The 72089-nt window shown below is 33.3% G+C and overlaps 6 protein-coding genes and 1 pseudogene across 8 annotated transcripts; 2 read left to right on the top strand and 5 right to left on the bottom strand.

Annotated features, from left to right (window-relative positions):
- Positions 1–7160: 7160 nt before the first annotated feature.
- LOC114716979 (zinc finger protein GIS3-like) lies at positions 7161–8302 on the bottom strand. Its single transcript, XM_028902059.1, has one exon. It carries the CDS (start codon positions 8139–8141, stop codon positions 7350–7352), a length of 792 nt encoding a protein of 263 aa, XP_028757892.1. The 5' UTR covers positions 8142–8302; the 3' UTR covers positions 7161–7349.
- A 12282-nt stretch (positions 8303–20584) lies between these two features.
- Positions 20585–27960, bottom strand: LOC114716976 (chaperone protein dnaJ 15). 2 transcript variants are annotated; one of them, XM_028902055.1, is made up of 11 exons: positions 27453–27959; positions 26471–26594; positions 25739–25821; positions 25551–25662; positions 25362–25466; positions 25202–25252; positions 22785–22874; positions 22583–22691; positions 22338–22486; positions 22204–22257; positions 20585–21180 (listed from the first exon to the last, which is right to left on the bottom strand). In XM_028902055.1, the coding sequence occupies exons 1-11, from the start codon at positions 27581–27583 to the stop codon at positions 20947–20949; spliced, it is 1242 nt and encodes a 413-aa protein (XP_028757888.1). In that variant the 5' UTR covers positions 27584–27959; the 3' UTR covers positions 20585–20946. The 2 variants fall into 2 exon arrangements, with proteins under 2 accessions (XP_028757888.1, XP_028757889.1); XM_028902056.1 differs by lacking the exon at positions 25202–25252 and having other exon boundaries at positions 27453–27960.
- A 7886-nt stretch (positions 27961–35846) lies between these two features.
- On the top strand, positions 35847–43158 carry LOC114716975 (uncharacterized). The gene is made up of 12 exons (XM_028902054.1): positions 35847–36206; positions 36291–36438; positions 37395–37549; positions 38140–38322; positions 38716–38791; positions 38915–38992; positions 39505–39590; positions 39876–39949; positions 40727–40772; positions 41615–41724; positions 41878–42052; positions 42806–43158. The coding sequence occupies exons 1-12, from the start codon at positions 35946–35948 to the stop codon at positions 42989–42991; spliced, it is 1578 nt and encodes a 525-aa protein (XP_028757887.1). The 5' UTR covers positions 35847–35945; the 3' UTR covers positions 42992–43158.
- On the top strand, positions 42197–51103 carry LOC114716977 (glycosyltransferase BC10-like). Its single transcript, XM_028902057.1, has 3 exons — positions 42197–42278; positions 49215–49745; positions 50436–51103. Exons 1-3 carry the CDS (start codon positions 42252–42254, stop codon positions 51072–51074), a joined length of 1197 nt encoding a protein of 398 aa, XP_028757890.1. The 5' UTR covers positions 42197–42251; the 3' UTR covers positions 51075–51103.
- A 2057-nt stretch (positions 51104–53160) lies between these two features.
- LOC114716984 (probable leucine-rich repeat receptor-like protein kinase At1g68400) lies at positions 53161–56342 on the bottom strand. The gene is made up of 2 exons (XM_028902064.1): positions 54953–56342; positions 53161–53835 (listed from the first exon to the last, which is right to left on the bottom strand). The coding sequence occupies exons 1-2, from the start codon at positions 56307–56309 to the stop codon at positions 53204–53206; spliced, it is 1989 nt and encodes a 662-aa protein (XP_028757897.1). The 5' UTR covers positions 56310–56342; the 3' UTR covers positions 53161–53203.
- Positions 56343–57552: 1210 nt separating this feature from the next.
- LOC114716961 (LEAF RUST 10 DISEASE-RESISTANCE LOCUS RECEPTOR-LIKE PROTEIN KINASE-like 2.4) lies at positions 57553–58859 on the bottom strand (annotated as a pseudogene).
- A 4087-nt stretch (positions 58860–62946) lies between these two features.
- LOC114716983 (probable protein phosphatase 2C 15) lies at positions 62947–67406 on the bottom strand. 2 transcript variants are annotated; one of them, XM_028902061.1, is made up of 9 exons: positions 66726–67406; positions 66180–66610; positions 65825–65996; positions 65549–65702; positions 65400–65463; positions 65162–65269; positions 64920–65045; positions 64533–64765; positions 62947–63480 (listed from the first exon to the last, which is right to left on the bottom strand). In XM_028902061.1, exons 2-9 carry the CDS (start codon positions 66387–66389, stop codon positions 63261–63263), a joined length of 1287 nt encoding a protein of 428 aa, XP_028757894.1. In that variant the 5' UTR covers positions 66390–66610; positions 66726–67406; the 3' UTR covers positions 62947–63260. The 2 variants fall into 2 exon arrangements, with proteins under 2 accessions (XP_028757894.1, XP_028757895.1); XM_028902062.1 differs by having other exon boundaries at positions 66917–67406.
- Between the last annotated feature and the right edge of the window lie 4683 nt (positions 67407–72089).

The raw sequence follows: 72089 nt of genomic DNA, 5'->3' as shown, positions 1-72089 counted from the left end.
TTGTTCAAAACATTGATGTGTACTAAATGTGGACATTTATTCTTAATTGAGATTATCAAATACAATTAAAAATGGTTTTCCCATTGTGATTTTTTCCCAAAGGTTCAAACTCTTGAGCAATTTTATTTAAAGAATATCAAGTCCCTTGTACAGATCAACTCACCTATAATTAATAGACGTTAAGCTCAATGTCACTGCAAAAATTTGTTTGACAGATGCGTTTCATTGTTATGATAGTCAACATAACTAGATTATTAACTAATAAATAAGCAAGCCATAGTCGTGTGTGTGTGTGTGTGTGTGTGTGTGTGTGTGTGAAGCGTGGGGGAGTGATGGGAGCTGGTATATAGGGACCGTGACCTCCAATTTTTCAAGATTATTTTCTTTATACTATCTTCAATCCTTAATATAAGAACTAGTTAACTAATTTGAGTATATTAAAAAAGTTCGTTAAGTCAGTTATTTGTAATAAATACTTGTTATCTTTCCTAAAATATCATTGTTAAGCATGTGTATTAGCTAAAACTACGTACCATTTGATAAAACATTTAATAGGTATAACTATTATGAGGATTACCTTGAAAAAAATAAATAAATATGAGAGACAAAGTGAATTAGGATCTTATATTTAGGACTAAATTAAATGTCAAATTAGTTTTTATATTAAGAACTTGAGGTAGTATTGTATATGTATTATACATTTTCAGCTCCCAATTAAGATATTTTGAAGATTTTATATATACATTATATGCCTTTTGATCTCGGCGTCCTCTCTCCCTCCAATTTTTCAAGATTATTTTCTTTATACTATCTTCGATCCTTAATATAAGAACTAGTTAACTAATTTGAGTATATTAAAAAAGTTCGTTAAGTCAGTTATTTGTAATAAATACTTGTTATCTTTCTTAAAATATCCTTGTTAAACATGTGTATTAGCTAAAACTACGTACCATTTGATAAAACATTTAATAGGTATAACTATTATGAGGATTACCTTGAAAAAAATAAATAAATATGAGAGACAAAGTGAATTGGGATCTTATATTTAAGACTAAATTAAATGTCAAATTAGTTTTTATATTAAGAACTTGAGGTAGTATTGTATATGTATTATACATTTTCAGCTCCCAATTAAGATATTTTGAAGATTTTATATATACATTATATGCCTTTTGATCTCGGCGTCCCCTCATAATAAAATTCTGACTCCACCCTTAAGCTCGTGTGTGAACATATGCTAATATGTTACGGCGAAAGCACTATACGAATTGCATGCATGGCTGTGTGAACTTGTATATGATTCCATTATTGTTATTATTACTACTTTTTATTTATGAACTTGACCTTTTAAAGAACAAAGGCGAAAGAGTATTGGAAAATGGCACCGCTTGGTCAATTAGCTTCCCCACATTCTGTGGTAATTATTTTTTCTTGTGAAGCAGATAACTAAATTTAAGGCAACAATAAAAAGTCGTAAAGAACAACCCTGGGAGTAAGTGATCGATTCATTATGTAGACAACTAAAGCTTTGTCTTATATATAACCACATCAAATCATTATGGACCAAAATATTCAAACTATACTGAGTGTATCAAGCAATATTTTTCCACAACTTGAGATGCTTTTTTTCTCCCGTTTTACCTCAGCTAAGTACATTTTCAAAGACTTTCAACCATTGATCTTTCCATACCGTAATTAACACTACGTAATATCCAACCATATATCGGTTTTCTTTCAAACATTATTATTGACAACCTCTATCCCTCTCTCTATATATACAATCAATCAGATTGAGTTATTAATTTCCCCCTAATCTGGAATGTTTTGTCATGATTCAATTAAATAACATCAAATTAGTGGATGCTTGCACTACACACATGTAGTTGTTTGCCTACTAAAAGGTACATGATATACATATATAAATATATATGATGCAAGTTTTCCAATTGAAAAAAACAAATTAATGAGCTACTAGCTTGGTTGATTAATAAGATGGAAATGCCAACATAACTTGTTTGATTAAAAAGTTAAGAAAAACATTTAGATATATAGGGTTCTTTGTCTTACATATTTGTTGTTAAGTGATGAAGAAATATATGAACTTTGTTGTGAAGAGAGAAAAGAAAAGAAAGGAAAGGAAAATAAAGTCATAGGTCTCCAAATTAAAACTAAACATTATTGATTGGTAACCAGCTGGCCACCCTTTGATCACGTTACCATAACACGAGACCGCCAATCAAGCTCCATTAATTATAGGTACGTACATGTGTGTGGGTAAGAAAAGGAAATTAAATTAAAGAATCCTAATCTAACTCCCACTTCTTTTTTCCCACTTTTCTTCAAGTGTCCTTATCACTATATATATACTTCTTTCTGACGCCTTAAATATGTCAAAAGTTCAAAAGAAATTGTTCTTTGGGTTTCTTTCGATCGTTCACGAGTGCTTGAACGTGATGGGTAAGCTAACAAAAGAGTTTTGCGTATATGGTCGTCCCAAGAAACCTGGAGCTAGCTTGCTCACTGATCTTTTGAACAATATTATTTAAGTTATGTCACAAAAGAAAGAAAAAAGATTTGTTCAAAATGTTTCCCATTTATTTGCAATAATATGGGTTTATTAAACTTAAACTAACAAGAAATTAAAGACGGTTCATTAATTAGAGGGGTAAAGGTTTCTTATCATTTTGTGCAGAAGAGGAAAACCAATCCACGTCGAATCTTATGCTCAGCGAAGTAAGGATTTGTGTTCGAATTTCTCATTCATTAGTTTCTTTCCTCGCCAGCCACAAGGCATCAGATCAGAGTACAGTTTTCTTTTTCTTTTTTTTTTTTCAAAAGAAAAAAAATAACCTAAAGAAGGAAAGGAAAGGAAAGGAAAGCAAAAACTTTTCCAATTGCATGCACACAGTTTCAAACCTAAAACCAGAGCCATCCTTTTCTTGCTTCTAAGAATCAAACCAAAGACATTTTACAAGTTTCAAGCAAGAAAAATATTACAAAAGAAGAAGGAAAACCGAAAGCATCTTCCAACTTATACGTACTTAAAGTCTTATCTATATAAATATTTTCCCTTAAGTTGCCTTGTGGAGATCAACTACTAGACCAGATTCCATTAACCAAATCTCATGGTTAATAAGCCATGGGAGATGATGTCATCCATCTGAAACTTTATATATCTCATTTTTGGTTAAACAATTTAAGTGGCCAAATCTTGCTTTTGGGTTGGACGCATATGAATCAGAGATCTCAATAATGGGTGGCAAAAGCACCGACCTTGCGTTATCTTAATTCACTTAAAATATTGTTCCATTTCTGAACTTCACTTTTAAGTTAGCAAAGGACAATCAACAAGAGTTTTCGGAATATACTACAATCCTGTCAAGAAAACCCTAATATGTGTGTGTGTGTGTGTTCATTTTTATTTTATGTTTATGTTTTTTTGGCGTGTCTTCAACCTATTGATTCATGAGCAGCTAACGTGCTTTTCTTGCTGTGAAATTGGATTTTATTCTTAGTGTGCAACCACGTAACATAAGCTTTGTCGATCGAACTTCCATAAAATTCTCTGTAATTTAATAAGAGCGTTTCAGAGCATAGTTTCAATTAATTTCAAAAGAAGATTTCCATTGATGGAAACTGTACTGTAGCTTAACATAGATCTTCATTACAAGATTAGTCCTTCTTGTCTCTCTTGTTTTCTTAATGACCTCTCTCTCTCTCTCCATCTCTCTCTCTCTCTCTCTCACACACACACAAACTGCTTCTTTTGATGCCTTCAGGAAGAAAATGAAAGATTTTGGAGATTATATTGAATGTTAATAAAGTTTATAAAAATTTTAAAAAAAAAAAGAGGAAGAGAATAAAAGAAAAGGTCCTTTTGCATCTTTACAATGTATAAACGTTGGCAAGTTTTGGTCCCACATGTCGTTCCTAACAAATGACAGTTTTCATCTCAGGAGATTGTCTTCCCCACTAATTTTGATTTCTTTCTTGGTATATATTTATATAATTTGTAATTAATTAATGGTTTAAATGAAGCAGAGATCAACCACTTCCATGGTCATTATGGGGCAAAATAAACAATTACTTTTTCAATTAATGTTGAGAACGTTTACTTATAAAATTAAACTTGCAACGTTCCTGCCGGCATACTAATTTACTCTTTCTTATTAGTAATATAGGAGATAAATAACTAATTTATAAATATTAAAAAAATTAGTTAAGTTAATTATTTATAATAAATATTTTTTCTGGTTTTATTATAAGTTTCAAATAACTAATTCATAGATAATGAACAATTAGTTAAAATTAGTTACAAGCAATAAATAGGTTAAAAATATTTTTTTGTTTCCAAATATGCTCTTATAATAAATCGGATGAAAGAAAATGTGTGAGAAAATGTGATAAAAAAAAGTATAACAAATGAGAAAGAATAAATAATCAATGACAAAATTGAAAAAATACATTAAATATTAAGACAAAACCAAATTATTAAAGCTTATAAAATGGACTACACCCCTCTTAAAATTTTTTAAAAATTATAAGTTTGGGAAAAAATGAATTAAAGTTTTATATTTAATTAAAGCAAACCCTCCAACTAATTTCTATATTTAAGATAGGAGGAAGTAATATACTAGCGTTTTCACTGGACCAAGTCACAAAATACTCCATCTTCTTACTCCAAGTCACAAACTGGCAACTTTTCTTCTACGGCAAGGAATTTCATGCTGATATGGTATTCCGTCATTGGCCAATATACTACATATTCAAATAAACACGTACTAAGATCGTCTTTAGTGTGATATAATCTGAATTCAAGAAAAGAGAAGGAACGGACCAAATTAAATTATCTTGTTTGCTGAACATATAAAAGACACTTTCCATAAAACCCAAAATTCCATCTAATTTTTTTTGAAAAGAAAAAGTTGTTGCTTAGGGGTTTTAATTTGAAGGAATTTTTGTTACATTTTTCCCCCACATTCATGGCAACTGTACTTTTTAGACCAAAATACCCTCAATAATTTCATGCGAATTTCCGATGCAATCAATCATTTTTCCTCACCATCGTCCTCAACCTCCCTTGGTGCTGAGCAGCTCCATATCCACCGTCACTCTCCTCCCTCCGTTTGGTCTTTAGCTCTTCGCAACCGCTTGAACCTTTTTTCTTTTTAAAAAAAAGTTGATTTATCATTTTACAATAAGGGGTATTTTGGTCTTTAGGGTTCTTAAAACTGCTATTTCATCATTAGAATATTTATGTCAAACAAATATTATCTCAAATTCCATTATTTTTTTTTGACACACCAAAAATACTTTTAAAATACTACATTTTTTTTCACTCTCATTCTCATTCCATTCTGTTTTGTATTCATTTCATTAAGCCTCATGCGAGTGGAGGGACCATTTTTGGGATTTAAACTCATGATTTTCATTTTTTTTTTATATTATCACTCGGTGTCCTGTGTTTTTTTTTAGATTCTATTGCTAGGTATCTGAGCAACTGACTATCCAATTCAGGATTCATGATTTTTTCTTCCTGCAAAAGTGTCTCTTTTTGGACTCAAACTCAAGACTCAGAGAGATCTAGTGGAACCTTACACTATTAGACTAACTCTTTGTTGGTAACTCATGAGTTGCATGTTATACAACATCAACTTTACCATTGTTCTCGGACATATAACCCCTTATTTTCATTCCATAAAATAAATTTGGGGTATCAAACAAAACCTAAACGCATGAAGCTGACATGGAGCAGTATATCTTAAAATGATTAAAAAAAAAAAAACAGGCAAGATAGGGGAAAGTCTCCCATATTGACAATTTTATTGATGAGAAGGATCTAAGAAGTTTTAATACACACAAAGTATTGGTACTTTGCAAATTTTGTGCACACAAAATACCAGTATGCTAATTTAACTAGTTCTCAACCCAAAAAAAAAAATCTAATGGAAGGACTTTTCCGCATTTTCCCCAAAAATCATGAGCCGTATTAAAAGGAGCAAGAAGCATAATATCATATTGTGAATGCATGACCGTTTTATTGCGGATACTATTCTTGGGTTTCACCTCTCAGAAGTACATATTGACGCAGACTTTTGTGACCTTTAATAATCATCATGTGAATACAAATTTTGTACCATCCGGCCGCGCCAGCTTACAACAAGAAACACAAATTCAGAGACCCTCTTTCATAATTGTCATAAATTTCCTCCAACATTAATTGTACCTTTTATATAAGCCCTACCTATCTCTATTGGTTCACTCATTATTGTTCCTACTCATAATTAAAAAGGAAAGGATGACCAGTGGAATAAGAAAAAGAATGCCACTTTAATAATATGTTCCTCTTTTTTCAGAGAAGAAGAACAAGAAAAAGCCGATGGCTTTGTAGTCTAATATAATGGCATGAGAGGTCTCTTGTAAGTGGAGAAGTCACATGCATGTTCAATCCCGCTTGTAACCCTATGCTATTACTTATGAAGTAGCCAATAAATTAAATCAAATCATATCAAATGCCCTGGAAAGTTAAGTGATTGATTTGGTGCAATATAACAACAATGACTCAGTTTATAACCAAGTAGCTACTTTATGTATTTTTTTTAAACAAATTATACTAGCTAGTAATTGCTAGCATTCTTGTTGTTAATTGCTATATGTGCTCATTATAGCAGGAATTAATTTAATTATTTATTTATTATATGAGTCTCGTGGTACATAAGCCAAGCTTCTAGTAGCTAGGTTTTTGACACTGATATATAAAACTGGTTGTCAAAAGCTTCAAAAACATGTATTACAGGTCAGATATGAGTCACTCTCCATACTGTGATCGATATGCTCAAGTCATTGTCCAAATTATAATATAACACCAAAATAATGGTGCATGCATGTTTGTACACTACAAGCAGTTATAATTAATTAATATAAAAAAATTTATGAAAAGCTAATTATATATTCTCATCGCAAATAGTGACCATTTTGATTGATTGCTTCGTTTTTTTTTTTAAAAAAAGTATTTTTCTCTATCATATATTTTGTGGTTCTTGAAGATTTGAGAATAATTGATGATGTTAGAAGTCAATGAGAACCCATCAACGGAGATAGAGATCACCCATGTGTACAATACTGAATGGGTAATGAGTAGTGCAATGTGTACCAATGGCTAAGTGAAAAATCAGTAGCTTTTAAAGTGCAAAAAAATAAACAAATAAATATGAAAATGTACAAGATTTGAAGAGAGCCGAAGCTCATGAAGCTGAAGCTGAGTAGCAGCCAGCCATAAGCGGAGTCTCAAACCTGAACCTATAGAGATGGATACAATTTTTCATTCGAAACTGAGCCGAGCCGAGACATCACGGCGCAGCCGGTGCCAGGCTAAGGTGCAAGTCTAAACCCAACGAATCATCGAAGCTCGGCCCAGCTTCCACCTTGGAGAACCGACTCAAGGAAGGCCCGTCAACCCGCCCGTTGACCCGAGACAGTCCTTGCGGCGACCCCAGGGACGACAATGTGGATGACGAATCCCCTGCACCGCCACCGTAGGAAACCATCCCTGTACCCGCAGATCTACCACCGGTGATACCACTATAATTCACAGCGTTATTCGGCGGCGACGACGGGAATACACAGCCGTGCGACACCGACACGTGGAAAGGAGACGGCGCGGAACGTGGTGGCATGTAAACCCAGGAGGCCGGAGCCGCCGGCATCACAACGGAGCCGTTCGGTGCCAGGAGATGCGGCGGAGGGGCGAAGGCGGAGATTATGGGGTTCCGAACAAACGAAACGGCGGCGTTGCGCGTGGCTTGCAACTGCGCTCGCTTTAACTGCTGACGCTCCTTCTTGTGCGCGTTTTGGTGCCCACCAAGCGCTTGTGAATTCGCAAACTCTCGGCAACAATACTGACACTCGTATTTCCTGTCACCGGAGGAAGGAAGGAACGCCGCACCGCCACCTCCTCCGCCGCCGCCGGAATCCTGTGACCCAGACGGGGTGGCAGGCTTGCCGTTGGAATCTGATACATCTTCAAGCACCACTTCATCTTCCATATCTTCTTGAACATTGAAGCCGAAGAGCTTTAATCTCGTGGTGGAATTAGTGGGGTTAGCTCTTTTCGTTTGGTACTGATCAATCGGATCCTCCATAACTGAGATTTGAATCAAAGTTAGAAACTTTGAATATGAAACCGAAAGGGTAAGTGAAAGTGTGAGACAGATCAAAGAGGAGATGTGAGATTTAGAGAGAGAGGGAGAGAGAGATTATAAGTGTGAAAATATATACTACAAGGAGTTTCTGCATGCGTTGTGGGTCTATTTATACTTGGGATTCAGGAGTGAGTTTTGACAAGAGCCATACACAAATAAGTACACAGTGAAGAGAGAGAGAGAAAGTGAGAGAGAGGATTAGTTTGCGGACGTCCCGAGGAGAAGAGAAAGTGTGTGAAATATGGGAACACGACCCAAGAATGCTCAGGGGACCCAAGGGATTGCGTTTGTCTCTTCCCAGTTCCCATGTTGAAGTTACCAAACTGACCTTACTTCTCAATTATTTGACCAAAATGGAGCATTTTCTGTAAAATCAGCCACATATAATAGTAATAATAATACAATATCATCAACTGGGTATTCATTTTGTAATCAAAATATTGGGGCAAGCTAAGACTGGATTATTAAGTATGTGGTGCATGTGAGATTGGAGTTTGATACGGGTTTAACCATAAAAAATGATTGCCCCGTTGGATCACCAACATATACTTATACACAAACGACTTCGATTTTTTTTTTTTTTAAATTTTGCTGCTTCACATACACATACCCTATACGAAGCATAATATATAGGGTTTCTATATGCACGTTGAAGGGCAACGGTTTAACTGATGATGAACTTAATGGTTTATTAATTAATTAGAGGCATCAAAGTCATTTCAATAAGCAAACATGCAAAATATATATATATATATAGTACAAATAATAATGGACCCGTCACCAAGTTTTATATATTACTACCCAAACCTATTGAAGACATGATGCAAATTGATTTTCCAACCAACCGGGGAGGGGGAGAGAGAGAGGGGGGATGTGTGTGTTTGTGTGTTAAAAGCAAAGCAATTAGGTTGGAAAATTTGGAGGGATATGTTGTGTGGGATGTTGTGTGGCACTTTGCTTCCACTCTTTTTTGATGCGTTTTGAAACTTTGCGTGAGAAGGTCCAATCAAGAAGCAGCTTATCAGATGAGTGTTTGAAGCAACTACTCGGCATTTGCTATGAAAAGATGATGATGAAGAGGAAGAAGAATCTTCTGTTCATGTCGTCACAGTGATTGACCCACTCCATTTATGACACGTACGTTTTGCCACCATTTTCCTCCAACAATGGTTGAGAGGCGGGGAAAAAACCCAAGCTGGCTACAGCAACAAATAATTAATTTCCCATCATTATAATTGAAGCCTGAAATGAAAGCTTTTTTCCTCTCCCACCACCTCCTCTTGCAGGGGTAGTTTCGTAATCTCACATACTGTTTACAGAACTTATCTCAGAAACTTTGGTAGAGGAACGAAACCCAATAAGCCACCGTGAGGCGTGCAGCCCGCGTCTCAGTTGTTTCCTCCTCAGCCTGCTGCTGCTTCCTCCGACCCACCACTCCTGCACAGCTCACAATTAGCAAATTTTTAGGTATCTTATTCCAAATTTTAGCTTTATTCGGATACCCTTTCGTTGTTTAAGATCCGCTGTTTAAAAGTTATATTACCTCCTATCTTAATCATAGTACCTTATTTATAGATTTTATAATTAGGACCGAAACTAATATTAGGCCCCACTTAATTCACACAGTCGGGTAGATTTATAGCGGTACAAAGACAACCAGACACTTCCAATATATATCTCCAAATTCAAACTTAAAACCGTTGTTTCTTTTATTAAAAGGTCAAATCCATCAGTTTTTATATATAAAGAAGCATTCGTATCAGTAAATTATAAGATTATATGTTAGCCAAGGACACCTGTGACAAATATTGGTAGATGGTGGTACAGTGTTTCCTATTGCATCAATTATGGATCTGTAAGAGAAGCCGACACTGCTCTCACCCACCACCAACACAAGACTGTTCACTTTCTCTCTTTAGAAAAAGTCAAAGCAGCCCTGGCTACATGCAGAGAGAGATGAAGCCAGTTAGGAGCTTAGTTACATAGTATGATATATGGCGTCCAGTATCCTAAACTGAGATATTGACGATGATGACGACGACGATGATGCTCAGATCTAACACCGTCAGTCCCATTGCCAATCACTGCTTTGTGGCCCACGTGTCAACATCGTATTCATCTTCCCATATCTCATGCTAGATATGTCTGTTCCACATTATTCCAACCTCTTCTCTCTCTTCTTGTCCCCATATATATTGTCTCAGATATATCATCATGATCATGGCTTTTTTCGTCCATAAAAGTCAACACAAGAAGCTCGGCTTCTGCTTCAATCCTATAGTTACTTTGAGATGTCCCTAACTAAAGTTTTAAAAAAAAAAAAAAAAGTTTCTTTTTTTTTTTTGTTTCTTTTTGCCCTTGGAAAACCTTACCATATGAAAACAAAATGAGATATCTAGTCGCCAAAAACATCACAGTTTCCTTGTTTGAAAGGGCATTTCCTTATAGATCATGACCTGGAGAGAGAGAGAGAGAGAGAGATTGAATATATAACGTTCAGGTGAGTTTACAGAACTTAGGGTTTGGGTCCCTACCATTACGTGTTTGATGATGAATAATTGTTTAGGATGTTTGCGTGATTGACGTTGAAATCTACAAATATATAAATTTGTAAAGATGTTTTCTTTCTTTGGGAGAGATCTGTGCGAATCTTACTAACTACGAGAGTGTGAGAGCTTTTTTAGGGTTTGTAGTATCCCACTTAAAAAGCATAATAATTAATAATAATCATAATGGTTAGAAATATTTAATGTATCATACTCTCTAAGTCTTCATCGCAACTCCTGTTGGGACCCACCTTGTCCCCATTGTTGCCGTTTGGGCAATTAGTCAAATAATTTTTTCCCATGTATGAGAAATTAAACCCAAATATCTTTGTGAATTCCCATGATTGGATCAACTTTGGAGTGAAAGCTCACAATTCTTTTGTGACCGTTAGATTCGATCATCAATCATCATTATAGCACATATACAATCCACAATAGTTGCCAATAATCTATTAAACTAATTAGTTATTAGTACTATTATATATATAACATGGGTAATGAGAGGTCAAGCTAGTTAATCATAATGAAAGCCAACAGTTTAATGAGCTTGTGTTGAGTTTTTGTGGGCTTTGGTGATCCTAAAAGATAATCTTCCATTGACATCAGAGATTTGATGAAAGAATTGTTTCCATGATACAAATTCAAATATGAGATCATGTCATATTTGAAGTAGTAGTTTTTTTTTTTTTTGCCATAGTTGAAAAGTAATTTTGAATGAAGTGATTGATATATATATCCAACAATAATAATGGTATTCAAAGGGGTTTTATAGATAAGATTGAAGATTTTCAAACTTTATTTGTTGATAAATTAAATCTTGCTATTATTCTCGATTAGGCTAACACTCCTTAATTTGATAAGGTTATTAAATATCAAATAACTGTATCAAAAAACAAAAAGGAACTAGTTGAAGGATTGCATCTTAATTTAGGTTAAATGTATCTATTTCAAATGGTTCCAAAGAATAATCATTGCTTGAATAAAATCCGAGAATGCCCATAATAATAATAGTAGTAGTAATAGTAATTAATAATAAAACAACTTATTGTGATCAATGATGTGCATCATCACATTAGAATATTCATTCATATATATGCGCCCCTGTGGGGGCACTAAATTATTGTATTAGTGTGATGTTTATATATATATATATATATATCTATTAAATAGGATTTCAAACCATTGGCGGAAAAAGCATTTCTAATCCTTATATTTTCTTCCCCAAGATTTTTCTATTTATCGTCATCCTGTGCCCAAACATATGTATATATGTTGGGAGGTAAAGGTCTTTCCATCATCCTTTAGGTGGGTGGGGCCAAGAGATTAATTAATCCATTAATAGTTAATATAACTTATGTATAGGGTTACCGGAGGCACCAAATAATAATACATGTGTCACATTAGTGTCATATTCCTCCTTTCTTTAGGTTAATTAATTAATCTAGAATAAACATTGTTTAATATACAGTGAAACCTAACATAACCTTTATATGCTTTATCATGTGGATCCTATGATCTTCTTTTAGGGTCCTTCGAAAACTATGGTTGTGCCATTCCTCCATAGGTAGAAAATTAAATTTAAAAACGGAAAGATGTATAAAATCAGTACACCTCTTAATAAGTTAATTTTCTATTTAGTCATCTTTATAAACTGGAACTATCAAACATACAGTCTGTTTAAAGGGTTGATATATATATATATATATATATATATATATATATATATATATGAGAAGACATAAAGTTGTTGGAATCAGTGGCGATCAACGCAAGACCTGTGCCTTCTTTTGGCTTCATGTTCTGAGAATTCTTTGTCTTACATTAAAGATTTAATTTTTCAGAAGCTCCAATTACATTCTTACTCGTTTGCACTCATGTGATTTGGTTATTATTTGACAAATAATGGAGAATTAATTGTCAAAGTCACACACACATACATGGTGGCCATATGGTGTTGCAGCATTGGCAGTCTAGATGACTATGAAATTGTTCATGCATCCACCGAAAGAATTAATTAATCTCAAATTAAATTGCCAATCTATATACTTATATTATCAATTAATTCCCACGTTTCAAAGCTGTTAAAGCAATGAAATATGCATATTATTTGGGACATATATGAAAATATATTCTTCATGATTTTTGAATTATATAAATTAATTTGAGTTGTGGGGCCTGCCTTAATTTTTTGAGTCTTCAAAACTCAACTCATCACCTAAATTTTTTTTTTAGAACTAATTATTATACGATATAAATTTTAATGTTGTTATTTTACTTCCTATGATCCTACATAACTAATTTGTATAGAAATTAAAACAAATAAAATTAATCAGTTACTTATTTGTCAAAACTAAAGTGCATAACTTTTGTAAAATTCAAACAAACCCTTTTACTAGCTGATACATGCATTTTAAGATTGGAGAAATAAAAAGAAGAGAGAGATGATGATGATGATATGAAGAAATAAGAAGTTGATTTTTGGTGTGAGTATGGTTTGAAAATGGTTAGACAAATGATGAAATCTTGGGTTTGTCCTCCATTGATGCAGGGTATCCCACATGGCACTCAATATCTCATTGGTTCCTCCGCTGCTTGAACCAACATTTGTGGTCCCACCCATATGGGGTCCACATGTGCTTCTTTAATCTTTTGTGGCACCCCACATGAACAAAATTTTGAATTTTCAACCTTAGTGGCGATGTGAGTTTCACATTACTTAAATTCATAAATGTGGGTCCCTTCTATTATACGTATGAAATCTAAGCAAAATGACACAATGTTAGCATTTTGAAAATATCTCTTATGTGTTATTTTCTTCTATCCTAAATGTAAAAGCTCGAAGAATACACTTTAATTTTAAATATGAGACTCCAATTTATTTTATCTCTTAAATTTATAAATCTTTTTAAAAACTACTCCTATTGATTGCACTTATTAATAAATTTTTTTATTAAGAAAGTAGTTCTTAATGTAAATAATTAAAAGGAGTGCTTTAAGAAAATCAAACACATTTTCACACAACTAATTTAAACTGATTTTTTAATTTCTGCAAATTAGTCATCCACCTATATAAGACTAGAGAAAATACATTGATTGATAATATTTTAAAGCCTGTCATAAGGGAGATTTGTCAATATAAATATATGTTGATAAAACACAAACAAGATACATTATTTTGCTACATGAAATATGAAGAAATTTTTTTTTTGTGTAACTCAGAGTATTCTCAAGTTATTTTGGATGTAAGATTAATCCTTGTCAAACAAAAAGCGTTATAAATCATAAATTGTAAGACTTGTTACTTATTGTTATAGGTTTTATACCTGATTTTTGGAAGAAAAAAAAATGGTCCAATCACACTTTACAAGTGCTGTTGATTCATAAACAACTGTCATCTTGACAATTAATCAGCTTTTTAAATGAAACTCTTGTTGTAATGGTTTCCACCATCAATTTGTGAAAAGAAAGAAAAAAAAATTAGAAAGAAAGAAAGACTGCTTTTGAAGAGCATTAATCCTACTTTTCATGTGTTGTTGTTGATTGAAGTGATGCCAATATTATCAATTAAGATCTCCCGAATCGTGATTAGGGCCCACCAAGTTGTGCTTATCAAGGAAAATTAACCAATGAGACAATTAATTACAACGTATAATTAGGTATTATTAAGAGACACCATCCTACATCATACTAGAAGCCCCATTCACTTTCTAATCATCCTTTGTTTGTTTTCGCAACCATTACTTTGGAACCATCCATAAAGGATATACATATATATATTTATATATAAAGAGAGATAACATAATAACCCTCTTAATCAATCAATTAATTAATTAATGCCCATATTAAAAATATGACTTGGTTTTCAAGCTGCATATCCCTTTTATAGATATGTTCAAATCACCTTTTTCTAAGCATTGTGGGTAAGACTCAATTAGCCCCTCCAGGTACTCCAAGTGACACTACCTACTCTTTATTTTTTATTAAATTCACCATTTCTCTCTCTAATTTAATTAATAAACTAATTAGAGGATAGGTGAGGTGGAGTTAGCTTTAAGTCATGTGAAGGGACTTTCATTTTCTCTCTCCTTACCTCTCTAAATAATTCTTAATATGCAGAGTTATATATTCCCACCATCATCAACAGGGGGGAAAACTTAAAGCATCCCATTTTATCAGACATAAAAATTAATTTCATAATTAAATTAATGATTTTATTTTTTTTTACACATTATATTCTAAAAAAATCATTAGCTTTCTTTTATAAAATGATTGATTCGGTTTAATAATGTTTCAGATAATGTAATGATGGTTGAGCTAATAAGCCTAGATTGTAATCGAGAATATGTAGAGATAGATGACAAATAATTTAAAGATTAAAGAAGTGATAATAAAATGGGATAGTGGTTTTGAATTTGATTGATTGATGAGTATAAAATACATATCTAAAAGTGCCCCCGTGAATTGGGTTTAGTTCATTAGTTTAGACTTTAGAGAGAGAAATTAAGGTTTTTGGTCAATTAATAAGACAAAAAATAAGGGCTTGATTTTTGTACTTTATCCGTCTCTATTTTTCTGTTTAGATTTGAATTTGTATTTCCATTTTATCCTTATGTATGTGTCATGTTTTAAATTTTAAGAAATAATTATTGCATATTCTCAAAAAAATATCCCTATTAGATGGACGGTATGAAATGAAGATAATTAAAGTTGAAAATAGTGTAAAAAAACTAAAAATACTATTTCTGGACCTTAATATAAGACTTAGTTAACTAATTTGAGGAGATTAAAAAATTACTTAAATTAGTTATTTGTAATAAATAGGTATTGTCTTTCTTAAAATATTTTTGCTAATCATATGTATTAGTTAAAATTACTATTTGATGGAACATTTAATATGCGTAACTACTACAAAGACTACTTTAAAAAAATAAATAAATTGGAAAGACAAAATTGATTGAAATTTTATATTTATAATCAAATTTAAAATTAAACTAGTTCTTATATTAAGGATTAAAGGTAGTATGTAGTTTTCATGTAATATATTATATAGATTTTATGGATTATTATATGAGCAGGAAAAAAGGTAATAAAGTCAGAGAGACAATTAGGCGGCTACGCAAATACAAATGGCACCCACATTACATAAAACCCAAAGAATTAAATTCCATATCTAGGGGACATCTTCACATGACATGACAAAACTCACACCATGTGAAAAAAAACACTCTGATTAGGATTTAATCATTATATTTAATTACTATTATTATTATCATCATCACTTCTCTTTAATGCCACATGCTTGGGCACTAATATGTTTGTACTTTGCAGCAATATAATATATATGTGTTTGTGTTTGTGTCTAACTATTTGATATTCAGTTCAAATTAAATTTTTTGAGTATTATAACATAATATTTTATTACATCTACAAAATTTGAATTCACGATAAAAAAGAATATTCAAGAAAATTATATAATGGATCAATATATTTGAATTAGTTGTTAATAGAATATAACAACCTGTTGTTGATGTTGTTATTATTGTTATTGTAACGTTAAAAAATTAATATCAAATCCAGTCAATCTAACCAATATTGATCGTTTGTAGCTATACATTATTCCCATATTAATTATATATATCACTCAAAGTTAGCATTAATATACCTTCCTCCATCCTAACTATTCCAAACTTGGGCTTTGATGCTTGATTTCATGGTTAATAGTTAGTACTCTTCCGGTCCTTAATATATGACCCAATTGTTGAGTTGGTTTTGGTCCTAAATATAAGATCTATTTTTCATATTTATCAGTTTTCTCTAAATTACCCCTATAGATACTCCCTCAATCATAATCAAGTAGAAGAGGAAGAGGGAGTATTAAGAAAGATGATTATGGTATTTTAGGAAAAATGTGTCACCTTTCTTATAATTAACTAACTTACCTAACTTCCTTAATCTAATCAAATTAATTAAATGGATCTTATATTAAGGACCGGAGGAGTAATATTTAAGCTTCAACTTCCATATTTAGCTACGTTCTTGATCTAGCTAGGTTTACTTGTTTCTATTAGCTAGGTAGGTGGAGAAGAACCACTATAAAATTTTAGTTTTGTCCTATCTACCATATTGATTATTTTTCGAGATGATCTCTTTTAAATTATAATACAATCTATGTTTGTACACTTTAAGGTCTAATTGCTTAGAATTCATCTACAGTTACTTTTACGTTAATCAGTAAAGATTTCTTTTTTAGAAATTTTTTTTTAAGTAAGCAGATAATTTCTTATAGTTTTTAGAATTTGATGATGAATTTGGCCTATCTACCATAACAGATATTATTAATTAGTCTTTTATTTCTCTAACAAAGCATTACAAATGAAGGGAGGGATATATGAAAATGAACTGAAGTTTGAGAAGTTATTTGCATATAAATATAAATTGTAAGAGGGTTATTTATATTTACATAAAAATATAATTCACAGGGTCAATTGTCAATATAATGACACATCACACTTTGTTAGTGAAATAAGAAATTTATTTAATGTAGGACGTTATTTTGCTTAAATTTAAAAATTTAAAAACATCAAATTTTAAAAGATTGAGAAATTGTTTAAAATTTGATTTTCAGGATATCCGTTTTGTACTTTAGTTTATATTAAATCTTTCCTCGAGCACCTATACACATTGATTTGGTGCATTTAAAATATAAATTCTGTCAATTATCGGAATCAAATTTTGAAACATAAAATTCACCCAATTTTTATTGTTAGTGAATCAGTAAAGAATATAATAACATTCAATTATACTACTTTCATTCAATTATAGCATGTTATATCATCCTTCTAAAATACATATGGGTATTATTAGATTATATGTCAATGCAAAAGTGAGACAAATTAATTTGAAAAAAAATAAATATAAATACTTTAAAATAATTTAATAATTTTTTAATATATCTAAATTAACTGACTGAGTCTTATATTAAGAACTAGAATCAGTATATTTCTTATTACCAAAGACGTGTCATGTGATAATGTCAACAATTTTGTTAACAAAGTTAAAGGTGAGCCTGTAAAGAATTGAACTGAACAAGAGAGACGCCAATATGAAAATCAAAAATTGTTCGAAACCAACATTAGAATCAGTCCCTTAATATAAGTCCAAACCATGATTTTTAATCAGGTGGTTAGAACCAAGAAAAAAATCTATGGAGTTGTATTTTTTTAAATCAAGAGCCAGTTATCCACATTGATACAATAATAATTTTTTCCAGTCTGATATGGACAAACTTCGATTGGGATATATATAGTTATATAATTATACAAGCAAATATGATAATAATGCATATGTTATATCTTAATATTTGGAATATATTCTTCTGTTATTTTCAATAGCAGCTAGCGTGCTTGGGGACAGTGGATACAGTGAACATAATTGAAAATCTGATATAAGAACTTAGTCTTCATCACATAAAATAAGAGAGATCTACTTAGATTTATAACAGAAGCAAAACTATATATATTTTGATAGAGATCGCGTAAATTAAGGTTCATTTGTCGCCAAACTAAGCTGTCTCATATAAAAACAAGTTCTGCATTAAGATTCTCATTCCATTTCTGAACGAGGAATCTCCCATAATAATCCACGTTTAGGTTCATATTGAGACCCTAAAAAGGAATTAATATAATTAATGTGCATGTGGGACTTAGCAAATAATAGTAATAAAACAGGATATTAAAAAAAAAAAATCCCTTAAACTAGGGTTTCTGGCAGAACTTGTCTGTTGGGTAACTCCAAGCAGACCTTAATAGCCTAACTCATTAAACTATAGGAATATAGTACGGATTCAGATCATGTTAAGGCAAGGTTGTTTGGATTACAAGAAATTAAATATGGGTGGTTAAAGTGAGTTAATGTGAACCTCAAGTCATCCCTAAGCTTAGATTTTTTGGGAGTTTCTAGATCTGAGATGAACAATATTCTGCATAATTTGAAATTTCCTTTTGATTTAAGGTAAGAAAGGATTTTTTTATTAACCTTTTTATAGTACTCAATTGTCAAGAAAGCCATGTGTTGTCATCAGTGTTTCAAAGTTCAAAGTTCAAAGTTCAAAGTTCAAAACAAATCCACTGGGAAATAAAATTTTAGTTTAAAGTATTGTGACAGTAAATGCTGGGTGTTTTGCAGGTTAGGAATTTGGAGAAAAACACATAAGTCAATCCCAAGTCACCAGGGTAAGTAATAAGAGTGGAGAATGAACTTGGATTAGGTAGGGATTTAAACATCAATAACTTAGTCAGTCAAGCTTTGCCGTTTGAATAGACTCAGTCTATAAATAATAAAAAAATTTAAGGTCCAATATTTATTCATCTAATCTAATCTTTTGAGCTAGATTTAAACATTGTCAGTCTAATGGAAACTAATTTTTATAACCAAAGGCCAAAAAGCCTTTGTAAATACTCTCTGATAAGTGGGTAGTTTGTAAACTTAAAAAAGAAAGAAAGAAAAGAAAGTAACTTTTTACAACATAATCTTATCTGTCTATAAAATTTGAATGATTGATTTTGTTTAAATAAAATCACATCATTTTACTGAATCTAACCACTGTTGGTGTTTGTGTCAGCATATTGATTAATGGGTTTGTGTAAGGTACACTTCAACGACCTTGCAATTGATTTTGACAGAGGAAGCATCCTCCAAGGCTCAAGCCCTGGTATGGTAGGCTCATGGAGAAGCATTCTTTCAAAGTGATCCACGGTGTTTGGAACTTGTCATGAGTAACATCGAAATGATGTGAACTTTCTGCATATTTTATAATAGGGTAGAGTGCATTTACCACTCAGATTTTATTTTCCAAGTACATTCAGCACTTTGCTTTACTTGTAATCTTATTATTTTGATACATCAAGTATAAAAAATTAAAATCATGAATAAAATTATACCATTAAAAAAATGAGGGCATTAGGTATAGCTGAAAAATAAAATCAAAATGGTGAATGCACTTTTACCCTTAAAAAGATACAATATTTTGTTTAAGGTATTAATTGTTTTCATCTAGTGTTGCTTATGGAGCGTAAAATTTCTTGGACTATAACAAAACTCCTTTAACTAATATTTTTTATTTAGAGTTATTTTGAGATTTTACAAAATTTAACTAATTTTAAGTAAATTTCTTATGTGACATAAAATAGTTAATCGGAGCTTATAAATAAGCTTAGAGGGAATATTAAACGAGAGGGAAATTAAGTGATGGGTAGGTTTCATAGTTCTTGAATTTTCTGGTTCCCTACCACAAGCTCATTTTCTGGTGAAGAGGATTAGTCAATTTTCCCAAAGCACAGAGACAAAGTTAATTTAATATCACTTACATGAGTTTCTAAAATGACATGTCAACAGCATTTTTACAAATAAAGTACATTTTTGGCCAAGTGATTACGCTTTTTCATATTTGATCTGCTACAGAAAAATTAAACTGAAAGTGATAAAATAATAGTTAAATTTAATTCAAAATGAAACAGGATTACATGAATATAAAGTAAAAAATAATTAGTTATCCAATTAACCCAACTTAATCATAAAATTATAGACAATTCCGTTTTAAACATATACAAGCCTACAGAATATGCTCAAGTTCAAAGAGTTGGACCGTATTAACAACTCCACTACACGATGATACATGTCAATACGACCCCAATAACTCACTTAACTTCTATTAATCACCCAAAAGGGTGAACAGTTCTCATCTAAATTAATATATCAATCTCCCAAATATCACATTTTCCTTGGACTAGCAGACAGCTTTGAATTTCATTATAAAGAGTTCCAGGCCGAAAAAATAACTAGAATTATAGAAGGTAACCCCGGCTGAAGAAAATAACTATTTGGTACAAGAAGAATGAATATATGATTACAATGAGAAAACTATATGTTCAAAATGCTACGTGAGAATTCTAAAATGTGAGTATCAAGGGAAGATAAGAATATGGAAATAAACATATACCTTGGAATGCATCACAGAACCAATAAACAGATTAAACGCAAACCCAGTCTACAATCTTGGGAGAACCAAGAAAAACGGAAACAGGTTCAACATGAACCGCAAGTGGAAGCATCTGCAGGCTGCTAACTGTAATGATACATACCAGGACTTGCACTCTAGCTCTGATTATAATCCAAACAAGCCACACCAAGCACCTTTCAAGTTAATTTCTCTTATCAGAGCCTTTAAGATTGAGGTTAAACCATTTCTTTTTGCCTGATTTATCCTTCCCATCTGAGCTTCCATCTTCCACAGGGCTCTCTGCCTTGGAATCCTCACCCGCAATTTTGCTACTACTTCCATTACTTAAATTACTACTGTTCCCACTAACAGAGAGAGACCTAGTGACGGTAAAGGAAGAGTGGATAGTGTCTCTCTGTTTCAGAAGTTCATCTACCTGAATAGCAAATCAAACTTAAAGTGGTCAGAGTCCATTGAATCCCAATACAAGAAAAAGCATACACAAAAGATTCGAACTAGAACCAAAATATGATAGACAGAACTGAATTGAGTTGAACTGTTGGAGGTGCCTTGAGATAGGCAATTAGGCATAATACATCGAGTCCAAAAGCGTAAACTGCACTTACCTCCTCCGTTGTTTTGGAAACTATATTAAGTACCCTTTAGAAAACAAATTGTTTTACTCAAACAAATATCCTGTTTTATTTTCCAACGAACAAATGTAGATCTTGCTGCCGACTTCCTTACAGGTGAAAATCAGCTTATCGATGTATACTAGGGCTCTAAAACTAAAGGGGAAGTTATGTGTAATATTAAAATATGGCTGAAAACGTTAGTAGTTTAATCAGTATTTTGTAATTTCTCGTCACATTTATTGATTTCGGTATTTTTAATCTAAAAGCGCTAGACAACGCAATGCAGACAAATAGACAAAAATTCTGCTTATTTCTTCTTCGTAGCATGAGTTACAGACAAACCCGACACACTTTGAGCACGAGGTGCAAATACGCTTCAAATCTTTAAGATGCCTCCCCATTTTATGTGAGACGTGATTTGACCAAGGTTTTGGGATCCTACCACAATCATCCAGTCACAACCCAAAAAAGAAAAAAAGAAAAAAAACAACTGCCAGCATCTGAATGCACACTGGCCTACTGGAGTTATTTCTTTCTTCTTTCCCCAGGTAAGATTGTAGTTTCTCCTATTCAACATAAAGTCAGTTATTTATAGTTGCTTCTTAATATGGTGCATTTCTTTTCATCATACCACGAAGATGGGATAGCAAAAATTATAATCAATATGCTCAATCACAACTCAGTTGAACAATTATAATATTTCCATTTTGTTTTCAGCTTAAGCTGTGGGCAAAATTTACGGTAAGATGAATGCTAATGCATGGCAGCATGAGTATACAGAATGGCCCCAGAATAGCAACTGTAGCAAGGGCACAAGAACATACTGATTGTTTTTCTTGAGCATATCTTTCAGTCACCTCTTGATAGCGTGCCAATGCCTGAAAAAAGTTTGAGAGAAATTGATACATTTTGCCTTAATACAAAGTTTGAAACATCAATGACTTAAGCTAGCAAAAACCTTTCTGTATTCTGATTCAAATTGGCGCAAATCATTCCTCTTTCTAAGAATTTGAGTTTCGATGTCCTTAAGCTTTTGAGAGGTATCCTCATAAGATTTTGCACAAAGAGCTTCAATTGTATAGTTAGCAGTCTTAAAGAAGTTATCTCCTGGATAATATCAACCTCAATCAGTGAAAAGTGCAAATGGTTTTACACTAAGAAAAACCCGAGTAAGCAAAAAGGAAATGATACAGAAATGCAGACCATAAACAGCAAATATATGAGTGCCAGGCTTTAATTCTTTGACTTCACAAGGTTGAAGACCTTCCAACCTTTTGAAGAAACCAGCTTCAGGATCCTTCGCCATTGCTAACTGAAAAAGAGTACTGAGAGTAACCATACCATTTTCTAAATCCCCTCATAATAAATTGCTAAGAGATAGGAAAATGTATGCTTAGATGCATACCGCATTCACAGTTGAATCCATTCTGTATACTTGAAAATGTAAGAAATACATGCCAGCGGATGTCACCTTGCCAGTCTTCTCACTATCTTCCTGCATAGATACAAAAAGACAATCAATATCCATAAAAATTCAATATCAAATAACTTACGAACAATCAATTCAATTTCTTACTTCACTTGTTTTTTCATGCTAGTAGGACCCAAATAACTGGACATATTTCATATCTTTCACACTAGTAGGACCAAAATAATTGACTCCATTGAGTTTGTCACCCTAGAACTCAAGAACAACAATAAGTCTTATTCCACTAGATAGGGTCAGCTACATGAATCGCACAATGCCATTATACTCCATCAACAACCAAATCATAGGATAAATTGTTGACCAAAAGATCCCGCTTAATAACTTTATTGAGTATTTTCTTTGATCTTTCCCTATCCTTTTCTAGAGAACTCTATACTGTTTGATCTATTTTCCTCACCAATACATTTGATGGCCTTCTTTGTATATGATTCAACCATCTCAAACAATTTTTTACAGTCTTCTCTTCGACGAATGCCACTCCAACTCTTCCCCTGTTCACTACAAATCCTATCTTTCATATTGTCATCTCAGCTACCCTCACTTTATGCTCTTGTTATCCTTTTAAAGCTCAACATTCACTACCACATGGCATTGTTGATCCTATAACACTAAGGTAAAACTTTTCTTTTACCTTATTAAGTACTTTTCGATTACAAATAACTATAATAACCGTATTCCATTTAAACCACCTAGCTTGAATTATATGATTAACATCTTCATCAATTTCATCATCTTTTTGCATAATTGATCCTAAAAATCTGAATGTTGCTTCTTGTGGAATGATTTGACCACCTAATTTAACCTCCAAAACACTTATAACTTGTCTTTGATCAAAATTGCAACACAGGTATTCTTACTCTTACTGAGGTGAAAACCTTTCAACTTCAAAATCCTTCTCCATAGCTCAAGTTTAGAGTTAATATCTTTTCTTTACTTGGCCAAAAGAACCATGCCATTAGCGAAAAGCATACACTCAGGGATTTCTTCTTGTAGAAGCTCAGTCAGAACATCTAAACGAAGGTTAAACAAATAAGGATTCAAAGAAGATTCCCAATGTAAGCTGTCCTTTAAAAAAACCAAAAAAAAAAAAAAATCTTTTACCTCATCTCCAAGCATTTATACACTAGTTATTACCTCTTCATACATAACTTATATAACTTTGATCTATGCAACACACATACCTTTCTTTTCCAAGGCTTTTCAAGCCAATCTCTTGGTATGCAATTATAAATTACTCCTCCGGTCCTTAATATAAGACTTATTTAACTAATTTGATTAGATTAAGAAAGTTAGGTAAGTTAGTTAATTATAAGAAATATAACATGTTTTTCCTAAAACACTATAATCCTCTTTCTTAATATTCTCCCTCCCTCACTTACTTGATTATGGTCGAGAGATTATCCATAAAAATAATTTAGAAAAAGTTGATAAATATAAGAAATAGGTCTTATATTTAAGACTAAAATTAACATAACAATTAGGTCCTATATTAAGGATTGGAGGAGTATAAATAAGTTGCTTCTTTTGTGGACCTTCCTAGCATGAATCCGAATTGATTCTCAGAAAGGAACATTGGATGTAATCATAGAACTCAACAATTACCTACTTGTTTGATGCTATATTTCAATTCTGCCCTTCGAAAAGGAAGTTCGGCCCTTAGAATTCCGTCTCCATCTACCAAAACAACCAAAAATGTTTTAAAAAAAAGTAGGCATACAACGTACAAAAAGCTCATGCCCTTCATTAACTCTAAAGATAGGGTGTCCTAACCATCCAACAGTTATTCCATCCCTATTGTCCATTGGACCCACTCTTTACAAACCCCATTTTACTGGATTATTGCCAATGTAATCATAAAAGGCTAATCTTTCAAGAATTTTAGGCCAAGCTTCTAACCACCCAGACATTTACACCCTTTCATTTGGGAAGTTTGGGCACACTACAAGACTTGCTAAATTCTTAATGCCTTAAGCAGTGACTTATAATCACAAGTTAGATCCTCTAGAACCCCAATAATTAATTTCCTCCATCTACGAGCACTAGCCAGAATCATTCCAAAGGAAAACCAGGATAGCTGCATAGCTATAGCAGGAATAACTAAACTTAGTAAATTAATATCTAGCAAGCTTAAGTCATAGCTCATAAATGCTTCTATACCACAAAATATCATGGAACCAGACATTTTCAGTAACATTTAAATGTAAATTAATATTTTCAAATTCTATATAGAGAAGTCATGCTTTCATCTTTGCCTAAAAAATCATACAACAAAATAATTGGCCAAATCAGAAGTAAAAGTAAAAGATAACAAAGGAATGGAATAAATAGACTACCTGTAACGCCAAACCATACCCACCATTTGCCTCATTTTCAAAGTAGAGCAGCTGCAAAATCAGGTTTCTATGTTACAGTCCAATACGGTTTATCCAGTGCGCAAAATTGCACGACAGGCGAGAGAGAGAGTAATTATCATTGTAAAGATATTTTTCATACTTTGAATTTGCTTTGTGCAGTTGAAGTCACTCTTATTACAATCCCGGCCTCAGCTTGCTGCTCAGTTATCGTCACACCAAAAAAATGAGCACATTGCTTCTCTACCTGCACCAAATTGTGACACAAGTATAAGAAATACGCAAACAAGAAGACAAGTGTTTGCTCTTTCAACGTAAAGAAAGTAAGAACCTTTCCACTAACTGACGTTCCAATAGGAAGGGGTCTGACTGTAACTGTGCCATTAAGGGCTTCTTCAAGAACATTTGCTGAGATGGTAGTCTTGATAGGGACACCCAGCTTGCTTCAATAAAAAATACAAGAAACAAATCAGAGCTCAACCAATTTGAAAATCCAATATTGATAAACTAAATACCCACCTGAATAAAGCTGCAAACATTGTGTTAACAGTTCCAAGATTTGACAAATCGATTTCCATGTCCAAGTTATCAGCATCAAGTGCCTGAGATGAAAAGTTATAAACATCATTTTGGGGATACAAAGATAATGGAATTATAAAGAGGGAAAAAAATTCTGGTAATCAGCAAACACGAATTAATGGCAAAGATCATTAACTACTAAGAATACAAAACATAAATAAACAAAAGAAAATATGTGCATACTGTCAATAATGAATCATGCAGAATAAGTTTTACATGTTCATGCATGTGAACCCAGATTAGATTATGTGAAACCTTTTCAAGTTGTACGTTCTTAGAATCATAAAATATACTCAAATGTCCTCTCCCACACCACATGAACAGTAAAAACACTCAACCGGCACACCCCCTGAAGGAAATGCAGCCAACAAGTTAAAGCATTGGTCCTTTTTCTTTTGACAAGGAAAAGAAATGGTAGAGGAAATGATAAATGAAATCAACTCAATTGAGCTTCTATCATCAGTTGTCTAAATTTCCTTTTATGTTCCCTCTTTAACTTCTTTTCCTTCCAAAGACAATGAATTCTCACTTGGTAACTTAGAGAGAAGAATTGGGGAATCAAAAAGAGACTCTTCTTGTCTCTATATACAATATAGCAGCAAAGATTGAAGAACAAGAACAATAATGAAGCCAATATTTGAATACAGATGCAAGTGATATGAAGTAAAGGACCTCAAATCCTGCACTGTCATACTGTCTTCTCTTCTCTGGATCAGATAAGATGTTGTAAGAATATGCAACCTCTTTAAATAACTCTGATGCTTCAGGATTGTTAGCATTCTTGTCAGGGTGATACCTGTCAGATGAATGAAGTGGGTAACACATTGCATATGAAATATATTAAAGATCCCACACATCATCAACATTTTACTCATTCTTATCCAGAGAGCAACTACATAACCTCTTTGACGGTACAAGAACAGAATCCATAAGCTCACCAAAAAAAAAAGAAAGTCAAGAAAGAAGGAAAGCAAAGCATAACCATATATAGCTCTAAATCTGGTTGATTTGTTCTGCAAGCCTCCCTCTGTCCCCTTTAGGAAGGGAACTGGGGGAAGACTAAACAAGAAGCTTAAGTAATTAGTCTTCCAATTCTATCATGCATTTTATCTTGCAAATCCACCATGCCAAATCAAAACTTGACAGGCAAGCAGAAAATCTCAATAACCACAGGCTACATGGATGCCATGAAGGACAATTTTAAGAATTCTGCAAGATGCCACTTCCAGAAACGTTACCGTTAAAATAACAATATTGATCCCCTTTCTAAGATATTCAAAAAAGAGTGTAAAGTATATTACATCACAAATTCATGGAGCAGACCTCTTCTTTATGAAGATATGCTGGCGCGATTACCCAGAGAAACAACAAAGCCAGTGCAGAGGAAATTAAGTAGCTAGAAAAGAAAGGAAGAACTGAGCGTTTGACTAACTGCAAAGAACATGCACTCTCCTTTTATACAAAAAGAACAGGCACTCTTAGACATGATAGTGGGCGTTAGTTTAAAAGAATAAACATCGAGTCTAAAGAAAGCAAGAGAAACAAAAATAATAGCTTTCACAACAAACAGAAGCTCACGCATATAATTATAAATACAAGACATACAAGTGACACTAGTAAAATTGAATAGTGCTTGAGAGTGAGTAAAACGTACTTGAGAGCGAGCTTTCTGTAAGCCGTTTTTATTTCCTGATCATTTGCGTCCCTTGCCACGGACAATACCTCATAAGGGTCTCGTCGAATTGATGGGGTAGAAGGTCCATCGATCTTGGAACCCGTCCCCATTCCGGCCGTCGACCGCTCTTCTTCTCACAGAGCGGCTAATAAAACAAGTTTCCCCTTTTGTGTTCCAAAATATTTTGTATTGTTACCTTCTTCAATCAACGAAATCAGTCACCAGAAATTTCAAACCAAAACCACCAAACCCAGAACCAAAACAGAAGCCCACAGTAGCAGACACACGATTCAGAGCGTTATTGGATCGCAAATATTTTCCTCGAAATGTTAAAAAGACGAAAATTGATCAGTTGATGAGGATTGAGATCTTGCAGTCTTGTCCCACAATGAAGTCAAATTTATGATGGAAAAGAAAAGGGCGAGATTGGGGTTTTGAATTTACCAGACCCCGACAGAGAAAGACCGGCTGCTGCGAACGAGGCTGAGGAGGGGATATGCAACTGTCCGACTACGACGCGAATGTCCGAGAATGCGTTTCTCAAAAAACAAAAATAAAAACAAAAGAAAAATAAAAACAATGTGTTAATAAAGTTGCTCACATTTTCCAGTGCCTACCTGATTTTTTGATATGAATTAATACTATTAATAAATATGGGTGGAAAAAATACTACTCCTCCGGTCCTTATTATAAGACCCAATTTGACTTTTTATTTGGTCCTAATTATAAGACCCAATCCATTTTCTCTTTTATATTTATGCATTTTTTCCAAGATAATCCTTTTAATAATGATAGTTTTAGCCAATATACTTAATTAGCAAGGATATTTTAGGAATAACAACACTTATTTATTATAAATAACCAATTTAACTTACTTCCTTAATCTCCTCAAATAAGTCAATTGGGTCTTATAATTAGGACCGGAGGAGTATTAAATATAAATTAAAACTGTATAACTTATTAAAAACGTAGTGACTTGACGAGTTTTGATTTTTTTAAGTAAAAAAAAAAACCAAATCTCCTTTAGTATAAAACAAAACTCGTTTGGTTATTGTAGTTTTAATAAGTTTTGGTTCTAATTCTTGCACTCTTGATGTGATTTTGTTTCCTACACTTAATAGTATTAACTAGAAGTTAATGATGTGAAATTCAAACTAAATTCTAATTATCTAGACTAATAATAATATTAACCTGAAAATAAAAGTATTATCTATATGTTCTGCAATCCTTTGACATTTTATCGTTAATCATTATCAAGGGACTTATCTAGTGTGTCATAGATATATGATGGAATAAAAAGTTAACGTGTGAACATATCTGTAAAGAAAATCTGACGGCAAGTGGGAGAAAACAGTTTTTCGCTCCATGGGAGCTTATAAATCCTTCTAATTAAATTACACGGTTTCAGAAAATAGTTAAAATTAATTAAAAATAATTAATATATAATAAATATAATTTTTTTTAAATATACTCCTATATATAAATGAGTAAATATAAAAAAGTAATAGTGAGATAAATAAAAAAATATTAAATACTTTAAATTAGAAATAAAAAAAAGTAATAATACATTAAATACCGAAACAAATTCAAAAAAAAATCTTATAAAAAAAATAAACTCATTTAAAAAATTAAATAAAGAGGAATAATATGGTTTTGGTCCTTCCCATCCCAACTACTATTATTGTACACGCACGCACCCTAGAGTAATAATTAGTGTAGCTGTCATCATTGTCATTTGACTCATTTCACTCATTTGTTAAGAGTGCGTACATGGGGGGACTCGGGAATAGTATTACAAAAATCAGTTGGTACTAAAAAACTAACTAGACAAAATAATATTTGACATGAATTTAAAGTTACGAAGCAAGAAGCTCAATGATGTCCCAAATGATGCCGGATTACTTTCTGGGCAAAATGACTTCAAAGCTCAAAGGCATGGAATGGAGCCTGTTTACAATATTTTATAAATAATTTCTTAATTATAATTTATAGAATAAAAAATAAATATATGAAAAGAATTTTATTTTAATTTTTGTGAAACGTGGTTAGAAGTATTTTTAATAAAGGATCCAAATATGGCCCTAGATTAGCTACCTTTTCCTGGTTTCTGACTTTTGCTTTTTTTTTATTCTTTAAATTTAAATTTAAATTTTTCAAAACTGACTTAAATAAGTTTTCTAATAAAATAAAAGTTAATATAATTTTTTGGTCTCTATGGTTTCATTTATTTTGGTTTTGGTATCTATAATTTCAAACAATAAATTTCGGTCTCTTAAATTCTTTTTCTGTTTATAATGTTAGTCCTTATAACTTAATAAGGACTTGAATCCATAATTAACGGTGTTAAATTTGCTTATGTGTCATTGACACAGTTTATTTTGCTAACTAGGCATGCTGGCATGGCATGCTGACTGGACATGTGATTCTAACTTTTTTTTAAAAAAAAAAAGCTCTCACTAAGAATCATCATCATTGGCATTGCATTCAGAATTTCCCTGGCTAGCTCTAATCGCGTCTTCCCCAGTCCCCACCTCTGGCCTGATTGAAATCACGATTTTGAGCAAGAAAGAATGAGAGTAGGAAGAACAAGTAGAGGCGTAGCTGAAGGTCAAGGAAGATTCTCTTTTACAACTACTCCCTTCCTTGAAACTAGTTTCCAATGGTAGTAATGAACTTCATGATGTTTATTATTATAATAAAATTTAAACCATTCAGATACAATTTTAATGTTATAGATCTGAAGTTTTCAATTAGTAAGTTTTAAATAAAATATACTTTTTAAAAAAGTTATAGTTAAGAAATTACATTTATTTTGGATTATGTACTAATTAAAAAAATATTTTTTTAAGAATGAAAATATTAAATATTAAATCTCCATTGTATATATTAAATTTGAATGGTTAATGCATGATAAGCATCATGCCAGTGATGAGTATTAAAACTGACTCCCCCTCTCCCTGTATCAAAACTGTTTTGGCCACACCCTGTGCTGATGAAGGGTATGTTTGGATTGATGTTGGATAAATCTGACTTATAATCCAACTAACTTTTATAACTAAAGTTAGAGTAAAAGTCAGTTAGTGTAATGTGATAAGTGCTTATAAAAAGTCTGTTGAAAAATTAAAAATTGTTTGGATGATTAATAGAAAAGTTAATTTAGTTATAAAATGATTGAAAAGGATATGAACTTTATTAAATAGTAGTGTTTGAAATTTTATGTTTTTAATGTGATAATAGTTTAAAAAAATACATAAAATTATTATGATAAAATATAAATAGTTTATTTGTGAAATTATAAAATAAAAATATTTGTTACGGAGAAAAATTTAAAAACACATTGTAGATAATTAATTAAATATACATAATAGACAAACATGAATATAAATTAAAATTCATTTAGTCTCTAATTAAAGTAAATAAAATCATATAACTAATTAGATCGTAAGCTTTGCACAATTTTTTTATAAGTCAGTTAGAAAAGTTGATTCAGATTACGTTGGATAAATCAGTTAGAAAAGTTACTTTTTCCTATAAGTCAATTAGAAAAGAAGCCTCATCTAAATAATTTTCTGAGTCACAATAAACCACAAACCTTAGTTTCACGTATTTTCATGTGCTTTTACCATTCCTAACGGCAGTCCAAACGAGTCCGAAAAGGACAAGACAAACAGGAAAGAGAAAAGACGTGGGAAAGCATCGGTTACTTGAGGAGGGTGGGTGGAGAGTAGTGAAGAATATCTATGCTCGGAAGAAAAGAACATTGTTTTAAAATTACACATATATATAAGGGAATAAACCACTTCTCTTTATATGTTTCAAAGTTATATATATATATATATATATATATATTATGCGCTTCTCATTTACCAAATATATTCTTTGCTTTTCAGCAATTTCCAGATAACTTTTACAAATAAACCACTTAATTCTTCTTCTTTTTTTAACCAGGGAACAAACCACTTAATTCTACTCAAAGTATACAGCGCGTTGACATTCCAATCCAAAAACCTTAGAAAATTTAATATATACTACTTCTACTTCTAAATATAAGAGCTAGTTGACTAATTTGAGTAGATTAATAAAATAAATTAAGTTACTCATTTGTAATAAATATGTGTTGTCTTTCCTAAAATATCCTTGTTAATCAAATATATTAGCTATGACTACCATTATTAGAAGGGTTATATTAAAAAAAAAGATAAATATGAGAGACAAATTAGATTAGAGTCTCATATTTAAAATCAAAATAAAAATCAAATAAAGTTTTATATCAAGAATGGGAGATAATAATACATATACACTATTATAGTTCTATCAATCAAAAAGCAATAGAGATCATGGCTCTGTTTATCTCTGTTTTGTATGAGAAAAAACGGAGGGAGCTCATGGGGTAGGTGCCCCTCTTTCTAAATCAGAGGGTGATGAGATGGAGATCATGGATGAGTCTGAGATTGAGCTGACATTTGGCCCCTAAGTTCTTACAACCGTATGAAAAAAAGTGAGATGATGAAGATAATGCCACCGCTGATTCGAGGAAGATGATGAATTCTTTTTTCCCATTTATTAAAATTACATATCCAGTCAGCCTGCCCAAAAGCGTGCCATATCAGCGAAATAAACAACGATTAATGACATATAAGCATATTTAACACTGTTAATTTTGGTTCAGGTTCTTATTAAATTACAGAAACTAACGTTGTAAGCAGAATAAAATTTAAAGAATCAAAATTTTTTTTAAAATTACGAAAATCAAAACCAAATTGAATGAAACTATAAGCATCAGACTTTATGTTAACCCTAAAATAAAAGTCACTTTAATTTTGTTAACATGTAAATTTATTTTGAAAGCACCCAGTGAGTCGTAATTGTCATCATAAAGTTTTCAATGGCACAATGTTTTTTCTCTCAACAATTTAAAAATATAGTAATATCACCTAAAATTAATAGAAGCACCGCACAAAGTAAATATATTTTTTTCCTTGCTGCCAACCACCAAATGGAGTTAATACACATCAAGGTGAAACTGCGATTCAACTCGTTTTCTACTTCTCTTTTTTTTTTTTTTTGGCGGTTTTTGGAATTGGAATTTTCAACAATACCCTCCTACCACTTTCATCCCTTTGCTTGTCACTGCCACCAGGAACAGGAGATACACGGAACCTTCGTCTTCTTTATATATCTCTTTCCTCCATCTTCAAAAAGAAAAAATGGCTTGGACACCATCCATGGAATCCAAATCGACTTCATGAAATTTAAAAGCCATTCAATCGAGCTCATGAGAGTAGTTTGATTATGGGTGTCAAATGGAAATAATAAGATGAGGAAGTAGCATATTTTTCCGGTCTTATTTATAAGTTATTTTATTAACTATCATTTAAAATTCAATAACTTTTCAACTTTATTCTTATTTAATATACATTATACGTCATGTAAACAAAGTTAGCGTAATAATAAAAGAAAAGTAAAATTGTACATTCATATAAAAAAAGTTTCTCAGTACTCTATAAATATGACAAAAAAATATCTTCTCTCTCTGCTATATAAATAAGACCATAAGAGGATACTCTAACATGGGAGTAGCTATTAGTGTGAACTTCCAATAGAAATTTCCCTCCAACATTCCACACGTCCAGTGTTGTGCACAGAACCTCAACAAAGAGTACTACGCAGGAGACCAAGATTTGAAGGACAGAGAACATCCACGAGGTCAGGTAGCCTTACTAGCCCCATCCACAGTGATCAAAGGTTCAATTGAAGATGATGAACCACGCCAGGGTAGCTCTCACAGGTAGAGTTAGCAACATGGCTTACCGGTAGCTGAATTAGAGGTGGCATGCCACCTAATCATATATAAGTCAATATTGGTCAAACATTTGACTTTGTCAAAATTATGCAACATCGCACTTATTTAAAAACGTTGGAAAGGAACACTACAGCTTGTTTGGATTGACTTATAAGTAGTTTTTTAAACGTGATTTACATAATACGAGGAAAGTATATAAGGAAAGTTTTATCTCGACTTACATGATCTTGTTTAAAAATCTGTTTTGAACGAAGCTCCAAACAAGCCCTACATCATTAGACACTTAAGGATATCGATTGTACTACCTCACCTCATTTATAAATTATAAATGATATTTTATAATTACAATTGGAGTATCTTGTTAAGTACTTTCAGGATAGATTTGCCAATTCGTGGTAGATCTAACAATTAAATTATGGCTATTTATGATGACTTCAAAGTTCAACTCAGAATCATAAATCTTTTTAGTAAAAATTAATCCCAAAACATTGTTTCTACCAAATCTAGTTTAGACAAACGTAACGTCAAATACCTCCTCCATCGGACTATACCCAAATATAGCACCAGTTGTCAAAATACAGACGTCAAAGAAGCTGTCTGTGTCTAAACTCCCCCCCCCCCCCAAAAAAAAAACTCTTAATTAAATATTTTGTAATGATAAAATTATTTATTAGGGATTGAAAAAAAAAAGGATTTTATAAACGATATCAGTTAGAAATATTTTTTTAGTAGTGTTTATTGCTAATAAACATTCTCTATTTATTTCATGTTTGTAATTTACTTGTGTTTTGATCTATTGTAATTTTTTTGGAAAATTAATATTTTAGTCTATGTAATTTTAAATCAGTCTTTGAAATTTATTCTCCTCAACTCATTCTTGAAATTTTAGTCATTTAATTTGCTAATTTATGAGTCCTTAAGCCTTCAGAAAATTTCATAAAATCACATGGTACTTTAAAATTTAAGTTATAATCAAATAATAAAACTCAACAAATTTTGACCCAAAAAAAGAACTCAACAAATTGAAATAAATGATTAAATCTTATCTGAATTGCACGTAGTTGAAGTTAAATTTACAACTGATTAATTTTTTCTTTTGAAAAATAATTGGAGATTTTGTTTATCGTCAGCACACTGCTCAAAGCCTCAAACTAGAGAGGTTTTTCTGCATAGTCTTTGAAGAAAATAATACAAGTTTAATTTTAAAAGAAAAACATAGTTATTGAAAAGACTTTAATCCTGAATACTATTGGCCGGTCAGCATCTAACTCCAAGTAAAAAAAGTAACTCAGGAGTACTTCAAATTATTTTTAAAAAAACAAAAAAAAGTTCTTGCCCAGCTAACCCTATTGCCAATAGCGCCTTTTTTCCTAACGGTCAACTACTTGCCATAACGTGCCGCAAAGGCGCCAATCATTCCATCCGGCCACTGGATTAGTTGCGCTCAAAACTGCATAGTTGAGAAGTTAGGGAGGAGAAATTAGATAAATTATTAAATTCTCATAAATGTGATACGGTGTCTTAAATACTCCTATATAATATAAATTATAATCCACCTATTTCTTATTATAAGCAATAACTATCAAAATATACTTGATTCAAAATGTTAATTAAATTTAATTGAAAACAATAAATATGTAAGATATATACATATTTTTTTTAATTATACCCTTATTTGTAAAGTGAGTATATGGAAGATGATGAGTAAAAATTTATCATAAAAAAAAGTGGCATATATTTAATTATGGGGGTAAAAATGGAAAGAAAAATTTAAAATTTCTAACAAAATGGATTTGTTTCTCATATTCAGGATTGTTTATTATAAAACAGATTGTTTACTATAAAAAGGATGGAGAAAGTACTACTTCCAATCCTTAATATGAAAGCTAGATAACTAATTTGTGAATATTAATAACATTAATTAAGCTAAATTATTTATGTCTTTTCTAAAATATCTTTATTATTTATGTGTATTGAAACAATTCTTATGATCATAATAGAAATTACTTGGGAGCAAGTTAGATAAATATAAGAGACAAAATAAAATAAAGTCTTATATTTATGACCAAATCAAATCTCCAACTTACTTATACATTTACAAGTTAGATAAATTAATTTGAGAAGAATGATGAATATAATAAATAATATGGATTAAGAGGTTATATTTAGATCAAAACAAACTACATAGCCAACTCTTACAATTATGATGGGAGGGGTAACTCGCTATTTTAGTTTCATTCTATTTATAAATCCGATTGAGATGTTTTCATTATCACAGTAAAATAATACAATGAAATCTTAATTACATCGAATTGTAATAAAATAAATCAGATAAATTTTGCTATATAATTTTGGCTATACAATCCATATTCAAGTTTATATAAATCAGTATAAGTATTTATACCCTCCAAAATCAACATTAGACAATTTATTTTCGGCTTGATAAAGTTATAAAAGGTCATTTCATATGCATTTTATATTTTTTAAAATAAAATATAAATTTTATTATTGCCTGATGTCATATTAAACAAATGCTAATAATAATTCCATTGTATTCTTAGCCGCTTTCTCTGTTTCTTCAACATACTCTCAACACTGAACTCGTGCTCTATCTGCTCTATCTCTGTCTTTCGCTTGACCCCGAAGCTTACCAAGTATAGTTATTGACTATGGCAATTCAGAAGCTTGCGTTGATCTTCAAAAACCCTCATAATGACGACGAGTTTCTGCTCGTTAAACAGTCACACCCGCCAAAATTTGATCACCAAGAGTACGATTCTTACGTCGATTCTGATCTGTGGGACTTGCCCTCCGCTCAATTGAACCCCCTGCAAGGAAAATCCGGGTCTCAATGTGTCGTGGAAGTTGCAGAATCGCGTTCGGAAGAGATTGATTTGAAAGAATTCGACTTACGCTCGGCTTTTAACGAGGTCGTGCTTTTGAGCATGGAATTATTGTTTTTAATACTTTGATAGTAAATTTTGTATTTTTTGTTTCCGTTTGTTTGCATGCAGATCTTTGAACAAATAGGCTTTGGGGCAGTTGAAATGGGAGTGTGGAAATACTACAAGTATGTGAAGGAACCTGCATTTGGACCTGACTTGCCCATTCAAACGGTCTTCATCACGGGAGTATTGCCAGCCGAGGACCATGACTTACGAGGTTTGTTGCGATTATCATAGACTATCGGCTGCTGACTATATCTTTTAAAGAAATTACCTAATGGCTTTACAGCCTTGCATTAATTTGTGCTCATGCCTGGTATGCGCCGATAAGCTGGTTCATCCTGTTAGCCTTCGATGTTGATTTAGTTCTTTGGAGAAATTTCAGGGAGGACTGATTTCTTACAAAAACACAAGTTATTATATTTTTAACAAGACTAACAGCGAAAGATAATGTTTGGCCTTCAGGTTAGCATTGTGAAACTTGTATCGGTTTGCATCGATTGCTTGTAAACAGTTTTCTAATCACAATCTCGCCCTTTATTATTATTTTTAGATGATGCCACTATAGAAGTCTTATTTCTGATTGTATTCAAAAGTTTTGTGTTGTAAGATAACAATTTGGTGTTTTTTATAATATAGAACAGACATAAAAGCCTCATTTGGCGCTTGGCAGCTTACGGTGACTTCTCTGGTTGCAGAAGAACAGTTAAATATGGGGGAAATAAGATGGAAAGATATGGGGTATATAAAATAATAGGCAGGACGACAGAGGAAATATAGCAAAATGCTGGGTTGATACATTTAGGAAAAGTTTGGGAGATATGGGACCATAATTGGTAATAGCTACGAATATGATACTGATTTGGTTGGTAATGTCCAAATGGAAGATAGGAAAGTAAATCTGCCTTACGGCAATTTTAGTCCACTGATAAGGCCTTGTTATCATAGAATTTATAGAATTTATGAATGACGTAGTTAATTTAAACGGACTGTGACTTGTTGGATCAGTATCAATGTTTTCACTTCATTCATTTTGACTTTTTTCTTCTTCTTTTTTTGCTCTTTGACTTTTACTTTCTATATTAGTTTGTTGTAAACTCGTATTAAAGCTTATTCTTTGAAAAAACTGGTTTGTTGACGACAGATTGACTTATTCTGGTAATCGTCATGCAGATATATGTAGATGGATGTCTGTCCAGAGCTGTCTTAACTGGCTTTTGGAAGTAAAACCATCTAGCAAACGTGTTGGACCATTGGTAGTTGTTAGTCTTATAAATGACTCATTAGGTTCTGCGAAGTGGAAAGTTCCTCCAACCATAGGTTATCAGGTTTGCTTTCTTTGAATTTTGTCTATTGTCATGGCGGGGCAAATACTAGACATTACAATAAATAAATACATAAAAAACCATTCATGTAGTACAAGCTAAGCTTTTACGAGTTAGAACAAGAATTTCAAAGGCCAGTGAGTCACTTTTTAGGCAGACTTCATCCTAAACAATTATGAGTTCAACCTCCCTCTGCATTGCATTCAGAGCACCACAGAAAAGGAGAAAATCACACTTTTTTTTTTTGCTTTTTTTCCTTTGGTGCTAATTGCTAACATTAAGTAAGATCTTAATTGAGATTTAATAAATGGGTTTACTGGTTTTCAACCTCATATTGGCTTCCAAATGTGGAAATGAACATCCTTACATGCCTTTACGATGTTAATGGGATAACTATCTCATCCAGGATGAGCCATCTGTTGAAAATACCACATGTAGTGCTAACATTGGGCAAGATTCACAATTGAAAGTACCACTGCAGTTTAATATTGATTTTATAATGAACATGGACAGAGCAAGTTCTTTTACCTATGAGTTCATATTGTTTAATATTCTGATGCAAAATGAAGATTTACTTATTTATTTATTCATAGGAGTATCCTCCTGGTGTTGTGCTTATACCTATGAGAAGTAGGACCCAAAAGCCTTTTCACACGACAAACTTGGTGGTATTTGCCCCAGACGATGTTCCAAGTGAGTCTGGGGATAAAAGTTTTATTGCATGTGGAGATGCTCTGATAGTTGATCCAGGATGTCTATCACAGTTCCATGAAGAGGTAATTTCAAATTGCCTTTTCAGGTTTTTGTCCAACTCCTATTCTCAAGTGATAAGATTAACTTAAGTTCTGCTTGATTGGATTATGGTACAAACATATTTGCAAGATTGATCGTTGCCCACTGGTTCATGTGATTCTCCATCCTTGGACCTAATGCATTGGAAAACAAGAGAAAGTCTTGTATGCCTGTGTTTAGCTGACAACTTTTTTAAAGCTTGGATACCAGAAGATAGAACTGTTGAGACATCAAAAAATTTTTGGTGTTTCATTAAAATTTTAACATGATCATATTTGACTATGAAATATGAATCCATCTCTCTCCCTAAAAATGGTGGCTGGAGCTTACATAATCCGTTTTTGAAATTCTAACATATTAGTGGCTTAAATTATCAGCTATTGAAAGTTGTTGCCACTTTGCCGAGGAGATTGATTGTCTTTGTCACTCATCACCACTATGATCATGTTGATGGTATGTTTTTGCTAAAAGTATGCTGAACAGTATTCTATTCTCATCAGACATGAATAATCCTATATTGGATATTATTATGCGTATACTCTTTCTATTCTAATTTTTTGCAGTCTCCTATGCCAGGTCTCTCGGTTATCCAAAAGTGCAATCCTGATGCTATTTTGTTAGCACATGAAAACACCATTCGTCGCATAAGCAAAGGTTGCAATGTCAAACTTTTTGTTTCTATTTTCTTTTCAGCAGAGTTTAGCGGTGACAATTTGCATTGGTGTGTAATTTCCTTTAAAGTGTGGTTTTTGGAAGTATTAATTTGATGGCCATGCTAGTATATTTTTTAACATTATTCTTGGTGCATGTGATCATATGAGCTTTCGGATTTCTCCTGTTAATTTTTTCTACTGTATCTCTCTTAAATTCATTTTCTTAATCTTGACAATTGAATGATATATTTAAGTTTGACTGGACTTATTGTTGTTACTGAGTGAATTTGGTGTACCTTTTTTTTTTTCGTTGGAAGATCTGGTGTACTTTTAACTATTCAAGTTAATAAGGTTTTTATCAATCTCTTTTACCAAGTTGTGTATGATAGTCGTTGTTTGATTAAGATAATAATAGTTTTTAAATTGTCTTCTTTTGATTTTTGAACTATCTAATGTGACATATTGAAAACATAAACATTTTTGTCCTGTTAATTTAGTCTTGCATGATTACAGATGACTGGTCACTAGGCTGTACCTCAGTTTCTGGAGATGAAGAAATTAACATATGTGGTCAGACATTGAAAGTTATTTTGGCACCGGTATGATTGATAGCAATTTTGTGCTGTTCACTTTCAGTCAGTTATATCTAAGGATACAGCATGTCTGAGTGAAGCATCTTCCATTTTCTAGATCTTAAGTGCTGATAAACATGATAATGTTTTTTTGAGAAGTATGACTATGGCAGCGCTACTCCAGCTCTTTACTTTAAGAGCAAATCACATGGGCCATGTATCTTTCTAATAAAATTTTCTTTTGTGAAAAATAATTTTATTCACTGTAAAATTTCTTCTATCTTCTAACGAATGGCATTTTCTCTGATTCAGGGACATACAGATGGTCACATGGCGCTACTTCACGTGAACACTCATTCATTAATTGTTGGTGATCATTGTGTGGGGTGAGGTTCCATTGTATTCCAGGAAACATGACTAAGCAAAGACTGAGGTCTAACTATTACGTGCACGTGGACATACAAGTTTCATTTGCATGTTTGTCATGTACTACCTCTGGTTCTAATTATAAAACATCACTTATAGTCTAAAAACGAGATCTTATAAATAAGACTAGAGGTAGTATATTTCAATGAAAGTAAAACCGTACAGAAACATTTCCTCAAAAAGAAATAAAGAAACAAAGAAAAGAAAAGAAAACTGTCCAAAAACATTGAATGCCTCATCTGAAGCAATGTCTTGATGGATTGCTCTCCTTCACTATGTTGGGCAATCTATTGCATTGCTTTTCTCAGTTTGGTGGGTGAAAGAAACTGTATTTTGTTCTAGTTTGTTACAAGCTGAAATTGTGGGAGTATTCAATAGCCTCTTGGAACTTCCATTATTTGTACTGCTGGTTGACCAAGACAGATTATGATTTCAGCAACCCATTCAATTATGGTATCCGGCTAAACGTCAAAGGAGGAAAAAAGAAAATAAGAGGAAAATGGAAAAATCTATGGGACAAGTCTATCATCTGTGTTAATGGTGTTGGAAGCTTCAACTATCTAATTTGCATGCTTCCAGTGTGGTCACATTGTTTACTTAGTGTCTGGTCTGTCTTTGTCACGTATTAACCTATCTTTTACGTCACCCTTTTGTAGTTCCGATTTATTAGTTGATTTACTTTATCTTATATGTCTTTTAAGCTAGCCTCACAAACATGATAACTTGTTTTGTTTCAGCCAAGGAAGTGCTATCCTGGACACAACTGGTGGGGGTAATATGACTGTAAGTGTAAATCGAGCTAGTGATGTTGGACTGATTGCCTCCATTCTTTCTATTTATTACATTTATGGACTCCCAGTAAGAATCAGTCTCTGCGTTGCTACATTCAACTCCACTAAAGTGCAAGGGTGCACTCAATTAAGAAAAGGGAAAAGATATAATTTAGTGGTTAGAATTTTTATGCTACCTCCAGTCTTTAATATAAGAGCTAGATAACTAATTTACAAATATTAAGAAAACTTGTTAAATTAGTTATTGGTAATGAATGGTGTTGTTTTTCTCAAAATATCCTTGTTAATCATGTGTATTAGAATAGAAATTCTTTAACATGCACAATCATCATGGGGACTACTTTGAGAGAAAATGAATAAATATGGGAAACAAAATGGATTAGAACCTTATATTTAGAGCCAAATTGAATCTTTAACTAACTCTTATATTTAAGACCAGAGGTAATATTAAAATATTCTTTCACTACACTATATTTCTTTAAGATACAATACAGTCACTATTCTTCCAACAGTCATAATACACTCTAAATTGTTTCCTGTAACCAAAGAATATATGAATACTTGCATTTCTATTCATAAACATTTAGTTTATATAATATTGTGGCATCCACTTCTTATTAATAATTATACTCTAGCGCACATAATACTTGCTTAGAAGCTATAGGCTATCTTTCCAATATAGCAAGATTCATCACTTTATTGGGTGTTAAAATTTTAAATTTCAGAGAACTTACAATTTACCACAACTTTGAACTTTATGCAGACTGCATTTTCCACCAAGATTACTGTGATATGATGATGCATTGCTTTAGCTTAATCTATTGTTATTTGCAGGAATACTTCAAAACCACTTACAAATTCCTTGGGCTCTCTCCACATTCTTTAATACCAATGCATGGAAGAATAAACCTATGGCCAAAGCACATGCTGTGTGGTTATCTCAAGTATGAATCATCAATCATCTTTGGCTGTAGTTTTGAGGGGTACAGGGAGTGAGGAGTGGATATGGTTTTTGTGTTGACCAAATTACTTTCCCTTAACTAATTTTTCATATGGCTACAAGGTTCAGCTGTGAGGAATGCTATTTGTTGTTGCAGGAATCGTAGGAGCAGAGAAGCAAATATCTTGGCTGCAATTGAAGGCGGAGCAAGAACAATGTTTGACATTGTAGCACGCGTGTATTCTGATGTTGACCGTAGGGCCTGGATTCCTGCATCGTCAAATGTGAGGCTTCATGTGGATCATCTAGCCCAGCAAGATAAGTTACCGAAGGTAGTTGTTTGTTTCTTATTGCTGCTAATAGGTGTTGTTACATAATGACAGCCTTAAAATAACATGGCTTAGGAAGCTCTATTTATCATACATAAAAAGAAGGGGAAATTTTATGACCTAAGTAAGCTCTACCAATTCAAACTTTCTGCATTCGTTGGGATTTTAGTACCTCCCAACGACTGCTAATGTATAGTTTCTCATGTATGACATGCCACCTGGGTTTATGGTTGAAGTGGGTGAGAAATTGGGTAGATGTCAGGTTCAAATTTTGGTGACAACATTAATTGTGCCCAAAATAGATACGGGTTATCTATGAACAATTCTACTCATGTCTTGAGAAAGTTGTTCACCAAGCATGTATTATCTTCCAGATTGAATAATGCGTGCGCAATTTCTGTGAGACTGTGCAGGACTTTTCTCTAGAAACGTTCAATTCCAGTTTGGGTGCATTTGTTGACATGGTGGGAAAGCTCTGATTGGCCCTATTGACCACCCATTAGCCTCTTTCATTGTATACATGTATCTGCAAAATTCATAATTTCAGTTGCAATATCCCTTGGAGAGGGAAACTTTCATGCATTAATCATCAATATAAAAATACATTGTTCATAAGCCATACATGGCATGACTTATTTCTGAAACATATCTAGTTGTAATAAAACTCTTGTATCATTATTATAAAAGGGGATTGTGAAGCTTGGGTGAGTTATTATATATTCTAACTGACGGAACATAATGAATCTTCCTGCATAGGATTTTTCGGTTCAGAAGTTCCAAAACACCTGTGGGCTGCATTTTGTTTCTCGCTGGATATTGGCTTACATTACTGGTGGTTTCCGTATAGAGAAACCTTCATTTCTGATTACTGGGGCTGTGGCTATGGCTGCGGCTGGCTTTGCTGCGTTCTACTCAGTCAAAAAAGGAAGCCGCCCAAGTTGACAATGAATGATCAGAGAACCTCGAGGCTTGAACTTTGGTGATGTAAAGCACATGCCACTAACTAGATCACGTTTTTCACTCGTGAAATTCCGTTTATCTGATATAGCACCAGGACACCACCAACGGTCTTCTTCAATAAGATGAGTCAATTTCATAGGTTCACCTTACATGGCAGTTTCTCCGCTTCTCACCAGGTCAAGTGTAATTTTCACTAATAATTGTGTAATCTAAAAGTGGGGAAAATGTAGAGTAAGTTTCAGTAGTTGCTATTAGAATTTTTATTTTTGAAAGAATCAACATGGAGAGTTTTAAGAAAAATATTTAATTTTAAAAAACAGGGTCGCAAATGCTTTAAAAAATTTTGATGAAAAAATGATTCTAATTTTGAGCAAAATACACTATCTTTCTATTCCATAATTAAATTATTTTTTTATTTTTAAGACATATATTAACCTCTATCTCTGTTAAAATCAAAAGTTACATCACCCAAACTTTATTTTTAAAATGTGAGTTACGGTCTAATTTTGCCTCAAAAATTTTTGCATAGAAATTATAGGTATCTAGAAGTTTTTTTTTTAAAAAAAAATTTAGTATTACCTTAGAAGTGTTAAAAAAGGAGACGTTTGCTACGTCGGACCGTGTGCTACGTCGGACCGTGTGTCGTGTTTTTCGGCCCTGGGCTCTTGTGATCTCAAGTTTCATTGTTTCAACTGAAATTTGATTCAGCAGCTGGGCATTAATATTTAGAGCCAAGGGTGTGGTCACCAAAAACATCGCTTGGTACTAGATTTACAACGTAGGCATTGTTGCTTTTGGTTTAACACAACGAACCCAAAAAAAAAAAAAAAAACACCAAATTCTTGTTCCCAATGAACATGAATCCCTTCAAAATATTTTTAAAACACGAAGTTATATATATTAACACAATTTCAACTAAAATACGACATCAGACTCTAAAATACAACCTCACCTTCTAACTTTTACACAATGAGATGCAGCACATTCCAAACTAAAACACATTCATAACAGCCACTACATATATGACATGTTTCAAAAATTTCAGCCTCCTTCAAAAATCAACATTCTTTTTTTGGGCTGATTCAAAAATCAGCATTCTCTTCCTTTATCTTCTCCACCTTACGCTACATTACTAAGTTGGATTCTCAATGGGTTCAGCAAACCAATCAAATTAATTGCATCCTCGACAGGCACTGACCTTATAATTTGGGCACCTAACAAACCTTCTACTATAATTTTGCTCCTACCAAAAAGAATTGTCACATAATCTCCACTTATGCATCCTTCACCACTCCTTTGACCTACCGTTTGCCCACAATGTACGAGGAGGAACTTCTACTAGAAGCAAGTCAAAGCCTTTCAAGTATGGGGGATCAACGCCTTGCCTTGCAAAGAAGGTAAGAGCTAAACATTCTCTCATCTTCAACAAATCTCCTCTGAGCCTCATTAGCTCTCCTTTGCCTGACATCCAATGTCCGATTACCAAATTAAACGGCGTTAATAACATGTCATCAAGCTTAACACCATTAACACAAGTACCAAAGTTTCAGACGAAATAAACATAAAGGATCAAAGCTTTCAGTTTGAAATTTACAGCATCAGAGCTAACAATTACATTAGCCTTTTAATTAATCATCCTTTAGGCTTTAGCCTTATTTGTTCATCATCTCTTTCTATTAAATGTGATGGTGGACTCCTTTTTATCATATATCTTTTCTTTGTTACTATCTCCAGTCCTAATTATAAAGACTTCTTTGTGACTACAAATAAGATCTTATAATTACGACCAAATGTAGTATATATACTTTCTCTTCTCTTTACAACCATAAAAATTAAAAATATATTTAAAATTAGCATAAGTTGGATTTTAATTGAATATGTGGGGTTTAATTTAGACTATTCATTTTATTCAGTCATTTCTCATCTTTAAAAGTTTAAAAATAACACCCTCAACTTTCATAACTTGACATTTAGCTCCCTACCGTTAAAGTAGCCATTAAATCTATCGGAATAGATGTCATGTTAGATTGTTTAAAATTATTTATTAGATGACATGTAATCTTTATTACTTTGTTAATTTATCCTAACTCAAAAATCATAATTATATTAAATGGTATTTTTGTGATTCTACAATAATAATCCCTAATTCCTAGTCTTACTCACCTAATCGTCTTCCTCTTTCAGCCTCCCCCAATTCTCAGGTCCTTCATGTTTGCAATACCTTCTAATTAATCATCTTCTCCATTCTAAAAATCACCGTCATCACATCCTTCTTTTAAATCTAGAATCTTTTTTTGTGAAATTGTTTTTTTCAATGGAGACGAAGCCACCCAGCGAAGATTCAAAGATGGATCACGCTCAGTTGTTGTTCAATAGTCATTGCTCACTATCTTCCTTTCTGTCTATCTGTTGATTGTAGTGGGTGAATTTTGGCGGGTTGAAAATTTTGTTGGGGGCAGTGAGACAAAGATAATGAAGAAAATCATTTATACTTCGTCATTTTTTTAGGACAATCAACTGATAGAATTGTTACATTGCTAATGAGAACCAAGGGAGAAGAGTTATATTGTGAAGAGTGAAGACGATTTTTGGAGTCGAGAAGAATAAAACAATGCAAGTTGGTAGGATTAGGGGAGACTGAGAATTGGGGATTACTATTAGTAGAATCACAAAAATACCTTTAAGTGTAATTGTAAATTTTAAGTTGGAATAAATTAACAAAATAATAAAAATTACATATCATCTATCAAGTAATTTTAAATAATCTGAAACGGCATCCATTCTGTTAAATTTAACACCCACTTTAACGGTAAGGGGTTAAAATGTGAGTTTTGACAGTGGAGGATGTTATTTTTAAACTTTTAAAGATGAAAGAGGTTATGTGCAATAGGGTTAAAGTTAAGGGGAGTGATTTGTATTTTGGCCAAGAAAAAAAATTATTCCATGCCATTTCAATCATTATTGAGTGTATTTTTCAAGTCACCTATTTCTCAACTTAGTTAATAGTTATGTCTTCTACTTTGCAGCTGCACTGATAATTGATTCAAAAAATTTGTCCAGGTTAAGCATTTGATTTCCTCATCAGACAATTTTTACCTGTCAGAAAGACCCCTTGTTAAAACAAACAGCAGGCTCTTGTCAATTCAAATGTCATTATTAAGCATCTCGTCGCATTATTTTTTTTTTTTTTTTGGCTTTTTTATGTATTTCTGACAATATTTATTTATTTTTCACTCTCTGGTGCCCCTGTTTTTGAAATGGGGTTATTGTATTGTATCTTCATATTTTTATATTGTTTTCTCTGTTCAAAAAATAATTAGATTTTTTTTTTGAAAAAAATATGAATTGTATTTTCAATTGACCTTTAATTATCACTCATCAGTGAGTTGCCTGATTTTTCCAAGTCACAGTCTTTGGGTTTACTTGTTAGAAAATGAAAAATGCTTAGAGAAGACACAAAGTCTCCAATTAATAAGCTTCCATGTGCTCTTAGTTGTCTTGAAAACAAACTTATAGTTGGCCAAATATCAACCTTCATTCTCGGCGTTCTATATTGTATTTTTTATTATTATCATTGCCAACATCTATTTTTTTATTTTTAATAAAAAGAAGGAAAAATAGCAAATAAAGACTCTCAATATGTGAAATTGTTATTTGGGACTCTTATTTTGAAAAATGGCTTTAAAAGACCCAGTCTCGTATTGTAAATATAAAATCTTAGTAAAATGTCTGAAATCACAACTCAGGTATGTCAAATAACAAGTTAACTATGAGAAATTTTCACTTTAGCGAATGACAACTTCAATAGACCAAATCACAATTTGACTGAGAGGCATTTTAGATATTTGACTAAGATTTCATATTTGCAATATGAAACTGAGTCTTGTGAAGCCAATTTTCAAATTGAGAGTCTCAAATAACAATTTCACATATTAGAATCTTTATTTACTATTTTTCCTAAAAAAAAAACCCATAAATTTGGCGTGCTATATTGATATTCGTGTTCAACATCCATCTACTGTTAAATTTCTTATTTAAGTTTTTTCACATGTAATAAAAAATTTAAGGTTGTAAAACGTCGTCTCTGAAATACAAAATCAAAGCAACGTTATTTTTTTGTAAGATTTTTATTAAAAAAATTTTAATATTACTTGAGTCCGCTAAATTACGACTGCATACTAAAGGAATAATGCCGTGAAGGCAAAAAATATTATTTTAACTAAATATTTTGACCGACTAACGACCAATCATTGAATCACCGTCATTCATGGCAGTACCAGAAATTAATAAAAAAATATTTAAAATATTGGTTCTGTATATTATTTTGGTTATTTTTAAAAGTTTGACAAACATACGTTTTTTCCAAAAAGGCTTCTTAGAAAAATACTACGTTAGGCTCTTAATATAAAATCTTATTTAACTTTTATTTTAATTTTAATTATAAGATCTCAATCTATTTTGTTTCTCATATTTATGTATTTTTTTTAAGGTAATCCTTCGAGTAATAGTAATTCTAGTTAATAAACTTGATTAGTAAAGATATTTTAGGAAAGACAACACTTATTTATTACAAAAAACCAGCTTAACTTATTTCCTGAATCTCTTCAAATTAGTTAACTAACTCTTATAATTAGGATCAGAGGTAATACTTTATATGAAAAATAAAACAAATAGAATCAGAAATTGATTTAGTTATAAATGAATTCACAAAAAACAAATTTTGGTGATAATTTACAAAACGTTTCTTTGACGGATTCGTAATGACGCCTCTCCTGATTTTTTTTTTTTGACATTTATTCGTTTAAAGAAGGTGTTTTTTAGTTAACAAATAAGTTTGTTGCTTTAAATACATTTTAAGGAATACTCAGTATTTTTTAAGAAAATAAAAATTACTTCTGGAATCATATTTAATTTAGAAAGATGATTATGGTATTTTAAGAAAAATGTGTCACATTTCTTATAATTAACTAACTTACCTAACTTCCTTAATCTAATCAAATTAGTTAAATGGGCCTTATATTAAGGACCAGATAAGTATTTGCGAACTTTTCTGAACAAACTTTCGAAAAAATTATAATTTACAAACCACATGTGATAATTTTTTTATATTCTGCATAAGAAAATTAATCCCACACAATAACTGGCTCGAAACACCATATAATGAATTAAACATTTTAGGTCACATAATTATCAATACGTAACATAAAATATTGAGAAAATTACACGATTCATAAATTATAATTACTATAATTATATTTCTTTAAAAAAATAATTTAGGAAGACAAGTAAACCAAAAACGTCAAAAACGTGTGGAAGAAGGAATAGGATTGGCTGCTCTTCCAAAATTCACAAACATCTCTCTCTCAAAAGTCCACATGTAACCTTCATCTCCGCCTTTAATCCACATTAACCCTCCTTAATTAAATTAAATTAACTTAAATCCATATAACTAACTACATATAATAAAAAAATGAAAAATTAATCTTTGGATCCTATAATTTTTGCTTGATTGTAATTCATTTCATCATAGCTTGCAAGAAATTAATCTGCAAAGCTGTTATATTGGACACGTTATGGTGGAATACCGTTTTCCATTGGATCTTGGAAAACCAGGAAGACCATCTCTTGCAAGAAATTAATTCGCAAAGCTGTTATATTTAATAAAAATTATTAAATATATTAAGATAGTTAATTTAAAAAATATTAAAAGGGGGCTTCAAAAATAGACATAAAGTGAGTCAGAAAGAGAGGGAGCCTCCTTCGCCTTCCCCTGCCTTCTTTGAAAGCCATCTTCAAAACACATGGATTTGTCTTCATCCTCTGGACTCTTAAAAGCTGTCTTCTTTTCCTTTCTTTCTCCATCACCAAACTTTCAGTTCAAATCCCTTTTTAAATCCTTTCTCGTTTCTCGCTTCCTCGTCATCTCCTTATTTGTTCTTAGATATTTTCTTTGCGAGAACAAAAGCCCATTATTTATTTCTCAGCGCCATTTTTATCTGTACATCTTCTCGTTAAAGATTCGTCGTCATCCCTACAAAAAGCCATTGTTTGACCATCCATTAGCTGCAACCGACTCAGTCCAATTCTTATGAACGAGAAAGCCTCCCTCCTTCTAGGGTCTCTTTGATTCTTGTTTTTCATAAACCCAGATAACAGAATTCAAGAATTTCCCTTTCTTTTCTGTTTCATATACCCAGTTACCCAGACAACCATGAAGACCTCATCAAATTCCCAGTACTCGTCATACTCTGTTTCCAAAGTTTTCAACCCTCAATTCCAAATTCTCCATTTTCTATCCTACTTCGGTCTGTTAGGCTGTGGAATAACTCTGGGAATCATTCTGAGTTTCTACATCAAAGGTTGCAACTTGAACCTGCAACTCACTCGTCTCTCAGTCTCTGAAATTTCCGCACCGCCAAGGCCTGAAATTTCCGACGAGACTCACGTGGGGCTGAAGAACTATTTGAAGCCGCCGGCTGTGATGCACGACATGGACGATAAAGAGCTTCTATGGAGAGCTTCAATGGCTCCGAAGATCAAAGAATATCCTTTTAATCGAACTCCTAAAGTGGCCTTCATGTTCTTGACGAGAGGCCCTGTGTTTCTGGCTCCCTTGTGGGAAAAGTTCTTCAAAGGCCATGAAAAGTATTACTCAGTTTACGTCCATTCGAATCCTTCGTACAATGGATCAGACCCTGAAAGTCCAGTCTTCCATGGTCGCAGAATTCCCAGTAAGGTTAGTCTGGTTCTTGCTTGCTCTGTTCGTTGTTTTTTTCAATTTTGACCTGACTTCTGAATATGATTCTAGAACAGATTAATCAAGGGTTTTATTTTATTTTTTTTATAGCATCAGAAAGTACCTAATTAATGCCTAATTTAGAAGAGTAGGGGCCTTGCTTAACAGAGGAAGTAGAAATGAGATATAGCAAAACGGAAGAAGGAGAGGGAGAGTCTGAGCTGATATTGGAGTAGTGAACAAGTGTTAGGTGTAAATTCAATTTGCTCCCCCCTTTCTTGACTTGTCTTTTTTTAATGTACTTTGCATGAAGTTTAAAAAGTAGAGGGAACCAAGCGTAACACACTTTTTTTTAGTCCTAAAAAGTGTGACATATTTTTATAGATACAACTCTTATTTAATTATGTGCAATTTGCTTTTAACTAGATGCTAAACAAAAAAAAAATATCTGTACATGATGAAAAATATATTGCATACAACTGAACTAAAAAATTTGATTTTTTTTTAGCTGTCCTTGCGCAATTAACTTTCTAATTAATTAGGATTTTTTTTTATCAATTTTCTCCAAAAATAAACTGTATAACATTTGTCATTTCTACTCATATCATGCCTTAGAAGTCATAGTCTGTAAAACAAAAAAGTTAAAATTTCTGGAAACAATATTTAATTTAATTTATGCACAAAACGCAGGAAGTGAAATGGGGAAGCGTGAACATGGTCGAGGCGGAGCGTCGTTTACTAGCAAACGCACTGCTTGACGTTTGGAACCAACGTTTCGTGCTGTTATCGGAATCCTGCATTCCTCTCTTCAACTTCTCCACCGTCTACTCCTACCTCATGAACTCCTCCGTCAGCCACGTCATGTCCTACGACGAGCATTCTGCGGTGGGACGCGGCCGCTACAGCCCCCGCATGCTCCCCCTCATCACCGTCGACCAATGGCGTAAGGGCTCCCAGTGGTTCGAAATGGACCGGGAACTCGCCCTCGCCGTCGTCTCCGACACTACCTACTTCCCGGTGTTCCACCATTACTGCAAGCGGTCGTGTTACGCCGACGAGCACTACTTGCCGACGTTCGTGACCATGAAGCACGCTGGCCTTAACTCCAACCGGACGTTGACCTGGGTTGACTGGTCAAAGGGTGGGCCCCATCCGGCAAGGTTGGCCAGGAACTACGTCACCGTCGAGTTCTTGAAGGCCCTGAGGAACACAACGTGTGAATATAATGGGGTTGAGGATAGTAATGTGTGTTACCTCTTTGCCAGGAAGTTCTTGCCTGACACATTAAGCAGACTTCTTAGATTTGCTCCTAAGGTTATGCAATTCTGAGGATACATAATACTAACGTTATATTTACTTATAGAAGAAGAAGAAGAAGCACAAATGTACATGAAAGGTTATGTTGCTAAAACCTCGTCAACAACAAATTTGTCTCAACGACAGCGTTACTGTCACGCATAGACGAGGTTGGAATTTAAGTTCGGTATCAACATGTTTGTGTACGTGAATATATTTAAGGAGAAAAATTAAAAAAAAATTAAAATTTATAAATATCAAATAAAGAACATCAACAAAATTTTTTTGTTATTTGCAAATTCAGTGTTGTTAACCCTATCATGTTCAGATGATTGTTTCATTTGACTCTGCTTGAAATTAGGATTAAATTTAACTATCATGTTCGGATGAGGTTTGAATTCAAAATCAGCATTAATATATTTGTGTGTGAATGTGTTTAAATTAATTGTCAAAAAATCACTTAAGCCATTTATTGTTTCATTTGATTCGTTTCTTTCAGTTTGAAGTTAGGATATACTCCTTCGGTCCTTAATATAAGACCCATTTAACTAATTTGATTAGATTAAGGAAGTTAGGTAAGTTAGTTAATTATAAGAAATGTAACACGTTTTTCCTAAAATACCATAATCATCTTTCTTAATATCTCATCTTCCTCTTCTACTTGATTATGGTTGAAGGAGCATCTATATAAGTAATTTAGAAAAAACTGATAAATATAATAAATGAGTATTATATTTAGAACCAAAACCAACTCAACAATCAGATTCTATATTAAAGACCGGAGGAGTAATTGGTTTATTATGTCTTTATACCTACCTATTAACTGAGATGTCGTTTGGGGCTTTAATAACTCTATTTAAAGAAAATTATCCCAAATTTGATGGATTTATTTGGTACTTTAGTGACGTGTTTTAATTTTATAACGATTCAGTAAATTTCTTCGCGTTTCAAAAGACGTACAATATTAGTTTTTTTTTTCTTCATGTGGTAATTAAACAGGTAACGATAACAATGACAATCAACCGAATCACTTATTTACTTTTATACAAATAGAAGGCTAGAGTTGATATTTTAAAAGTAAATCTATATATAAATTGGTGTAACAATAAATCTATTTACATTTATCTATAAGCTATAACAGTACATCTATATAAATCTTCGATAAAGTCGAATAAATAAGATTTATCTCTATTTACCATATAATAGCAGAATTTTTATTCAATTTTTCCCATAAAAAAATTCACTATTTATTTGTCATGAAAAACTACGTATTTTGTTTATTATTATGTTGTAGATTGCCTAATGTTACGTGATCGCATAATATGACAAACTTTATTCAATCATACAACATGAAGTGGCAAGTCATAGAAGAATTCAGGGAGAATTATAATGGGATATCAAAAAAAGAATTTAATTATTAAATTAAAAAAATCTTAATAACAAGTAAGCAATGTAAAACAATTGTTATTTCTTACTCTAAAATTTGTTATTACTTGTTTCTCAATTACTCCTTTGATCCTTAATATAAGACTTAATTTTTGAGTTAGTTTTGATTTTAAATATAAGACCCATTTATTATATTTATCAATTTTTTCTAAATTACCCCTATAGATACTCTTTCAACTATAATCAAGTAGAAGAGAAAGATGAGGTATTAAGAAAGATGATTATAGTATTTTAGAAAAAAATGTGTCACTTTTCTTATAATTAACTAACTTAGCTGACTTTTTTAATATAATCAAATTAGCTAAATAGATTTTATATTAAGAATAGAAGGAGTATTAACAACCTTTAGAGGAATCAAATCTCTCTTGAAACCTGATTGCAATCTTCCCAAGAACTTGGCCCCCGGCCGTGTGACCAAATTGGACGAGAAAAAGGGGATACTTCAAATTGCTTTTTTGAAAAGAAAAAAGTATTTATTCATTTTTTTTAATTTTAAGCCTGTACGCAATACATCTTCCCAGTCAATAACGGCATCTCAAAGAAGTGAAGAACGTCAATTTGGTTCATGACTTATCTAAATTCAATGAATTTCTATCTTATCTACCAATTCAAGTCAATACATTTTAGAAACAAATATCTTTCACTTTAAAATTAAAACCTCCTAACCCCACCCCTGAAGTAACGAACCCTCTCCATTCCACATTTGCCATCACCAGCTAGCTCGACAAGGACGGCGACTCAGACACCGAGTCCGACGTGTCATGACTCGGCGATATCTCAACACCGCGTATGTCCTCGATCATCTTCACCACGTGGCTCATCCTGGGCCGTTGATCTGGCCCAGCCGCGCAGCAAGACATGGCGATCTGAAGCAGCCCTACCATCTCCTCTTCAATGTCCTTGTACCTCATCAGCTCTATGTCGAACACCTCAGCCGTCCATTCCTCTCTCACCACCGATTGGACCCACCTGGGTAGGTCCGCGGCCCCGCCTCCTCCGGGCCCACCCGATTCTCCTAAGGAGGGGCACTTCCCTGTGAGAAGCTCCAGGAGAAGAACACCGAAAGAGTATACGTCGGATTTCTGCGTGTTTTTCCTACCGTCCAGTGCTTCCGGTGCACGATAGCCGTTAGATCTGGTGGCCGGTGCTGCGAAAACGGACAGCCCGAAGTCTGCCACGTGTGGGTCCCCGTCCTGGTCGATGAGGATGTTGGTGGACTTGATGTTACCATGGGTGAGCTTAAGGGCCTTACATGAGCCATGGATGAAGGCCAGGCCTCGGCCCACTCCGGCGGCTATCTTAAGCCTTGTGGTCCAATCAAGTGGGGTTCTTCCGGGTCCTCGGTTCCCTGTCGGACATACCCAGTCACCCATTAATTTCTCAGTAATTACGCATTTGACATTATCTTTTTATTTTTTTCCAGTTTCTGGATCAGAACAGAAAGAAATCAGAATAATATCGGGGCCCACTTAAGCACTTTGTTGACGATAAAGAACAAAAAGCAAATGGGGAAGAAAAAGACAAGTGCTTTGTAATTTTCTTTCTAAAAGGGCAGCGTCTAGAGCTTAAAAACACGAATACAGTGATCCCAATCTTCTGCAAATTTTAACAGTTGCTTTGTTTGCAATATCTAGATATTCTATTTCTATAATAAAAGTAAAAGTAATGGAAGAGGAAGAATCTCCGGATGTTCTGATATTTGCATTTACATTTGTCTCTCTTTTTTTTTTTTGTGACAAGCATTTACATTTGTCTTTTGTACTATATAAATAATAACTCACCCACAATCACCACATGGTCCAACTACAGGGTTTGAAGTTGAAACTGCCTTAAATGGGCCCCACAGGTCCAGCCAGCTCAATAGAGAGACCCTCCTTCTCGGCTACTGGGAAATCCAGAGGAAGCAGAACGGAAACTATTGGATTGACTTATTCTACAGTAATGTATCGTATTTTTATGAACAGGGCTGCAAGTCCAACCTAGCACGGTGTACAGTCTGTAAAGTGATAGTGCAGCGACGAAAATTCCCAGATGGTTATAATATCTGCAGATTCTGCTAATCTAACAGTTCTTTTCCCTGCAATTCCCAGATATTGTATCCTAAAGAAGCCATCCTCACTCAAATGGTCCAACTTCATAGTTTAAAGCTGCTCTACTCTAGCCAATGACCTTATAGTCAAGAGATATTAAAGGGAAATGGGCTTGATCCTCTCCAATTCAAGAACTGCTCTAATCTTAGAGGAACACATCTAGCTACCCTATAGGTGTAATTAGGATCAACAGCGTTGCCTGGCTCAGTTGGCTAGTTCTCTAATGCATGTTCGGCTGCTAGCAGAGTAGAGCCGACACAGCAAATGAAAGCACTATTCATCATTTGAGAATGGTAAATCACTGTTATATTATATAAACCACATTTTTAGCAGCTAAGTAAATTTAAAGATTTCATTTTCAAGCGAAGAACGTACCATGAAGGAGCCAAAACAAGCTACCATTGGTCATGTAATCGTAGACCAGCAATCTCTCGTCTGGAGCATAATAGTAAGCTCTCAAGCTTACAATATTGGGATGTCTTAGTCTTCCCAGTATTTCCATGTGCTGTTCGAACTCCTTCTTCCCATTGATCAGAGCGTCCTTAAGCCTCTTCACTGCCACGACATTACCATCATCAAGAACGGCTTTATACGCCGTCCCGAACCCGCCTTTCCCTAGCATTTCTGCAGAAGCTCGAAGCAAGTCCTCTAGCTCGAACTTCTTCATCCCGTCGAAGAACACCATTTGACCCCTCTCTAATCCGGCTTGGGTTGATGGGTATGGGCTTGATGAATACAAGATCTTCTCGCTTTCCAGAAGCTTCGACCTGTTTCCTTCTCTCAATTTTGCTGAGTAGTTTTGCCAGAAACAACAGTACAGAAGAAGGGACACTATAGCCAGAACCAAGACGTCGCCGACTATAATGGCGATTAGAATTACTGGTCTCATTTTCGAAGATCCGTTATGATGGTGGCGAGTGTTAATAGATGGTGTTTCGGGCGCTGCATTCTTCGCCGGCGTTGAGGGACTGCTTTGCGGCATCAATGGCGATGAAATATTGGCTCCTATAGATCCGGGTTGAATCGGTACGGCATGGATGTCCTTACATTTCACCAATGGAGCTCCGCATAAAGATGGGTTTTGAGCGAACGATGATGCGGGGAAACCCGAGACTGATTTGGGTATTTCGCCGGAGAGGTGATTACGGGAGACACTGAAGTCTTGTAGTTTGGAGAGGTTTAGAATGGGAATGTGACCGGAGAACTGGTTGTCATTGAGACGGAGGGAGAGGAGGTGACTCAGATTGTTGAGCGTAGTCGGGATGTCGCCGGACAAGTTGTTATGAGAGAGATCAAGGCGATACAAGCGGAGAAGCGACGTAACCGTCACCGGAAACGCACCAGAGAACTCATTATGAGAAAGAAACAGAAGCTTCAGAGCTGTAAAATTCGACATACTCGGAATGGGACCGGAAAAACGGTTTCGCTTCAGGCTCAGAACTCGAAGCTGAGTCAGAGAGGTTAACGGCTCGATGGAACCATGGAGATCGAGATTCTCAAGAAAGAGTCGCGAAACTCGATTCTTGAGGCATGAGACAAAGACCCAGTTACAGGGGTGGGTGCTGGAGTTCCAAGATGTGAGCTTGTTGTGCGTATCAGAAGCGGCTTTGAACGCCATGAGAGCTTCTAAATCACGGTTTGTGGACTCTTCAGAGGGAAGAAGACAATGAGAAACTAAGAAGAAGAAGAAGAAGAAGGAAACAAGTAGAAAGAGGCGAGAGGATACCGCCATTGTTGCAGTTACAGAAGCAGAGACAAGGGGGAGAAGGCGGAGGAGGGGGAAGATAAGGAGCGAGCTGAGCGAGGGAGGGGGAGAGTCGGAGAGAGAGTGACGTGGTTTTGTGTGTAATGAAAGAGCAATTAATAATAGAATGAAGGGTCTTAAACGGCGAAATTAGTCAAAGTCATACAAATAATTTATTATTATTTATAGTGGAGAATGTGTTTTAATATTAAATTAAATAAAATAATAGCACTATTAAAGCTGGCAGTGGCAGGGAGGTCCAGAAACTCTGCCGGAAGGGCTTTGCATTGCAGCGAACAGAAAATGGAATGTTTGGTCTTTGGAGGAGCGATGGACCCCCCAATGTTTAGTTAAAATTTAGAGTTCTAAGTTCTAGTGAAAATGGTTTTCCCTATAGCTTGATCAACTAATATTTAGATTTCTGCTAAGAGGAGTATTAGTGTTGGACAATACTAATAAAAGTATACCTAAATGTAACAAAAAAAATTTAGAGTTGATAAAATTTTTTGTTCTTAAGTTTTTTTTTGTCATTTAAAATATATATCTCTATAATTTAATAAAAATCTAGATCATTTTGTTTTTTAAAAAATCAAAACATATGGTTTAAAATTTGAAAGACTAAAATCAAAATTCATTTATTTATATAAACTTGTAGTTTAAAAGAAAAAATTAACCATAAATATTGTTTGGAGAATTACTTCCCAATGGCCAACGTCCTTAGTAATTTTTATGCATAAAAGCGTATAACGTTGAATTCAGAATCACTGAACAGTTACTTCCTCAAAGAAGTATTTATGGCCGATTTTCCTGCTAAGAAAATGTTGTAAATAATTATTAATATAATTCAAGCTTATCCAATGCTTTTTTTTTTGGATTAAAAGAGATAAATACTAATGAATTGAGATTAAGAGAAATTAAACTCACAATCTCTTATAAAGTTTTTATATGTCATTGGACCACATACTAGGGGCTCATCCAATATTATTTGAATGGTTTTTTATGGCCAAAAAATTCATTCATTAGGCCTCATCAGCATCCTTTTCCTTTTAGAAAATACGCCTGAGTCTCTCAGCTATCTTTTCGGTTTTAGACAAAAGAACTACTGCATTTCTGATAAAAGGAGGGTGGAAAAACCAAGTGGTGTGTTTTTTTTTTTTTGGGGGGGGGGGGGGAGATTAGAATCCTGAGTTCTGTGGCCGTCTCTGTTTTATAGAACTTGTGAAATTGGGCCTCCAAACAAGGCATTTCAATTTCAATTGAACAACCTAGTTCTTCAAAAATAAAACAACTAACAGGTCCAGGAAAACTATGAAACACTGATATTTCCAGGTCACAAAGCTAAAACCTCTGATTTTATATCCAAGAAAGCAACATGGCAAAATTGCAACATGCTACAAACTAGGAACTAAAGTGATATAGAATGGAAGCTGCCGGAGATAGGACTCTCTGAAACAGTCCCAGAGTAAGATGATGGAGGCAAAGAAAGAACAGGCAGAGGTGGTAATTCCAACGATTCCAAGTCTGCTTCCATCATATCCACCACCTTCTTCATCGCCGGCCGATTTGAAGGTTCAATCTGTATGCACCATAAGCTCACTATCACTATCTTACTTATCACCTCTCTATCTTCTTCATTCTTGATGCACTCCAATCTCAGCTCCTGCTTTGATTTCAAGCACTGGTGAATCCAGTGTGGCATGAATATTTCACCTGAACCTTCTTCCACTTCCATCTTCATTTTCTTCCTTCTCCAACTACTTCCAACATCATCATCCCATAACTATAAACATCAGACTTGTGGGACACCCCACCAAAGTTCCTAGAAAACACTTCTGGTGCTATGTATCCTGCAGTTCCTCTCGCGCCTAACAATGACACAATGCTATCTTTCTTCGGACAGATTTTTGCCAGCCCAAAATCCGATATCTTAGGACAGAAATCATCATCGAGCAAAATGTTGTGAGGCTTTATGTCTAAATGCAAGATTCTAGTGTTGCAGCCTCTGTGCAGGTACTCTAATCCTCGAGCAACACCGATTGCAATATTGTATATAGCTTTGCAGGTCAGTTGGAGATTGATCTTTGATGGATCTGCCTGGTTTTGTATGTATTTGTCAATTGATCCACTGGACATGTACTCATATATCAAAGCTCTTTTTGAACCCTCCAAGGAAAAACCCAATAAGCTAACAATGTTGACATGAGAAGTCACACTAATGCTGGAAACTTCATTGATGAATTCTTCTCCATCACCGTTCAGTTCAGTCAGAACCTTCACTGCCACAAGAGTTCCATCACTTAACCTGCCCTTGTACACACTGCCAAATCCTCCTTGACCCAACTTGTTTTTGAAGGAGTTTGTGGCTTTCTTTATCTCCAAATAACTATACCTTTTGGCTGCAAGGTGTCCATGTTCTTCAAGAAACTGCTCAATTATTATGTGGGTCTGGTCTTGCTTGTTGTAAAAGCGTCTTCTCAAGTAGAATCCCAAAAGCAGAAGTAGTGCCACTACCCCAGTGGCTGAAACTGCTGCAGGGTAGGAAAAAAAAATCAGAATCCTCTTAATCTGCAGAATTTTGATTTGAGTTGCTTTGCTTTATATGTATTTGGTAAATTTTTTACCCGCTGCCACAATAACTCTGACCTTTCTTGATTTCTCTGCAATAAAAACCAGAAAAATACCATCAGAAGACGAAGCCACAACAAGTAGTTCAGATACTTGAACAATTCAAAATGGTACCTTTAGCACAATAAAACCTGCCCTTGGAGTCAGCTTGACATTTTCCTCCATAAAAGTTGTGACAACTATCACAAGCAGGAGATGGCTGTATACGGATGGTGATATTTTCCGACATTAAGGCAAAAGGATTATCGACAACCTCAGCGTCCTTCGCGATTGGAAGATCAACAGGCGTGCACGAGTTCAAAAATCTGGAGACCACATAATCATCAGAGCCCTCACGATAAGAAAGTGACTTTCTGTAGAAGATTTCTTGAGGGCAGTTATCAAAACTATGGTTATAGTACAATGACGATTCCGCAGGATTCAGATTGAGGCGGTCGTTGCAGACGAACATGGTGAAATTATTTTTTAAATGATAAGAAGCAAAAGAAGAGTTTGTGATGAAAGGAAGATCATAGGTGAAAAAGACACTACGGCTTTTTAACAGCAAGAGGTCGTGGAGATAATCGTCTCTGATGGTAATGGTTATGGTAGACAGGTCGAGTTCTGTTACATCAAACCATTTTCCACTGTACTTAATGGTTTTTTTGGCACCTGGGTCTCCATCATAACAGCCATGAATGGCCAATAAGCCACAATCTGGGTGATCTGATGTGGTGAAAGGAAACTGAATTTGGTTGCCCAGATCTCCACAATAAAATGAAGGTGGGCACTTTGCATATCCAACCCAGACCAGGTGCAAGAGGAATGAAACTAAGAGAGAGCAAAAAACTTGAACTGAAATCATTCTGAAACTTATTTACTGATTTAACAACCAAATCTAATTGAACTGATAATTTGCTTAAGAGGGATCAAAGGAAGAAGAGAGAAGTGCAGAAGAGTTGTAGAAAATTATTTTTTTGACCTGGACTATGCCAGCGAACATCGATCAAAGGAAGGAAATAAGCAAATTTAGGTGCCTGGCATTAAGGTACGGTCAATGCAGCTTTCAACCAGGAAATAAAGAACGCGCATGTTAAGTCAAGGAAAAATGATGAGAAAAGTCTTAGTTCTGACTTGGTCTATTATAACGATCGAGAAAGATTTTAGGGGAGGAGGATAAATCTCTCGTTGGAAAATTATGTTCCAGGATGATGGATTGCAGACTAATCCAAACCAAACATATAAAATGTCAACCTGATCTAACTTTATTTTGAAATTTTGAACATCCATTCTCCCGTGAAATTTCTCTCCTCCTTTTTTTTTCTCTGTTAAGATCTTTCCTCTTCGCTCCCATATGTTGAACCAAACACAGCGTTAATAGCTTCTTGCTAGACTTAGTATATAGCACCTCCGCTACTTAATATACAATTTAATTGATTAATTCAGAGAGATAAATAAGCTAAATAAATTATTTTTAACGTATTATATTTATTATTTTTATCCAAACTAATTTTTTTAACTTATAAACTGATGTATAATTCCATGATATATAAAAGTATTTTAGAGAGATTATGAAACATATGTTATAATTAAGTAATTTATTTAGCTTTTTTAATATTTTTAAATTGGTCAACTGAATCTTATAGTAAATACCGGATGTCGTATGCTACATTAGATTAGATTCTTAAACAAAATAAGAAAAATCAAATTTATGAGGGTTTGAACTGAACTTTCAAAAATTGACTGAATTGTGTTATTTAATGTTTTCCAGAATTTTACTTTAGATCAACACAAAGGTTTTTTTTTAATAGAAATCAAATTTTATTAAATTCAATCACATATCAAGACTTCAATTTAAAAACATAATATAATAAGATTCCAGCGTCCAACTGTCATTAAGTAGCAAAGACTCATGGATTATAAAATGGTGTGTGTTCGACTTGAAACTGACTTGTTTATTTCTTCCCCTTCTATATTGCTTTCTACTTTTCAACCGTTGCATCGTCTATAACAAGCAAATGTAATTTATATTTATATTTAATATTTTAAAATGATTAAGACTATAATTTTTTTTTTTAAATCCTTGTCTACTTCGTGATTCAAAGTTCAAACATTTTGGGAGCAGTTTCTTATGGATGAAGATGAGGTTTTTTTTTTTTTTTGAAGTGGTGCGGAAAATAAGCCTTCCGAAGCTTACTGTTGTTAATGTTTGTAATTTTGCGACCTCTTTATTCCATTGAATGTAGGAAATTTTTTGGAACTCAACTGCAAAGTTGTGTTAATGACATTATCAAGGCAATAAGTTTCATTACTCTGTAATTTTTGACAGAGTAGGCCTGCAAGAGCCAAGGAGGTAGGTAGCCCTTTAATTCAGATCCGATGAATCCGAAGGACAACAGAACAAAAGGGGAGAAATGAGTAATGGGTAACTTTAAAGCATGAACATCAAGTTTAAATGTTTCTCAGGCCTCACCAATGTTGACCTTTCCTATACGAATTTTGTGATACTGGGGGGAGCATGCTCTCCTGGATTCGAATGCTTAACAATTATAAATGGAGAACGGAGGGAGAAAAAGCAGTACATCATTTGTATCTATGTCTACGTGAAAGTAGGAGATATGACAATCATGATATTATAGCTCAGTTCAGTTGGTGGGTAAAACCAGTCAACTAATGAACCAATCTTTTAGTCAGTTTGGTCAAAAGTTTTGAATGAACTGATAAAATAGACCTGGTTTAACATAATTTTGAGAGAATTGCAATAAAGTCCCATTTAAGAGAATTAAATACAAAAAAGTCTTTTGAAATCATCAAATTAATCTGAAGTTTCAAGGGACCTTATTGTAAGAAATTTTATTTACTTAATTATCAAATTGCCCTTATCTTTTTTTTTTTAAAGTATACATTAATAACTTAAAATATAACGATTAATAATTATCACGGCAGATGTTGACAACTCATGTATTACATTTTTGTAATGTGTTAGGAAAAATGTGTTGTTAATACTTGTCACAATAGTTGTTAATCATTATACTTTAAGTTGTTAATGACAGTTTAATGCATAATTTAAAAAAAGGACAATGTGGTAATTAAATAAATAAAATCTCTTGCAATAAGGTTCTTGAGACTTTGGAATAATTTGATAATTTCAAAATATCTTTTTGTATTTAATTTTCTTGAGTGGGACTTTATTACAATTTTTCCATAATCTTTTATCTTTTAAATTTATCCTCATTTTAGCCTTTTAGGTTTTAAATCATAGATTTTCGTCCCTCAATACGCAAAATAATCTAGATTTTTATTGAGTCATAAGGACCAATACTTTAAATTAAAAGAAAACTTAAAAGATCAAAACCTATTATTTGAAATTTAAAAAACTAAAATCAAAATGATGACAAACTTGAGGAACTAAAAATTGTATTAGCATAATAAATTTATAATTTTTTTTTCACTTGCTCAGTATGAAATGACATCATTATTTTGAGTTATAAACAACAGATTGTCATATTTATACTTTAATAACTCAATTTTATTATGTTCCATTTTCTTATAGATTATTGGTCTTCAGGATTATATATGAATATTTTTGTATATTTAAATTAAATTATAATATTTTAATCGTAGAAAGATTACTCGAATTCAAGCACAATTTGGATCACTGACCTTTAAATTCCTGTTTCGGCCATCAACGATCTAATTTTCAATACCTTGACAGTTGATACCCACTCAAGAATTTAACTTTGTTGTTACTGTTGGACAAGTGATCTGCTAAAAAATCGAATTTGGAAAAGACAAATTTGTGCCTTACGCAGCATCATCAGCAGTGAAATGTTTTTTTCAGGGCCTCACTATTTGATTCTCTCACTATTCACTAAGCCACAAGGGGACGACTTACAACTGAGTACCACATCAGCGATTCTTGCTAAGAAAAAGTTCCTTCTCATATAATTCTAGTGGAGAGCATAAACGCCTTTAAGCTTCCAAAGTTGTTCTTTTTAGTTCTCCAAGCAATACAAAAATAAACACCATGCAAAAGAATATACCCAGTATTGATTCCAAGCATCCAGCTTTGCCAATCAAACAAAGTTGAAAGCCATTTGCTGATGCCTGAAAACTCAGTACCAGGTTCTCCCTGAGCCTTTGCTATATTAAAAACGCAATGCCCATCTTACATTATTTTGTCAATATTAGATACACATTCTGTTGCCACTTGACAGTGATGATCAGGTAATTACTTGATAAATGAACAAATATGGCTGCTACAAAAATAAAAACAAAAATGAATAATAATGGCGGCATAAAGAATAGGGATAATGAAATCATCAGTTAAGCAACCTATGACACTTTGATTCCACTAGGACGTTTCCCTTCCATGGCATCCTTCTTATCACGACAGCCGGCGCATAGAAAAGGGCCCTGCCAGGGCTTTGAGCTGGTGGAGAAGATTGAACCAGCATGAACAGAGATGCCTTCACTTGGGGCAAGATCAACTTGGCACACAGCACAGATAAAGAGACCTGACGTTGATTGCCCTGTATTCTCATCATTCCCCAATCTGCATGAAATAATCAGAAAGTGTTTAATATAAGAGAATCTGCAAGAATAAACATAACCTGAGTTCTGTAACAGCTATCCAACCAGTTGGGGGGGGGGGATAAAGTATATCTTTATATTATTGCTTCTAGACAAGAAGAAAACCACAATTACTGGCATATTTTGAGAAGGCATGCAAAGCTGTATAGAGAAAGGCATCCTAAGGAGAAATCAGAGAGCGAACATATTTAATTGGAAACAGGGTGTTATGTAATAGATGTTTCTAAAGCCATCCATGTGCTATAATTCTGTCTATAAGAGCTATAGCAAAATACACAAGTTCCTGAACCGGTGTCACATACGAATGCAGTTTTGATCACACACATGCCGTGTTAGTACCCCCAGATTCGTGAGGAGTTGACAACATTTCATTGAGAATATTTTGCAAATCTAAGAAATTATTTTCAAATGCTGTAGTTAATAGTAGCTTGGATGTGATGGCCTAAAAAATATATAGTAGCTTTGTTATGTGGGTTTCCATTTTCCATTTGGAATAAGCAAACAGTTCTCAATTTTTCATACGTTCAAATAGAATCCTCCACAGAAGATAAGAACAAGGAATTGATTCAAACGAAATCAAATCCTGTACAGAACCTCGCGTAGTCAGTTAATCTTAACTTTGGCCACCAGAACTATTCAAATTATTATGAACAAAAATCTTCTTTTTCCTCATATATATGAATGAACTTAATAAGAGAAATTATAAATGTAAAATCTTTAGTCCTGGGCAACAAATAATATTTCGTGTCATGCCATTATGGCATTATTCCCAAACCAATAGGTAACCTTACGGCATAAATTACAGAGTACATGCATTAGCTTCCATGATGAAATACCAGGGAAAAGCCAGCCATGATTCACCCGCCCGCCTTTTTCTCTGTATTTTTAGATCATTGTATTAAATAAATATTACCCTCTACTTTGAACAACAATCAATAGGCAGGGCACTGCCACAACAAATTTGTATACCATTTAATTAGTGAATTGATAGTATTCAAAAAAGAACGACATTACCTTTCAGCAAGCATAGCTGATCCTTCTTCAAATAGTTCCTCCACTATATTTATAGCCGAAAGCTTCTTTGATAGCTTACCAGCAGCATCACGAGACTTCTTCCTGAAAAGCAGAGCCCTCAACTTGTTCTTTTTTTTTGGGGGAGGTGGCGGTGGCATTACATTTTCAGGAGGAATTATGTCAACGACTATGCAAGTTGTGTCATCCTTTAACCCTCTTGTTCTTAATGCTTCCTGAATAAGAGTAGGAACATGTAGAGACTTAAGCTTATATGACATGAAATGTTAACATTGCTGTGCATGAAGCTTCTGTCAAATCAAAAGGCAAAGAAGGAATTTTGATTTAAATTTAAATGGAACCAGCAGGAAGCATTGTTATGTACATTACCTTGACAACCTGCCTAGCAGCAAGTTCAGCTGGCAAACCCCTGCAAGATTTTGCAGCCATGTCTGAGGATAAAGCGTCCCAGATGCCATCAGAAGCGATTATAAGCCTCCCGCCAGCATTTGATAGCTATAACATGTCAAGGGCAGGTTCATCAGAAGATTGACACAGACATAGCAGTATGTCCGCTAAGGGCTTATAGTCAAAACTGTAGGTAGAAGAGACTAGAAGGAAACAAATGATACCTTCACTTGTTTGACATACGGTATTGGAACTATAAACTCCCCAACATCCATGTCTCCTATCGACCTAGAAAGGCACAAACCGCCTGGCCAACAACGAAGGGGACCAATCTACAATGAATTAACAGTACAGTTAAAATAATCATGGAAGGATGGTCAAAAAAATAACACAAAGGAGTTTTCCGTTCCTAATTTCCCTCTTTTGAAAAAGACAGGAGGAGATCTGAGATGCCATGCTCACCTCTGCACCACCAACAATGCTCAGCCTCCCTACTTCACCTCCACTAGCTGTAACACGTTCCCTCCTGTAAAAAAACATGTAGTAATTTGTGATTAGCAAGTGCATAAAGGAATAGTTTATCAACGAAAGATTAAAAATTAGACACATACTCTTCAATATTCTCTTCAAGCCGGTGATCAACAGTTAAGTTTGCAACAGCTCCGCCTTGGGTGTCTAATATACAACGGGAATCACCAACAGATGCCACAGTGACTGTCCATCTATCAACTATCACAAATGTGGCTGTAGTTCCGGAAGTTTCTCCTGGAGAAAACCAGTGAAGCACACATACAATTAGTGAAGAACAAAAGATCAAACTCATCTTTCTTTCGGCATATACTTCTCTACATGAATTGTTTTAATGGAAAAAACGCTAAATTCCAAACCTCTGCTCTGAAATTCCTTGTCAGTCTTCACAAACCCAGCTACCAAGGCCCGAGGTAAAGCTTGAAGCCATTCATCCCGTCCCAGACCTCGAGGAACAGCACTCAACACATGATTTAACAACTGCTCTCTGCTGAAAATGGCCGCAGCATTTCCATTGTGTCCATCAAAGATCTGAAGATCGGAAGAAATCAGCGGCTATCTTATGTATTAAATATCGAAAGAATAATCAGCACGCAACAGGAAAAGTAGTTGGAACATCTCAGAGTCGAAAAATTAGGAAATTTTTTTCCTCCTTGATGTCATACTGTGATGTACAGTTCAAGAGAAAGTGTCCAATATAGATGGTGAAATTACCGCAAATACAGAAAATGATGTTGAGGGATTCCCAGCTACTCGCTGACAATCAGTCTTAATTAGAAAGTAATCCTCGCCTTTCCTAGACTGAGCAGCATGTCCATAACTCACAGTGGGCTTCTCCATCTTCTCAGTCTTCATCTCCCTGCTTAACAACGCAGCGAGAGGCACAAGATCATGATGATGCCGCCTCCCTTCACCAGAGGCCATGGCTAGCCCACTAGTATCTTCTTTCAAACCCAATAATTCGAAGTCTCTAAGCTCTTTTTCTCACAAGCATGTTAGAACTCCGTACATGAAACACTGTTAATCCTGCCTGATCAGGATAAGAGACAGAGGAGGCAAAATCCTTCCACAATAAACACTAAACACTAATTCGCACGGAAACTCAGAACTCAAGTCTCTTTCACAAGAATTCTGTCCAGCTTGATCTGCATTAATCACAAATGAAGTTGTCAAGCTAGGATCTAAGAATTATCCAGTGATCCAAGCAAGAGGAAGATAGAATTCTAAACTGCAAAAACAGTTTTCCAAGATGCGCTATACGCTATAAAATTCTGTCTGTATCGCCCACCTTGGTACCTTCATTTTTAAGAACCATGGAGCTTCAATGTTAGAACAGCAACCATGGGTTGGACAAAAAGGAGGAAGAAACTTTAAGATGGGTTCACACTTTTCACAACAGCCAAACAGAGAACAAGAATTCCAAGCAGAACAATTAAAAGTAGGCGAATTACCCGCTGGAATGTCCAGGGACGCGTCCCGCGCAAAACCAGATGCGGATCTGACTGTGACAGTAAGCAAAAATTCAAAGAAGAAGAAGAAGAAGGAGCAAAATATCCGCACGGACACGAAACGCGTATTGATGACTAAATATGAACTGTAAGACCCAATAATCTAAACCCGAAATCCTCAACCAAAAACCCAATTTCAAGAGAGAATTACATAAATTGTAGGCATAAAAAACGAGAAATCATTGAATATTATGAGACCACCTCGTGTCAGCTTCGGAACAATTTCCCCAACAAACACCCGTGCAAAGATTTTTAGAAATATATAAAATTATAAGACATTTCTATGCCAAACAACAAATGCCGTGGGATCTCGGTATCTAGCCAGCTTCCACACGCTGAAGGAAGAAAGAAACTTTGCTCACTCACAAAAGCCTAGTGTCCAAATCCCACATTCTGTTTCTACTAAAGTCGGTTGTTTTCGTCCCCCTTTTTTTCATCTCTTCTCTTTCCCTCTCTCAGAGGAAAAAGGTCGCAAACCCCCCGCCCTTTTTTCTTTCTTTTATTTTTTTTTTATTGGTTTATAGTGAAACTGACAGCGAGCAACAACTCAGCAAAGCAATAAGAAATAAGAAAACTTGAGTAGTTGGGTGTGAGAAAGCGAGTTGAAAAAACTACGAGACCAGTTTTCGCCGAAAACCAAGTAAAGGGATCACATCGATACTGATTAGATTAGATTAGAACAAGGAAAGAAACAATCGTGCGAATTGTGAGAAGGATTTGACTTCCATATAGTATTAATCATATTAATGTATAGATTTTATCGCTTTAAGTTCTGAAAAAATTCTTAGCTCATTGGTTTTTTAATCATTCCCGATTTCATATCAGGGTATAATCACGCGAAATCAATATTAGTTTGTTTATTTTAGAATTAATTACATAAAATTTGTTAATCATGTATAAGTAACTCTATCAATAACAACAACAAATCTTATCCTATTAAACGTGGTTGGTTATATGAATCATATGAATCGCATGATATCATTATGTTCTATAAATAACTAAATCTTCATATACGAATTGAATAAACCTTTAAAATTTAATAATAAATTATGTAGATAGCCTTAAATTATCAATTTTTGTTCCTTAAAATTTATTTTTATATGCATACAGCTTCCTTAATTTTTTTTTTAATTTTAAGTCATTTGCGAATAAATAGTGAATAAAAATAATAATAAAAGTGATACCTGCAAAAATCTAAAAGTTCGAGGAGGTTAAAGTTAAGAAGAGCCTTCATTTTAAACTCAAACATGTTTTAGTCAGGGCATCAATCGATTTAAAAGATTATAATTTTATTGTACTTTATTTATTAAAATAATTTTAAATCACGTATTAATTTTAATCAGCATTGGCACTCTTAGACAGTGAACCACAAATATCATGCTGGACGTCATTTTATAGAGAAGAAAGATGCTAACCGCGTGAGGGGGGAAAAAAATTTAACCCACAACCTTCTACTTATAAGAATAAATATTTCATGTTATTAAATTACAGTCTATTAAACAATTTCAGATAAAACATTAATTTAATGCCTTCACGAGGGCAAACTATAAACCTACGGCAAAAACATTGTGTGAGAATTAATGATTTATTAATTTCAAATTCAAAAATATCAAACCTAATGTAACACATAATTAATGGAAGAATTTTGATATTTAGTCTGTTGAATAGAAATTCTTAAAACTAATTTGTTAGAATTTTTCTTATAAGAAGACAATTTTATTTAAAAAAATAAAATAATACATAACTGACTGGGTCTCTTTACATAGAACTTATAGGTGTAATAATTTATAAGAAACTAATGATCAATTGATAATTGCCTAGTCTACACGAATATGAATCATAATTTATGAGGACTACATTTAAATTTAAAAACCTAATTTATAGGTGGTTTATAAATTATTTTATACTTGCATTTTAAAATATACGTTTGATTTCATGTTAAAAATAATAAAATTAGATTTTTCACGGAAATAAAGATTCTTTCAACCAAAACAAGCTAGTAGTATTTAACATGAAATCAAAAACTGTTTTTAGTCTTTGCCATGCGGACACAGAGGATCTTAATCATGTTTTTAAGACTTATCCTTTAGCTTTCTCAGTGTGGAAAAAAGTTCTCTCAAATGATATGTACATAGATTTTTTTGGGCAATACATTGTTTACTGGTTAACTCATTAACTGCAACATCTAATTCTAAAGGATTCTTGGAAAATTGAATTTTGTATAACTTGTTAGAAATTATGGGAAGCAAGAAATCAGTCTCTTTTCCGGTGAGAATTATGCTGCTGAAAATATTTTGATAAGTATTTGTGTTATAATTAGACATTCCTTAAAAAGTTTTTCCACTATCAATTTAATCATGTAAATACTGCTTGTATATCGCTTGACTTTGTATAGTTTATTTTGCAATGAAAATTATCCATTTCATTAAAAAAAAAACTGTTTTTAGTCAACGGCCTTGCAGCCGAAAATTACTCTCTATATAAATAAATAAGAAGCTACAGATTTTTTTATGTCATGAACTTTTATTTTTTAAAAAAAAATAGAACTTTTTCGATACTGGTGATCACCCAGATTTTTTTCACTGTTTAAAGAGAGAAAGAGAGGATGGGAAAAAATATATTGGATTTAGGGGAATAAACTAATTTTCCTCAAAATAGTGAGCCAAAATTTGAATTTATATGAGAAAAATATATATACTTAACATCCGACGGTATCTTAACCCCTCTTGTTTACGGAAGGGGGAAACTGTGAGCAAAAAAAAAAAAGAGAGGGGAAAATGACATATAGGTCCCAAGCAGTAGATTTTATTCATCTAGATCCCATAAAAAGTCAAAGTTACTAGCAGGTCTCAAAGACCTTATAATAATATATTTTAATTGTAAAATAACATTATTACCCTTAAGATTCCCAATTCACATCCTTTCCACTATTGTGATTGACAACCTTAGTGGCGACTATTAACAACCTAATGAGAAGCTGTTGACAATCTAAGTAGTATCCGCTAACAACTTACTTGATAGAATTATATAACTTCCACAGAAGAGTAAATTATAACCAAATAATATAATACAACAATTTTAACACTAAAATGGAAAGCTTGTCGAAGGTATTAAGTACTTTAACTAAACCCAATAGGATTATAGTAGAATTTTAATGCAGAGATTCATTAACAACCTAAACAGTGAGTATCAACAACCCAAGAGAAGTTGTTGACAACCTAAATAGTATCTGTTGACAACTCACAACTAACTTTCACACAAGTACTTTTAAAGTTGTTATGTTACACTATTGAGTTATGATTTGTTTTTGTGTAGGGGTTATATTATACCATAAAGTCAACTGTCAACAAATGCTGTCTAGGTTATCAACAACTCTCTTTGGATTGTCAATACTTATTGTTAAGGTTGTTAATACATCTCCATATTAAAATTCTGCTATAATCCTATTGGGTTTGGTTAAAGTTCTTAATGCCTTCGAAAAACTTTCTATTTCTGTGTTAAAATTGTTGAATTATGCTATCTGGTCATAATTTACTTTTATGTGGAGGTTATGTGATCCTATAAAGTAAGTTGTCAGTAGATATTGTTTAGATTGTCAACAGCTTCTTATTGAGTTGTTAATAGTTACCGCTGAAGTTGTCAATCACAATGATAGAGAAAATTTGAATTGGAAATTTGAAGGATAATGACACTATTTTATAACTAAAATATAATACTCTAAAATTTGTTAGTATCTATTACTCCTCCGGTCCTAATTATAAGACCCAATTGACTTATTTGAAGAGATTAAGGAAGTAAGTTAAGTTGGTTATTTATAATAAATAAGTGTTGTTATTCCTAAAATATCCTTACTAATTAAGTATATTGGCTAAAACTATCATTATTAAAAGGATTATCTTGGAAAAAAATGCATAAATATAAAAGAGAAAATAGATTGGGTCTTATAATTAGGACCAAATAAAAAGTCAAATTGGGTTTTATAATAAGGACCGGAGGAGTAGTAATTTTGACATTTTACAAGACTTTAAATTAATAAAATCTACTCCTTTAGACGTGTGCGTCATTTTCCCACATGAGGCAGTGCATGGGAGATGGGAAAAGGTGGGGAGAGAGTGACACGTGGCGGGGAAAATGCATGTGCTGGCAGGGTAGCAATGATGATGTGGAGGAGGGCGCATGTGTTGGGGTGCACTGCAGCTTTCATAGCTGCACTGCACTGTACTCCTCTCACTGGACCACAATTTATTTATTTATTTATTTATTTACTATTTTTTGCTGCAACCCGGGTCCACTGCCTCTCGGATTCAGGCCAATCCGGTTGGGGACCACGCTTCGTTGTTCATTTTCTTGTCCTCTCATTTTAGTCAACCTAATATATTACTTTTAATTATTAATATAAAAACTAATTAACTAATTTAATTATATTAAAAAAATTAGTTAAATTAATTATTTATAATAAATAAGAATTGTCTTTTTTAAAATATTTTTGTTAATCATATATATTAGTTATAACTACTATTTAGTAAAATATTGAACATGTGCAACTACTACAAGGGTTATCTTGAGAGAAAAAATAGATTAATATGAGAGAGAGGTAAAATGAATTGAAATCTTATATTTAGAATTAAATTAAATATCAAACTAGTTTTTATATTAAGAATTAGAGGTAGTATAATCTGCCAACGTTTTTTGAAATTTAATTCTTTCAAATTAAAGCGCAAAGATTGATATATGTATATATTTTTTGTTAGTTTAAACTTTTTTTACTATTCATCATTAAAAAATTGAAAATAATTTTATGACATGATATTCTCATTAAAAATCAATTATGCATGATGGTAAATTCATTTTAAATTCTTACAAACGTTTTTTGAGTAAAAAAAAATTCTTACAAACATTTTGAGTGAAACCACATATGTAATATTTTAGCATAAAAAATATTTTTAATTATTTAGCGTGGAATCAAGCATTTTCAAATTAGATTCAGAGCGGCTGCTAATGCATGGCAGTAATTCTAGTGAAATTAATACTGAGCAAAACTTTATAAACAATACATAAATTTTTTAATTTTTTTAACATACTTCTGTACGTCATTTCATATTGTTCTTACGGATAC

The sequence above is a fragment of the Neltuma alba genome, unplaced genomic scaffold, assembly GCF_004799145.2.
Source record: "Neltuma alba isolate B1F8T4 unplaced genomic scaffold, ASM479914v2 tig00011700_pilon, whole genome shotgun sequence".
NCBI classification, from domain to species: Eukaryota; Viridiplantae; Streptophyta; class Magnoliopsida; order Fabales; family Fabaceae; genus Neltuma; species Neltuma alba.
This window is presented reverse-complemented; position numbering and strand designations above follow the sequence as displayed.

Bases quoted from the DNA above. Each gene is read 5' to 3' on its own strand.
- LOC114716977 (XM_028902057.1), top strand. From the start codon at position 42,252: ATGTATGACATGCCACCTGGGTTTATG. The intron at 42,279-49,214 runs GTTGAAGTGGGT...CCAGTTACCCAG, and splicing joins ACATGCCACCTGGGTTTATG to ACAACCATGAAGACCTCATC. The intron at 49,746-50,435 runs GTTAGTCTGGTT...CACAAAACGCAG, and splicing joins GTCGCAGAATTCCCAGTAAG to GAAGTGAAATGGGGAAGCGT.
- LOC114716979 (XM_028902059.1), bottom strand. From the start codon at position 8,141: ATGGAGGATCCGATTGATCAGTACCAAACGAAAAGAGCTAACCCCACT.
- LOC114716975 (XM_028902054.1), top strand. From the start codon at position 35,946: ATGGCAATTCAGAAGCTTGCGTTGATCTTCAAAAACCCTCATAATGAC. The intron at 36,439-37,394 runs GTTTGTTGCGAT...ATCGTCATGCAG, and splicing joins CGAGGACCATGACTTACGAG to ATATATGTAGATGGATGTCT. The intron at 38,792-38,914 runs GTATGTTTTTGC...CTCCTATGCCAG, and splicing joins CCACTATGATCATGTTGATG to GTCTCTCGGTTATCCAAAAG.
- LOC114716976 (XM_028902055.1), bottom strand. From the start codon at position 27,583: ATGGGGACGGGTTCCAAGATCGATGGACCTTCTACCCCATCAATTCGA. The intron at 25,822-26,470 runs GTCCTTTACTTC...TTTTCATCTCAG, and splicing joins ATGACAGTGCAGGATTTGAG to GCACTTGATGCTGATAACTT. The intron at 22,258-22,337 runs GTTTTTGCTAGC...AACTTTTTTCAG, and splicing joins TTGAATCAGAATACAGAAAG to GCATTGGCACGCTATCAAGA.
- LOC114716983 (XM_028902061.1), bottom strand. From the start codon at position 66,389: ATGGCCTCTGGTGAAGGGAGGCGGCATCATCATGATCTTGTGCCTCTC. The intron at 65,270-65,399 runs GTGAGCATGGCA...AATTCATTGTAG, and splicing joins GCATTGTTGGTGGTGCAGAG to ATTGGTCCCCTTCGTTGTTG. The intron at 64,766-64,919 runs GTAATGTACATA...ACTCTTATTCAG, and splicing joins CTGCTAGGCAGGTTGTCAAG to GAAGCATTAAGAACAAGAGG.
- LOC114716984 (XM_028902064.1), bottom strand. From the start codon at position 56,309: ATGGCGGTATCCTCTCGCCTCTTTCTACTTGTTTCCTTCTTCTTCTTC. The intron at 53,836-54,952 runs GTACGTTCTTCG...TATGTCCGACAG, and splicing joins CTTGTTTTGGCTCCTTCATG to GGAACCGAGGACCCGGAAGA.